The 72,089-nt window shown below is 42.2% G+C and overlaps 5 protein-coding genes across 5 annotated transcripts in view; all 5 read right to left on the minus strand.

Annotated features, from left to right (window-relative positions):
• LOC139453958 (ribosome biogenesis protein bop1-like) overlaps nt 1–131 on the minus strand; it is a 20,106-nt gene extending 19,975 nt beyond the window's left edge. The window contains exon 1 of the mRNA XM_071235406.1: nt 61–131. Within this exon, the coding sequence (XP_071091507.1) occupies nt 61–129 (69 nt within the window). The 5' untranslated portion in view covers nt 130–131. The remainder of the gene's footprint in view (nt 1–60) is intronic.
• A 13,240-nt stretch (nt 132–13,371) lies between these two features.
• Nucleotides 13,372–13,803, minus strand: LOC139444491 (uncharacterized mitochondrial protein ORF4-like). Its single transcript, XM_071225450.1, has one exon. The coding sequence runs from the start codon at nt 13,801–13,803 to the stop codon at nt 13,372–13,374; it is 432 nt and encodes a 143-aa protein (XP_071081551.1).
• A 5,563-nt stretch (nt 13,804–19,366) lies between these two features.
• Nucleotides 19,367–34,699, minus strand: LOC139444907 (15-hydroxyprostaglandin dehydrogenase [NAD(+)]-like). Its single transcript, XM_071225915.1, has 7 exons — nt 34,530–34,699; nt 28,243–28,366; nt 25,915–26,027; nt 24,363–24,459; nt 22,686–22,762; nt 22,032–22,168; nt 19,367–19,475 (listed from the first exon to the last, which is right to left on the minus strand). The coding sequence occupies exons 1-7, from the start codon at nt 34,620–34,622 to the stop codon at nt 19,367–19,369; spliced, it is 750 nt and encodes a 249-aa protein (XP_071082016.1). The 5' UTR covers nt 34,623–34,699.
• Nucleotides 34,700–38,272: 3,573 nt separating this feature from the next.
• On the minus strand, nt 38,273–55,046 carry LOC139444915 (15-hydroxyprostaglandin dehydrogenase [NAD(+)]-like). Its single transcript, XM_071225928.1, has 7 exons — nt 54,764–55,046; nt 51,945–52,068; nt 44,983–45,095; nt 44,212–44,308; nt 42,997–43,073; nt 39,897–40,045; nt 38,273–38,765 (listed from the first exon to the last, which is right to left on the minus strand). The coding sequence occupies exons 1-7, from the start codon at nt 54,854–54,856 to the stop codon at nt 38,657–38,659; spliced, it is 762 nt and encodes a 253-aa protein (XP_071082029.1). The 5' UTR covers nt 54,857–55,046; the 3' UTR covers nt 38,273–38,656.
• Nucleotides 55,047–65,508: 10,462 nt separating this feature from the next.
• On the minus strand, nt 65,509–71,761 carry LOC139453959 (uncharacterized). Its single transcript, XM_071235407.1, has 2 exons — nt 71,730–71,761; nt 65,509–70,789 (listed from the first exon to the last, which is right to left on the minus strand). Exons 1-2 carry the CDS (start codon nt 71,759–71,761, stop codon nt 69,058–69,060), a joined length of 1,764 nt encoding a protein of 587 aa, XP_071091508.1. The 3' UTR covers nt 65,509–69,057.
• Nucleotides 71,762–72,089: the final 328 nt, after the last annotated feature.

The raw sequence follows: 72,089 nt of genomic DNA on the forward strand, positions 1-72,089 counted from the left end.
TACAATACACCCAAACCTATACCTAACGTATACAATCACGAGTCTGAGATTTACTCTTACCGAGTTGTCAGTAATTCCCTCTGTTGCAGCAACCACATGTTTTCTTTTGGTAGCCATATTCTTGAACATGTGCACGTTGTAGTCAGTACTACGGGATAAGGTCTGTAAACATTGTACCATTTCATATAAAAATTATCACCAATTGTTGATACAACGTATCTGTTGTAATTATGAAGACAAGGTGATACATTTTGGTATATGTGTAAAGAATTTTTTGTACATGATAACTTAAATATAATCATGAAGATATTTATCAATTGTGTGTACTTACTGGGGCTAGACGCGCCTCCTAAAATAAGATCTACGACAGGGGAGGCAATTCAATATTCATTGAAGAGGCCGTACAATACCATAATAAACGTAGAAATTGTTTTGTTTGTTTGTTGTTTAACGCCGCACTCAACAATATTCCAGCTATATGACGACGGTCTGTAAATAATCGAGTCTGGGTCAGACAATCCAGTGATTGATATCACGAGCATCAGGAAGAGAATTTATGGATGTCAACTTCTTTATTATTAGAAACACAACGTTTCGGAGTATATACTTACTCCTTCATCACCTTATATTTTTTTAATTTGAAGTTTACACGATATACGGCTTTTCCATTGGACGAGAGGTCGGTCACATGACCGTGAAATTGACGTTCATAAGTGTATGAACGACACAATTTGACGTTCATACGTTTTTCACGAGACCGTGTTCTTGAAATGACGTAAACACTGACGGACTACTTCCACATTCCTGGGGAAACCCTTGGGAATTCCCTAGCACGAAAACATACATAAGCGTTCTTTCTGATCATTTAGAACCTTTATTCTGGGTCTCAGCGTTTCAGTATACATTGAGAAATGTCAGAGAGCGTGACTGCATGATTGTTCACGATTATCCTAGCTGCGGCCTATCCTAATGAACAAACGAAGAAATGCACATCTAAACTATCGTCGTATCGACTCTATCCGTGTCTAGGCTGACATTCACCGTCTCCAGCAATCTATGAATTAACCTTCGTGTCTGTTTGACGCATCTTTATTCACCTTTCAAGCTCCGACGTTCATACAGTTTGGCCCTCACTCTATGAAGGCTCATCCTCCAATGAACTCACAGAAAGTGAAGGTCAATTCTTAAATGAAGGAGTAAGTATATACTCCGAAACGTTGTGTTCCTCATGATAAAGAAGTTGACATCCATACATTTTCTTCCTTATGTGTATCACTTCCAAATGCCTTTCAAAGACTTGACCATGAGCATCGATCTTCGCAATTGGAATACGATAACCCGAATCAACCAAGTCAGCGAGCCTGACCACCCGATCCCGTTAGTTTCCTCGTGCGACAAGCATTGGTTGCTGCAGACCTATTCTAACCCAGATCTCAACGGGTCTGTTCTGGTACTAGACTGTTCACATGATACGCACACGTAGTGAAGTAACAGCCCCTTTACGGGGGCGTGGACGAGTTATGAAGTTAAAGTTTTAATTATGTAAAGGTTTCCTTCTGACTGATTGTATCAGGAAAATAAACGAGATTATTACACGTGTGTATTTAACACAGAAATACGTTGTACAAATGTACTTATATTAAATGGGTTCAATGGATAGAGCTATAATAAGACATACGCGACCACAGCAGTCGGATACTATTTTTATATAGCATGTATGGAACTATTCCTGTTACCGTCTGTAGAATATTGCCTTTTCAACAAACGGTAGGAACTTTGAACACAAAGATAAATTCAAGGGCAAACCGACAAACAACCAACATGCCAAACATTTGAACAAACATTCAAACATTCGCGATGCTGCGATAAGTACAAAACTGGAACTTCACGACCGTGTGGAAGGCCCGTCTATTTCGGTATTAAAAAAACAAGGAATGCTCGTCAATAAATGTCAGAGTGATCTAATTTATTTTACGTGAACTATTTTAAGCCATTTTTTTTATTCCTAACCCATACCATTTCACATAGATCAATATCAGCATCAACACCGCTAGGGAAAATCAAGAATACTCATAGAAATTAGATTTTACCGAACAATTTCGAACGTTGTCAAAACGTTACTGATATAAACTGGAAACAGTCGCCAACACACTGCAAACGTAAGGCCCAATATCGCCCATGATACTCGATAAGCCATCGAATAATACGGTGGCCCATAAGGGACATGGAGTCTGTTTTTCAATATTTTGATATTTCACTTACTGTTCTCGTAACCTTTTGCAAATTAACACGATTTGTCATACAAATATGTGATAAATCATATATAAAGTAGATATTGAAAGCGAAAACGTCAAAAACTAAAATGAAAATGTCAAAAACTAAAATGGAAAAGGTAAAAAACTAAAATGAAATACAGAAAGCTATTTCCACCGCGGTGGAAATAGTTTTCTCTATTTTCATTTTAGTTTTGACATTTTCGCTTCACTTTTCAGCGATTCTATGGCTACTTGAAAGTACATTTTCCATGTTCTCGGTTGTTTTTATACATAATTTATCACATACAGTAAAGTATGGTTATAACGAACTCAAAGGGACTACTAATTTTAGTTCGTTATAACCGTAGTTCGTTATAAGCATATATACAGCATAACTACAGCAAATAGTCGGGACCAAAAAGTAAGTTCGTTATATCCGTCAGTTCGTTATAAGCGTGTTCATTATAACCGTAGTTTACTGTATTTGTATGACAAATTGTGTTAATTTTCAAAAGGTTACCATAAATGTAAGTGAAATATCAAAATATTGAAAAACAGACTCCATGTCCCTTATGGGCCACCGTAGAATAACTATTAATTTATTCTTTGTTTCATTTGAAGCCACTACCAAACATGGGTGTATACCATCCCGGGGTTGCGGTGGGGTAGTCTAGTGGTTAAAGCGTTCGCTCGTCAGGCCGAAGACCGGGGTTCGATTCCCCATATGGGTACTATGGGTGAAGCTCATTCTGGTGTCCCCCGCCTAGATATTGCTGGAATATTGCTAAATCGGCGTAAAACACACTCACTCACTATACCTTCTCGGCAGTTCATTTGTTTCATGTCCGTCAACACTTCACATTATGGACAGGTTGCTTGCAGGAGTACAGGAAACGATGTTGTTGCATTTTTACAATGGGTCCATACGAATTGTACATATGGCACACGAATATCTATTAAACATACATGAATATTTTGCAGTAAATATCTATACAGAGAGGAAATGAAACAATATATATTGCGAGAAAGATTCGGAATGAACGAGCGGGTTCAGAGTCAGAATTTCACCGTATGATGATACGGGCAATTTGTTAGTAAAAACTGCCAGGTTCATATGTTCTAAAATATTTGTATATATTTTCTCGACTGGTATGAACTACACTTATGAGAGAACTATGAGAACTGTGAAGCACCAGCGTTCCATACAGAAAATGCATTATTCAGCATTAGCCGGGATTACAGCTGTCGCCTCTCTCCCTGATTTACGACCTCGTCAACGTGTACATGCATGACGTGGCCTTCCTCACGGGATGCAGGAGAATAGAAATGCACGTGGGTTGATAGAATCTTATGTCTGAATATCCCAACTCAAACGCATCTGCATCAAATTGTTCAATACGACTTCAAGGCGAAAGTCGGGCAGCGAATTCATCCCTACAACGATAACCACAGTTTACCTACAACATGATCCCCTGAACATAGATAACAGGTGGCCGTGGTTGTGGCGCGTCAGCGTTGATAAATAGACACGACACTGTAGACCTTTGTTTTGACAGTCCGACATTTGTACATAATATCGTTTTATATATGACACTTGACCATTTATCAGCAATGTTGTGTAGGGCCGGACGTGCCTACCAATTCACTGTCATCAGCCGTAAATGCACAAATGTCAAAGGTCACATTTAACACATACCTCCGTCAAATTAATTCTAATCAATGTGTGCTACTGACTGTAAACAGTCAGACGTTGACCTCTGACCTCCAAAGAATGCGCGACCACGCCTATGGTAGAACACCACAACAATTTCAAAAGGAGTGGAAACAAAACAGTTCTCCATATTGTTCAAAGAGGAGCCACAATGAATGCGGTGTAATCATTACCCATAGACTAAACACACACGGGGTGGGGTCTGAGAGACTGCGTCAGTTTGTGAACGTGGGCACCGCACGCTCATTAATAAAACAACAGTCGATCTGTATGCTGCAGCACACTGATTATTTGTTTTCTGAGTATTCCACCAAACACCCCCCCCCCCCCCCCCCCCTCACACACACACACCTCTCCCCAGCAAATTGAGGGCGTATTGTTACAATTACTTTCGAAGAATGTTTCTATATTCCCACATATGTTAATATCTAATCAAGTGATGGCATGTCAGTGATTAAACTAAACTTATTTGGGGTGTTGAAAGCCACACAAAAAAACTTTCCACAATCAAAAGAATCTCTGCATAAAGCAGAGACCATGATTCCGACTTTATCACGATCATGTGTTTATGAATCACTATCACATAGTGATGATACCAGGTGCTCGCGAATAGGCGATCGTATCCTGCTCCACCGTTACAAAAACATGCAAAGGCAAGTCAATTGTTCAACTGATATAAAGCACGGGAACATGTGGTACAAGGCTAACTACGTGAATCTGACACAGTTAGTCCGTCTGATACTTTGTCCGTTTTTCACGCGTTGACATCCATCTACTCTGTAGTCTCTCACAGCGCAGGATATGAGTGAGTGAGGCAGTATGGTTTTACGCCGCTTTTTGCAATATTCCCGCAATATGACGGCGGGGACCCCAGAAATGTCCTCCACATACCCACCGTAAGCCTTTGCTGAGGCTTTGAATGTTGTCTTGATCAGACTACTGATCTTATTTCAAACTTATGATAGGGTTTGTTTTGACCAAAAACTTACTTTCCCAAGTATGATAGGCATACAAGCGAAAAAGCAACTGTTTTGTTAACGATATAATGCGTGTCTGTAGACAAATTAGTTTAATATAAATAAATTGCAATTGATTTCAGGGAATTTGATTGGTTATTAAAGCCAAAGTCTTTGCGTTTATGCTTTCATGAACCGAAAACATTAGGCAACGTCCACCAGCGGAATGCTGTTCCCGGATGTCACTGATGTCATACTGTTGTCTACAGTTTGTGTTCCTGATAACTGTATCACTACTGACTTATATATGTATAAGAACGGACATCAATATGGTGTTGGAATTTCACGCGGAGTCACTCAGTTACACTGCAATGAGCGCAAACATATTGGTGTCCATTCCTGAGTGGTCTGAAGTTATACGTGAATCTAACATAATTAGTTCGTCTACTAGTTAGTCACGCCAACATCCATCTACTCTGTCGTCTCTCACAGCGCCAGATATGAGTTGTGCCTATATGTGTCCAGCATGGGAAGATCAAATATGTAATTTGCTGTAGACAATGTTATTTGTAGATCTTCAGCAACCCATGCTTGTCATAAAAGGCGACTGTGCTTGTCGTAGGAGGTGACTAACGGGATCGGGTGGTCAGGTTCGCTGACTTGGTTGGTGCATGTCATCGAATCCTAATTGCGTGGATTGATGTTCATGATGTCAATCACTGGAGTGTCTGCTCCAGACTCGATTATTTACAGACCGCCGTCATACAGCTGGACTATTGCTGAGTGCGGCGTTAAACAACAAACAAACAAACAGAGTTAATTGATACGGCCTATGTTATACGTATACTTAAGGTAAAAAATAGGAAACTCATGCAATGATAGTGAAGGCCTAACGATGATAAATGTCGGGCGTGCAGATGAATATCTGGAGTGTCCACCATGTTGGGTATACATGCACGACACCTTGATGTCACACTGTTGTTTAACGTGCGTGTGGCTGCCCTTGGTATTGCCGCCATTCCGTCTGAAGAGCTGCCCCAAGCTGGGTCATGTTGCAGGTCGTACACTCTCCGTCTGAGAACATCCTTTTGGGACATGTCAGGGTACTTATAGAGGGCCATTCCGATGTCCGCGCGCCTTCTCGTCGGAAAGAATCTGAGACGCCCTGGACACGATGTGGTCTGATATTGTCATTTTGCAGTTAACTAGTTCGCCTGGCATGTGTGATACCGCCCCACACAATGACAGTACCAACCCCATTCGGGTCTTGGTCAAGAATTGTTGCCCGAGCATACCGTTCGCCGCTACTTCGCCAACACTGTTTTCTGCCATCTGTGAATCGGAGGTAAAACATTGTGGAAAGCCATTGGCGTACACCCCGTCCCAATATGGGGCCGCCTCTGGTAAGCTGTTAGGGTCACAACTTTCACAGGACGCCATGCTATTAACTGGCTGCACATAGCCACTTTTAATGGTAGACGTTGAAACTCCCCTTCCTGTTGAATTCTCTATTGATAACAGCAGCAGATTTATGTCTACTGCGTAGTACAATTAACGTAATGAGACGATCTTGTCTAGGTGGCGTTTTCAGGCCTGCCACGCCCAGGGTACCGTTTCACAAAGCCGTCGTAAGTCTTTCGTGCGTGTATAACTGGCGTAACTTGGAAATACTGAGCTCAGTCAACGAGATAGCCAAAAACGTATGTAGACGAGAACGTGTATTCCGCGACAGGTCGAACCCCCTCGACGATTTGGATGATCATGACATCACCGAGAGGCACCGCCTATTACGACACATGATATTATTGATAAAGTGAGTGACAGACTTGAACATCTAACCCAGCGTTCCCATGCAATACCACCTTACCTTAATGTTTTAATTGCTCTGAGATAGTATCCAACGGTGGGTTTTACAATGAGATTGCCGATAACCACGGTGTGAGTAAATCCTCCGTCCCGCCGTCGACAAACTGCTAGGATTTCTGGCAATTTGGGATGTTGAGACCCTCCTCCCTTCCTCCTCCCCGCCCACACTCCCCCTTTTATCGTAGTCAAAATTGTATTTGTGATTGTGAGCTCCCAAAGGCGCACTCACTTTGGCCTCGATAACCACGCGCTGTTCATGCGTGATGCCAAATTAATTGTAATTAGATGTCGCGTACAGATGCAACGCCTCGGTATTTTTGTAAATTTACACCTCAACGAGAGCTACATTCAAATCATTAGTTCCCATATTTATTGTCGGTAATATAAAATTTCGAAGTATAACTAAATCAAACAATTCTTAGTTAAATCCTATTGGTTCGTGTCTCGGGCTGCGCTGCGCAGGAGTTAGGAACATATATCAGATCAGCAGACATGAATTCTCTGAGTATGGCAACACACGATCCATTATCACGAGAGCTCTGACAGCAATCTGTAACGGAACCCCCAGAGTCTCCATTATTCACCAAAGATCACGTTTAAAGGAATCGTTGAGTCTTCTTGAGGTCAGTGGGGCATGTGAAGTTTGTGTGTCGGAATTCTGGTGGCTCAATACCGATGCCATGTGTGCTATTGGAGCATCCACAATGCAGATATACTATACTACTCAAAAGACGTTGATGATCATCCGATTCTTTCACATTGCTATAGTTACTTTGTCAAGCTACAAGCCTACAGTTGTACTACATTCACACTACGTAGGCTAGTCATACACTGATACTACATTCACGCTACGTAGGCTAGTCATACAGCGATACTACATTCACGCTACGTAGGCTAGTCATACAGTGATACTACATTCACACTAAGTAGGCTAGTCATACACTGATACTACATTCACACTACGTAGGCTAGTCATACAGTGATATTACATTCACGCTACGTAGGCTAGTCATACAGTGATACTACATTCACACTACGTAGGCTAGTCATACATTGATACTACATTCACACTATGTAGGCTAGTCATACAGTGATACTACATTCACACTATGTAGGCTAGTCATACAGTGATACTACATTCACACTACGTAGGCTAGTCATACATTGATACTACATTCACACTATGTAGGCTAGTCATACAGTGATACTACATTCACACTATGTAGGCTAGTCATACAGTGATACTACATTCACGCTACGTAAGCTAGCCATACTACATTCACACTATGTAGGCTAGTCATACATTGATACTACATTCACGCTACGTAGGCTAGTTATACAGTGATACTACATTCACGCTACGTAAGCTAGCCATACTACATTCACACTATGTAGGCTAGTCATACATTGATACTACATTTACGCTACGTAGGCTAGTCATACAGTGATACCTCATTCCCACTACATAGGCTAGTCATACAGTGATACTACATTTACGCTACGTAGGCTAGTCATACACTGATACTACATTCCCACTACGTAGGCTAGTCATACAGTGATACTACATTCACGCTACGTAGGCTAGTCATACATTGATACTACATTTACGCTACGTAGGCTAGTCATACAGTGATACTACATTCCCACTACATAGGCTAGTCATACAGTGATACTACATTCACGCTACGTAGGCTAGTCATACAGTGATACTACATTCACGCTATGTAGGCTAGTTATACAGTGATACTACATTCACACTACGTATGCTAGTCATACAGTGATACTACATTCACACTACGTATGCTAGTCATACAGTGATACTACATTCACACTACGTAGGCTAGTCATACAGTGATACTACATTCACGCTACGTAGGCTAGTCATACAGTGATACTACATTCACACTACGTAGGCTAGTCATACAGTGATACTACATTCACACTACGTAGGCTAGTCATACACTGATACTACATTCACACTAAGTAGGCTAGTCATACACTGATACTACATTCACGCTACGTAGGCTAGTCATACAGTGATACTACATTCACGCTAAGTAGGCTAGTCATACAGTGATACTACATTCACACTATATAGGCTAGTCATACACTGATACTACATTCACACTACATAGGCTAGTCATACAGTGATACTACATTCACGCTACTTAGGCTAGTCATACAGTGATACTACATTCACACTACGTAGGCTAGTCATACAGTGATACTACATTCACACTAAGTAGGCTAGTCATACAGTGATACTACATTCACACTACGTAGGCTAGTCATCCTACATTCACACTATATAGGCTAGTCATACTACATTCACACTACGTAGGCTAGTCATCCAGTGATACTACATTCACACTACGTTGGCTAGTCATCCTACATTCACACTATATAGGCTAGTCATACTACATTCACACTATGTAGGCTAGTCATACTAAACTCACACTATGTAGGCTAGTCATACTACATTCACACTATGTAGGCTAGTCATACTGCATTCACACTATGTAGGCTAGTCATACTACATTCACACTATGTAGGCTAATCATACTAAACTCACACTATGTAGGCTAGTCATACTACATTCACACTATGTAGGCTAGTCATACTAACTTTAACAATTTGTAGGTTAGACATACCGTTGTACTACATTCATAATTTGTAGGTTGGTCATACAGTGATACTACATCCACGCTAAGTAGGCTAGCCATACAGTGATACTACACCCACGCTAAGTAGGCTAGCCATACAGTGATACTACATCCACGCTAAGTAGGCTAGCCATACAGGGATACTACATCCACGCTAAGTAGGCTAGCCATACAGTGATACTACATCCACGCTAAGTAGGCTAGCCATACAGTGATATTACATCCACGCTAAGTAGGCTAGCCATACAGTGATACTACATTCACACTACGTATGCTAGTTATACCGTTATACTGCATTCATGCTATGTATGCTAGTCATACTACAAACACGTTATTAAGGCTACTCATATTAAACTCACACTATGTAGGCTAGACATACTAACTTTTACACTATGTAAGTTAGTTATATAATCATACCACATTCACACTTTGTAGGCTGACCATACATTCATACTACATTCACACTGGACTTCTAGTCATACATTCATACTACCTCCCCTGGACTTCTAGTCATACATTCATACTACATCCCCTGGACTTCTAGTCATACATTCATACTACATCCCCTGGACTTGTAGTCATACATACTACATTCACACTGGACTTCTAGTCATTCATTCATACTACATTCACACTGGAATTCTAGTCACACATTCAAACTACCTCCCCTGGACTTCTAGTCATACATTCATACTACATCCCCTGGACTTCTAGTCATACATTCATACTACATCCCCTGGACTTGTAGTCATACATACTACATTCACACTGGACTTCTAGTCATTCATTCATACTACATTCACACTGGAATTCTAGTCATACATTCATACTATATTCATACTGGACTTCTAGTCATACATTCATACTACATTCACACTGGACTTCTAGTAATACATTCACACTAGATTCACACTGGACTTCTAGTCATACAGGGGACACAGGTGGCCCAGTCGTCTAAGGCGCCGCGATTCGCTGTGCAGAGTTGCTTCCCTTGAGCATCCCAGAAACCTACAAGTGTGGGTTCGAATCCCGGTTTGTCTAGGTTTGTCAGCACCATACCCGCGCTCGTGGGTTTCACCGAAGTGGTCAACGTCTGAGACCTGCATCACTTCGGACTTTCCTCCCACATTAAGCTGACACGCCGTGATATAACTGGAATACTGTTAAAAGCGGCGTTAACCCCAACTCACTCACTCAAGTCATACATTCATACTACATTCACACTGGGATATTAGACCTACAGGCGAGTTAGAACCAGAGCTATAACGAAGTGTGACAGCAGCAGGATGTGGTCGTTACAAGAACATACTGTTGTCCCTTGATTACTTCCTGTTTTTTTCTCCAGAAGTGATATCTCTTGGGAATAAAACACTTCCTGTGTTTTGCTGTAGCAATTACGATGAAACGCTAGGTCGCTCGGGTTGATATGAAAGAATCAACATAATTGAAACGTGTTCATTTTAAGATCAACTGAAATGATTAGATACGACTGAAATATGGAATTCTGAAATAGGACTGTGTTCTGTTCTGCTGGCGCCACAGTGTCAAGGAGGCTGAGAAGGAATCCAGCTGGTAACAATACATTGCTCTCAGACAACGATACGAAGATCGCCCTCGTAGGGTACCATGTTCTACACAAGGTATATAAACAAGGTATATAAAAGTATGAAAACAGTTTGGGGCGGTGGGTTGGTCTAGGGGGGCCAGTCTTCGCTCGTCACGCCCAGACGACGCGTACCCCGCTGTGGTCTAGAATATTGCCCCAAGCGGCGTAAAATATCACTCATCAGCGTCACCAGTTGCAGGTAGAGCTAGGTCCCAGGCTCATGCTCCTTGTAGGAGGTACAAATATGTACTCATGTGGCACGAAGACTCTTCCGTAGAAAGATCTAGTTGATGTCCCCGTCATGCGTAACAGAAACAGATGTCACGGATGTTGATAGGTTCTTTCAGCTTGTTATATCAACATAAATAACATCCAGCCATGATGCCTGGATGACACGGTCTTTATACAACGTAGACGACTCTGATCTCATGGAATACACGCTTGTCACACACACTATACATGAATAAATACATCATAGCGATTTACATTACAAATTTATAACTACATAGTGAAAACAAAAACAGTAAATTTAATCCAGCTTTGAGTTAAGACTATAAATTGAAGTAATGGAACTGTTTTTGTTGTTTTGAAAGGTGGGTAGTTGTAGAGGTGTGACGATCGTGAAGCCTCATTCACTTATGATGGTGATTTGTAACGAAGGTGACCCCAATTCAGCAGCGTCCTGTGCCAAAGGTTCTCTATGGAAAGTGTCCTTTCATTGGTCGCGAGTTGGTTCTTCCAGTACACTCATCCAAACATAAACTGACGTCCAAAAGAGACTTAACCAACTGAAAATATAAATTTCAGACAAAGTATAAATTTTTTTCCGATGAAGTCTATCTAAAACACATAACCTAAATACAACAATAGTGTGTGCAGAAAATGTTAATCGTCTGTTACATGTTTGCGAGATAACACGCGAAAAAGTGAAAAACACGTGCACCACGGACAACTGCAAATGCACGTGCGGGTAAGGGTATAAAACGATTGCAACGGCAAGTCAGACATCCACAGTGATAAAAAAACACAAAAGAAATGCCACGACTCACAGTCGAAACAACGTGAACGAGCCTTGGGTATGGTACAGATGGGAGCCACCCACGCCCATATTGCACGAACCTTCGGTTGCTCCCGTGTTGCCGTTACCAACTTGATGCAACGTTACAGACAGACAGGGCGGACCGCTGATAGGCCAAGAACAGGCAGACCCAGGGTAACCACGCCCCATGATGACCGGTACTTGCGTACCTTGCACTTCCGAAATCGCTTCCTGACAGTGACGTCATCGGCGACAAATGCCTTAGGTCACAGGGTTAGTCGACAGACAGTGGCCAGGAGACTCAGGGCTCATGGAATCAGGGCTTTTAGACCACACAGAGGACAGCTATTGACAGCGCAACATCGTCGTCTGCGATTGAGATAGGCCCGGACTGTACGACGTTGGCTACGATGTGACTGGCAGAGGGTTGTCTTCACTGACGAAAGTCGATTCTGTATGTTTATAGCTGATGGAAGACAACGTGTTTACCGCCGAAGGGTTGAACGAACGGCGGCGTGTTGCTTGCAGGAGGTCGTACTATATGGTGGAGGGAGTGTCATGGTGTGGGGAGGGATCTGTGGGCAGGAGAGGACACCGCTGGTCATCGTTGACGGAAACTTGACAGCTCAGCGTTACATGCATAACATTCTTCGTCCAGTTGTCCTACCATGTCTCCAACAGCAGCCACGTGGTGTCATTTATCAGCATGACAACGCTAGAGCCCATACACTAACTTCCTCGCAGCCAACAACATCAACGTTCTGTCGTGGTCTGCACGCTCACCCGACATGTCCCCCATAGAACACCTCTGGACTTCCCCCATAGAACACCTCTGTGTTCGACAACGACCACACTCTCCAGCCAACCGGCAAGAACTGATCTTGGCCCTCCAAGAAGAATGGCGTCAAATCCCACGTGACCTCATCAGACGACTGACTTTTTCTGTGCGTCCAAGAGTTGTTGCGTGTATTGAGGCATTTGGTGGTCACACACGCTACTAATGACTTGTTATTGAACGTGAGCGATTGTTTATGTACTCTGCCTATTGTCCACGATTCTGAAAGCTCGAGTTTTGTACCACACCCAACTTTGGGGGGCTCTGACGTCATTCCCGGTCGCGGTATGATTGTCATTTTCAGTGTTGAATATGTTGATACATATTGATCAATACACTTTACTTCATGCATGTATGTTTTGTTGTTTTTGAGCAAGAGTGATTTCAAACTCTGGTAAAGAACACCATGAACACCTTCACAAAGAACACCACGTACACCTTCATAAAGAACACCATGGACAATTAATATAGAACACCGTGTACACCTTCATAAAGAACACCATGAACACCATAGAGAACATCATCAACACCTTCATAAAGAACACCATGAACACCTTCATAGAGAACATCATCAACACCTTAATAAAGAACACCATGAACACCTTCATAAAGAACACTGTAGCCACCTTCATATAGAACACCGTGTACATCTTCATAAAGAACACCGTGAACGCCTTCATAAAGAACACCATGAACACCTTCATAAAGAACACCACAAACTTTTTCATAAAGAACACCACAAACTTCTTCATAAAGAACACCACAAACACCTTCATAAAGAACACCGTAGCCACCTTCATAAAGAACACCGTAGCCACCTTCATATAGAACACCGTGTACATCTTCATAAAGAACACCATGAACACCTTCATAAAGTTTGTTTGTGTGTTTGTGTGTTTGCAGTCGGGACCAGACAATCCAGTAATTGGTATTATGAGCATCGATCCGCACAACTGGGATACGATGACATGCACATCTTCCTGAAGAACGTTCCATAAACAACCCGAAAATCACCAGATGGGCAAAGTTTGATGCCGTTATTAGAAATATTCAAGTTCCATCACGGGTAGGGACATCATGCAGGAATGGACTTGGTTGTACATGACGGGCTGAGGCTTTAACACAAGGCTACCCCATCGCCACAACCAGGCAAAGACCGACTCATGCAGGCCCAAGGTTGTACGTGACGGGCTGAGGCTTTAACACAAGGCTACCCCATCGCCACAACCAGGCAAAGACCGACTCATGCAGGCCCAAGGTTGTACGTGACGGGTAGAGACTTTAACACAAGGCTACCCCATTGCCACAACCAGGCAAAGACCGACTCATGCAGGCCCAAGGTTGTACGTGACGAGCTGAGGCTTGAACACAAGGCTACCCCATCGCCACAACCAGGCAAAGACCGACTCATGCAGGCCCAAGGTTGTACGTGACGAGCTGAGGCTTGAACACAAGGCTACCCCATCGCCACAACCAGGCAAAGACAGACTCGTGCAGGCCCAAGGTTGTACGTGACGGGCAGAGGCTTTAACACAAGGCTACCCCATCGCCACAACCAGGCAAAGACCGACTCATGCAGGCCCAAGGTTGTACGTGACGAGCTGAGGCTTGAACACAAGGCTACCCCATCGCCACAACCAGGCAAAGACCGACTCATGCAGGCATTCTTTATCTACAATTAGAACGCTAGTTGGATGACTGACTGTAGCCAGCTCCCACGTCATATTATTGCTGGATAACCAACACCGACCATATGCTCAAGTCTGGAATGCAGGCTGTGGTTCAGGAAACGAGTCAGCTGGTGATGAAGGACGAACCGAAAGGATTCCAAATATCCTGGACGGGCGGACTAGAAAAGCTCGGTCATGATGGTAGAAGACATAGTGATGGTGAATGAACCTCATTCGGTACCATTATGTCACAGTGACCTTAAAATCAAATCATGCCATTTCATTCATTCTCTCGCATCAATACGACCATGCCGTCTTGTAAAAGAAAGCTCTCTGTAGATAGGCTTTGGCCGTCAGCGTTGGCTGATGACAAATTCTTTTCGAGTAAATGTTTCACAAAGTGCCCGCACAGAGAACCAACGGCCTAACTTGTTCATAAAGTTTTTCTTCATTATGATGTTTTATGTGTGTAAAGCTGTCGAAAAAGGATTCACTTATAACAGCCAATTTAGTTTTCGTGCCCTGAAGCAGTAAAAGAAATGAAAGTTAATTTCAATATCACGCGTGTTCTCTTCGCCGGGGTTCAGACTCTTACCCTCGAGCTTCATGGAGTGAAATATTCATACACAAATACACCCTTCGGGCGAACCAGCTGTGTGCAACGAGCTGGCTTTCCCGGATTATTAACGCAGGTTTGGAACACGAAGGATAGTTGTTTTTCAACTATAATTATATCGTACGAGAATGGGTTCGTTCTCTAAATTCTTCTGTGTGTCGCGTATACACAGGCTGTTGAACAGTTCCGTGCCCGCTCGTGCGGCAACGCGTCTGTGCGGGGGTGATTCACAACTGGGAAGGAGCAGCACTACGTTGATGTAATGTAATAATTACGCTTTCGTAATACGCTCACATCGGCTCACATTATATAGTAGCACCGGAGGGCCAGTACGACGCTAGCGGGCCAATACGGGACTTTAGCGGGCCAATACGGGTTTTGAGCTGGCCAATACGACTTTAGCGGGCCAATACGGGATTTTAGCGGGCCAATACAGGTTTTGACCGGGCCAATACGACATTAACGGGCCAATACGGGATTTTAGCGGGCCAATACGGGTTTTGAGCGGGCCAATAAGGGATTTTAGCGGGCCAATGTGGGTTTTGAGCGGGCCAATACGGGATTTTAGCGGGCCAATACGGGTTTTGAGCGGGCAAATACGGGATTTTAGCGGGCCAATGTGGGTTTTGAGCGGGCCAATACGGGATTTTAGCGGGCCAATACGGGTTTTGAGCGGGCAAATACGGGATTTTAGCGGGCCAATAGGGGTTTTGAGCGGGCCAATATGGCTTTGCCGGGCCAGTACGGCTTTTGCCCGTTTGGATTTCTTACGTTGCAGTCCCACCCGAAGGCGATAGCTTGCTAACTAGGATATTTGTACATGGAAATTTATAGTTTAGGTACTCAATTAAATGAATGGTTTCATATTGCCCATGTTCTTGGTCCCCGGTCAGCCATATTGGACTTTTGCAATATGACAACACCTATATACTAACATGCACGTTTAGAACATGCTTTCAGTGATATCACCGTGTGCCAGTTTAAATGGGACGAATGCCCGAGGTGACACAGGACGTACATTTTCAGACTCCTATCGAGTAATCTTCTTGATAGATACATATTTATCAGCCTTAGCTGTCCTAGGACCGAGCTGTTACGTGACAGGAGTGAGTTTTGTGTATCACCGCTTTGAACTGTTATGTCAGATATATGACGGTGTGTCAACTTCACGTGGGAGAAAACCCCCAAGCGATGCAGGTCTCAGACGTTTACCACTTTGATGAAACCCGCAATAAGGTGTATGGTGCTGACAAACCAGGAAACATTATGTTGAAACTGGGATTCGAACTCACGGTCACAGGTTTCTGCTACATCTAAGGGACGCTACTCTGTACAAGGAATTGCGGCGCCTCAGGCAACAGGAACCCCGCCTAGTGGTTAAAGCGTTTCCTCGCCACGCAGGAGTTCCTGGTCTAAACCAACGTTGGTACAATGACGAAGGTTAGTCATGCAGTCCCACCTACAATCTCAATGACTAACTGCAGTGCCGTGTACCAATATCCCAGAACAAGATGTTCACTTGTACTTATAATTATAATTAGGGGCATACCTGTAATGAGTTCCGGGAACTCTGCACTCTGCTGCGGAAATTTCTTCACCCAGATTCCAGGATGTCAATTAGGTGTATTACGTCTGTTTGGAAATAGACGTTCTAAGCGAGAGTTCTTCCGTATGTGTTTGCAAGATGAGAGCTGAACTTATAAATTATTAACCTAGACAAAATGAAACACGAGAAAGAAACATATTTTCCTTTCTCAAGGACCATAATAATTATACAAGCTTCTTAAGCGCTGGCATTTTGAAAACTAGTGTCGTGTAAGTACAAGCAGGAGAAGTAATTAATTTAGCTGGTTTTAAAACTGAAAATGATTTGTAATTTTCCCGAAAATAACTAACCTGTCGGCCAAAAGAAAGTATAAACTTGAAAATTGGATTTGACCCAAACATTACAAACGTTATGAAAAGGCTGAAAACAGTCGTGGATACACTGCAAACTTGAGGTCCACAACACAACTATGATAGCCGTCATCACATACATCACCAGGGAATAGCCACTATGCAGCATCAATTCTTCCTTCAACTATGTACACAAAGAACAACATTGCAACATAGGTTCTGTGAATCATTTGTATTTGTATTTCCTGTTTACGTGGGTGTTACAGAGAGTACGACTGTTGTAACAGAGGTAAGTATTCATCATATCTGCTGTGGAAGAACATACATATCTATCACGCGATCTGGACACAGTTAAATTAACCCCAAGATTTCTTGGAACAAAAGGAAACGGTTTTATCAAGCACTAATAGTCTATTGTACATAAATTTTGTATTTTCTCATACGTTTTATTGAAACTGTCAGTGACATACCGGTTACCAGGCTTGTCTGCTATGGGATAATGATTATCCTGTATTCGGAATAAACATTGTATCTTAGCGAGATAAACATACAGTGTTTATGTATCATCCAGGAACACACAAGCGTCTTGACCACCTTATCAATTAGTGTCACTCCTTAATTCTATCGCCGTAGTCTCATCTATCATAAACGATACCAAATCATTGCAAAGCTTCCTGGAAAGTGCGAATTAATATATGACGTCACAAGGTCGGTGATTAGTTGATAGGGCTGAAATAACGCCGAAGCGACGTTAAATTTTAACTCACTCATTTTTAATCGTTTAGTTGATCGGACAGTGACAACAAGCAATAAACTTCTAACTGAAACTCTGAACATGTTGATAATAGCAACTGACACATGATATGACGCAACAAAATAGTTCAATGAACGTTTGACAGAAAACTATTTCTGTTCGGGTCATCAGTTGGGCGCCAAAACCAGTGGTGGTATAAACGATGTCCTTCAAGTTATCCGGGGCGGTGGGGTAGCCTAGTGGTTAAACGCGTGCGCTCGTCACGCCGAAGTCCTGGGTTCGATTCCCGACATGGGTACAATGTATGAAGTCCACTTCTGGTGTCACCCGCCGTGATATTGCTGGAATATTGCTAAAAGCGGCGTAAACCATACTCACTCCTACAAGTTATCCCTCATGATTAGTCCCATCGATCTGAACCAAGAATGAACGTTAATGCACAGTGGCTAGTCTCAACAGTAGAGTACTGACATATCAATTCTCCCAGACATGGAGAGGCTCCATAACTATCAGCTCGAAGAGATTCTACAATAAATATCTCAAAGAAATACCATCGTTTGAAAACTATCTTCTGTTACCTAAATCTATAGCTTATCCCCTTTTAAAATTTCGAACAGCAAATCCACTCATTGAGACTGGCCGATGGATCAACGTTTATGTACACTTAGTAATTAGCCAACAGTTACTGACGAGTTCCATCATATACTCCGTTGTGAAGCCTTTGCTGCTAACAGAGTGTCACTTATACCTGAGACATATCTTGCGTGGTCTAATGCACACTCATTTTAATGTTTGTAAACAACTACTAAGTAAAAAGAACTGAAACGCCTGTCTGAATTAATAGCGACAATTGAATGCCTTGAAATCAAAAGAAATCTCCACAGCCATCTGGCTGTACATTTATTATTTATTTGCACTTTTCTCTGCTCTTGAACCGCCGTTGGTTGTTGGGAGAAAAAAATGAAGCGGAATCTGAATCCGGTAGACGAGAGCGACGCCACTGAAAAGAGTCCCAACCTGATTTTTGTTTCCATATTTCCCCTGTATGATCCCAATAGATATTCCTCTGCTTTAGCCTGTTGAAAACCTAACCATTTTATGATAAATCATTTTCCTATTTTGCAACCAACTTTTCATGTATTTTCTATAAGTCACCCAAAGAAGATGAAAGCCCATGTTACTACCTTTGCAAATATATGTGTTGTTATGTAGGATGATGTGATAGAGGAGTAATGAATTTACATGAACTCCGAATCTATCAGTTTCTCAAGTGGGAACTGGTTGTTTGTGGGGAAGGAAGTTTGAATGCTTGCATCCAGAAATGATTGACAATGTAATATTCATGGAAGACATGAAGAATACTTCTCCCATTTTGACTTATTTTTAACAACTAACTTTCTTTTATTGGCATATGTCAGTCTGAGAATAAATCTTTATTGGAAATCAATAAGTTTGATACATTCTCTAAACTGTTTAAATAAGTGTTGCTGTTCGTCTTTCTAATATTCGGCGTAAACTTTCCCCACTATTTGGCCCATCTTCAGCACAGCGCCATTCCTCGCGTCATCCTGCACCAGGTCCAGGAAGCCCTCGGCCACGTACTCCACGCTGCAACCAATCGGATCTCGTCACGTGTGTGAAGCCTCGGTTATCCAGTGTATTATATCTCCATTCTATTAATACAATAAATAGCCGAGACCCATTCGCCATCAAAGCGTTGTTATACGTCAGATTCAAATGGCATGATGAGCCGTCCAATCAAATTACTCTGGACGGCGACAGAAAATGTGTGGAAAGCTATTGGTAAGAGATTTGGAGATGTGACGTCACAAACGAAGTTATGGTAGCAGCTGTGTCCAGGGGATTCCCCGGAATACAGTGGAGATTTAACTGGATACACGAGGGAGCAATGAAGACGCCATTGAACTCCAAACAAAAGAATTTGGCAAAGGATTAGGTGTAATAAAATAAGTAGGCGAAACCTTGATACAGTTTCTGCGAAATAGTTACAATTACATTTTATAATACAACTCTCGGCCCATTCGCCACTAAACCTTCATTTACATTCCGGTTCTAAAGACAGAAGCTAAAAATACATGGAGTTTTCTGTATGAAATATGGCGAAATGATTTATATTTGGTAGAACTCGTCTTGTTACCCCTTGAACAGTCGGACGCCACAGGGATCCCATTTTCCCCTCTTAATACAAAACTATTTTCCAGCTTATAGTCATTGAAATCCTTGATTGATTCGCTGATGTATACACTCAAAGAAACGCGAAGGCTGTAACTGTAACTTTCAAAATCAGTTGCGTGGATGGAAGGATTCCATGTTTTAATGCTACAGGAAAATAAAGTCTACATGATTTGTTTTACTGATAAAGTGTCACAAAACGGTTTTATTGTTTTAATAGAGTAAAGATCGATGACATCTGACATTTTCATAATTCTTTTTTTTTTTTAAACTGAAAAGCAGTTTTCACGTGCATGTCATGGTAATTGTCACAAGTTTCCTGGGAAAGTTCATGACAGATGTCGTCTTCACAAATCATTCAGTTAATAAAGTGCAGTTTGAAAATCGTCATGCCAAGACTCAATGATAATGCCAAAAATGCGCTATTGGTAGACTTGGAAGTGGTGAATTGCAAGCTTCATGACTTTGGTCACTTTCCAAATGCGAGGGCGACTCCGCAATACCACAGCAGTCCACGGCCCCGTTCCACAAAGCGATCGTAGAGCTACGAGTGTCGTAGGTCTGTGTTAAAGTATGGGAGTTACGATCGTCTTAGCGGTAAGGCCTCTTTGTGGAACGGGCCCCAATGTCGCTACATCCGGGTCTTTCATTTTCGAATCAGGACACTGGGACGGACACTGCAACACAGGGCCCTGGTTTACATCCAATGTCTGCACAGTGCCGATATCCGACCAAGGAGGACCTACGTTGACGTAGCGTCAGGTGCAGTGACGAATCCCGTCTCCGTTAAAGGAGAGATGGGCGGATCTGTGTGTATCAGCGTCGGAATTACCGTCATGCCGGATGTAGCGTACAAGAAGTCGACAGATTCGGTGGAGGGAGTGCTATGTGCGGAGCCATCTCTCATGGATGAAGAACAGATCTTCATTTCCAGGGCAACAACTGTGCGTTATCGTGAACAGATCTTACTCCCTCACGCTATCTTGGCTCCGATGAACGCACAGGAACTCGTTATTGGTCAGTAAATAAAAATGTATACTCTCAATATATAAGCAGAGAAAAGGAGCGTCACTCGCCATTTTTATTTTATTTACATCGACATCCAGGTCGATTTTTTTATGAAACGCTTTTTGTCAAACATGTGTCTGACTGTAGATCGATAGACAGCTCATTTCTGTACATGTACAAGCCATTGAAATTCAATTAATGTCCATAACTTACCGAAATATCAATATTTATTCGCGAGCTGGAAATGTCACAATCTCATTAAAATCAGATCTTAGTTCTCGCTATCGCTAAGCAAAGATCTGAGGACATCCCATTCGGGGTCACGTCAGAACGACCTTTCATCCAACCAATCAGAGCGTCGCTTACCAGATCATGAAAGTGACAGTCGGATTGTGTTTTCTAATCATGCAACCACGATATATTTAACACGGGGTATTCCGAACGACAGTTACAGGTTTTATGATTATATCCATACAATATGTGTCATCTATAAGCCATTCCAGAATGTTCTTCTTATCTGTTTTAAAAAAAATAATCGAGAATACGTCAAAATATGTTTCGAAGCGTAGTCGTCAGTTTGAAACTAGTGTCGTAAAGCTGGAGAAAGCTGCCTTCTGATGTCGATTTCTTGTCAGTCATTTCATTGGTCGGTCAAAATTCGCGGAAGGTCGTTCTGACTTGACCCGTAATAGGATATCCTCAGTTCTTTGTTTAGCTGTAGCGAAAACTAAGATCTGATTTTAATGAGATTGGAAATGTCACGAAAAGCAAGCGGAAGTAGATCTCTGCTGCGGGCAGAATCAAACTAGTCAAATGATTGGCTGAAATTACGCCGTGCTCAAATATCAAACATATGAGCGCGAAATTTGAAGACGGTTATTTGGGGTATTTAATGAGATTTATATATAACAAAGAAATAAACGAAGAGTGGGAGTATGCATATATAAAATAAGGAACACTTACGACATTAGCCCGTGTTCATCGAGAAATGTCTTCAACTCCTCGCCAGCTTCACCCTCAGGAGGCACCATGGCCGTGTCCACAAAGGAAGGACACAACGCATTGACCCGCACTCCATTGTCTGTACACACAGGACTGGCCTGAAACAGTCAACACACCATCTACTTGGCCACACAAAGTATCAGAGTGGATTTCTTGTTCAGTTTGATTATGGTGCGCTGATATTTGTTTTCGGTTACTACAAAACAGGCAATATTATTCTGTGAAACGGGGAGACTAGTCTGTCTCCCAGACCCGAGAGAATAAATTAGAATTGAATCCAGTTCAAGTCTAAAATGATCTGGCAAGACTAGATTGCTTCAACTCAGAAAAAAGCATTGTTCTGGGCTCGATTCTGGTTGTTATGTTCGTAGATATATATAATTAAATATGATAATTATATTTCTGGGACTAAATGTCAGTCCAGAGGGAGACCTGGTGTGTAAAACCAGAGAACAAATGATGATGATTATTATTATCCCCCCCCCCCCCCCCCCCCCCCCCCCCCACACACACACACAATCTTTTGTCCAATTAACAAAAGTTCGAGAAAGAGGTCAGTGTAACAATTGTTGCGAGTCGTCTCAAGTATGCTGAGCCTATTTGTGGGATACTGACAGCCCAGCTCCTTGAGAATCCGATGACCCCATGTTTAGTGGCGCAGTACACGGGAGCTGTAGGCACCACCATCAGACCTGGGGAAGCAGAAACACGAGGTGTGTTGGTGTACAGGTAGCACGATACACAAGCATGGCAACAAACACGACAAAACATTTCCCCAATCACAAAAACTTCTGTTAAAAAGTCCATTGTATAATTCAGACTACATGATCAACATGTGTTTGTAACCATGACACTCCAGTGTTATTTACCTATACAGTAGAAACATGTTGGTGTTCATCTTCTTGAAACAACTTTTAGTAAAGATCATGTTTTCTCAAATTTTTTTGTCATGTCTTTACTGAAAGTGTCGTGGTCAGGGGTAAAGGGGGACACTGCTGCAAATTTCAAGCAGCACATGCGACAAACAGTACTGTGTGAGTTGTCTCCCCTGCTATGGACGCTGTGCTGACGATATCTCCCTGCTATGGACGCTGTGCTGACGATATCTCCCCTGCTATGGACGCTGTACTGACGATATCTCCCCTGCTATGGACGCTGTGCTGACGATATCTCCCCTGCTATGGACGCTGTGCTGACGATATCTCACCTGCTATGGACGCTGTGCTGACGATATCTCACCTGCGATGGACGCTGTGTTGACGATATCTCACCTGCTATGGACGCTGTGTTGACGATATCTCACCTGCTATGGACGCCGTGTTGACGATATCTCACCTGCTATGGACGCCGTGTTGACGATATCTTACCTGCTATGGACACCGTGTTGACGATATCTCACCCGCTATGCACGCTGTGCTGACGATATCTCCCCTGCTATGGACGCTGTGCTGACGTTATCTCACCTGCGATGGACGCTGTGTTGACGATATCTCACCTGCTATGGACGCTGTGTTGACGATATCTCACCTGCTATGGACGTCGTGTTGACGATATCTCACCTTCTATGGACGCCGTGTTGACGATATCTTACCTGCTATGGACGCCGTGTTGACGATATCTCACCTGCTATGGACACTGCGTCGACGATATCTCACCTGCTATGGACGCCGTGTTGACGATATCTTACCTGCTATGGACGCCGTGTTGACCTATCTCACCTGATATGGACGCCGTGTTGACGATATCTCTCCTACTATGGACGCCGTGTTGACGATATCTCACCTTCTATGGACACTGCGTCGACGATATCTCACCTGCTATGGACGCCGTGTTGACGATATCCCACCTTCTATAGACGATGTGTGGACTATATCTCACCTGCTATGGACGCCGTGTTGACGATATCTTACCTGCTATGGACGCCGTGTTGACCTATCTCACCTGATATGGACGCTGTGTTGACGATATCTCACCTGCTATGGACGCCGTGTTGACGATATCTTACCTACTATGGACGCCGTGTTGACGATATCTCACCTGCTATAGACGCTGCGTCGACGATATCTCACCTGCAATGGACGCCGTGTTGACGATATCTCACCTGCTATGGACGCCGTGTTGACGATATCTCACCTTCTATGGACGCCGTGTTGACGATATCTCACTGCTTTAGACGCCATGTTGACGATATCTGACCTGCTATAGATGCTGTGTTGACGATATCTGACCTGCTTTGGATTCCGTGTTAACAATATCTCACCTGCTATGGACGCCATGTTGACGGTATCTCACCTGCTATGGACGCCGTGTTGATGATAACTCCACCCCGGCCCCCTTTGTCCTGTCGCATCATGTCCAAGGCCAGGTTCGTCCCCCGGATTACGCCTTTCTGAAACATTTCATCATCTCACAGATGAAATCATCCTATGGACAAACGATGCAGCCGTCTAGGGTCTTTGCTCACAATACTTGCTACTGTCTTCGTCCAGGTACGCGATGTTTACTGTGAAACCTGTAGCCATGTTAATGAGTCAGATACCCCAAATCCGGGTGAAACCAAAATACCGATCGCTTCGACCGTCAAGGCAAGGGCATCATAGCTTAAGTACAAAAGACTCTTATTTGGACGTTCTTGTTTGTGCCGATGTTAATGCCAATGTTTATGACGATGTTTATGCCAATATTTATGCCAATGTTTATGTCAATGTTAATGACAATGTTTATGTCAATGTTTATGACGATGTATATGCTAATATGATTGCCGATGTTAATGCCGTTGTTTATGCCGATGTTTATGTCGATATTTATGCTAATAGCAATGCCGTTGTTAACGTCAATGTTTATGTCAATGAAAATGCCGATGTTCATCCTAATATCAATGCCGATGTTTGTGCCGTTGTTTACGTCAATGTTTATGTCAATGTTAATACCGATATTTATGCTAATATCAATGCCAATGTTTATTCCGATGTTTATGTCAATGTTTATGTCAATGTTTATGTCAATGTTTATGTCAATGTTTATGCCGACGTTTATGCCAATGTTTATGTCAATGTTTATGCCGATGTTTATGCCAATGTTTATGCCAATGTTTATGCGATGCTTATGCCAATGTTTATGCCAATGTTTATGCCAATGTTTATGTCAATGTTTATGTCATGTTTATGCCAATGTTTATGCGATGCTTATGCCAATGTTTATGCCAATGTTTATGCCAATGTTTATGCGGATGTCTGACACACAGCCCATGTCCATTTCCTCCATCTATGTGTCCACATATATTTCAGTGTAGCTCTTGTTCGTGTGAATGATAATGTTCCGTTCGCTATCGATGTATGCTTCTGTGTGCATGTCAATGGCAGTCTACATGTCCGTGGAAGACGATATCTGAGCATGATAATGCCATGAACTACCTGTATCAATCTACGTGAATACATCTAATGAATGAAAATCCTCAAATCGAACGACGCCCTTTAAAACGACAAAACATCCACAAAGCAAGAGCATCAGATGTTTTCTCGGAGGTAAAGTGATGAGCATGAGACGTGTTCTACAAGCTGTGTTTGTTTGTTTGTTGCTTAACGCAATATTCCAGATATATGACGGCGGTCTGTAAATAGTCTTGACCAGATAATCCAGTGATTGACATCATGAGCATCTACCCAAATGGGATACGATGACATGCATCAACCAAGACAGCGAGCCTGACCACCCGATCCCGTTAGTCGCCTCTTACGACAAGCATAGTCACCTTTTACGGCAAGCATGGGTTGCTGAAGACCTATTCTATCCCGGATCTTCACAGGTCTCCACAAGAGATGACAATCAAAAAACGTGGACTGACCAGGTTGACGTCGACGGCCTTCTCCCAGAGGTCACTGGTCTCCCCAATGATGCCGGCGTTGTTGGACATGATGTCCAGCCCCCCGAACCTTGAACGCACCTGCTGGAACGTCGCTGAAACACGCGGGATGCTGAGGGCATGAATGTGGAAGAATATAAAAGATTCCATTTGGAATGGAGGTATGACGTCAAAATGTCAACATGACCACCTCGTGATGAACTTCCCCACTGCGAATGTACACCAGTTTAAAATAGGAAAGCTAATTGTAGACTTTCTATTTGAGCCAGTACGCATTAAAACCGCATGGAAGTAGCCTTGTGTGCCTGGACAGGTATTGGTAAGCTCTAAAGACATTTATCCATGTTAAGTTCTCAATAAATTATATTGCATCACAATTACCTCTAACTGTCCACCCGAGAAGATATAGCTGGAATACTGCTGAGTGCGGCGTTAAACACCAAACAACCAAACCTAAGTGCAAGTAATATTCTAGAAAACGTGTGACCGAACTTCACTGTTATCTATGTTCATGCCCAAGAAACAAAATGGTCATGTCTTTACCAGAACAAAAAAACTGTTTTATACAATTAACGAGAGAGTCTCTCCTTACCACGTTGGTGACGTAAATAGTTGGTTCATCGGATGAATAATGTCGGCCACGAAGAAGATCAATAACAAATGTCAGAAACCAAAATAGTTAAAGTATGTTAAATATTTTAGCCTTATACTGGTTCTCCGGATGTGAATATTCTGTAGCATCGCTACATTGCACAACTGACGATAACGAGTCACACCTGTTTCAAAAGGCTATTTGTATAGTATTTCAGTATGGCCTGGTCTATGTAGCTCTATAAAGAGAATTAACTTTATTTAACGTCGGATAACGTACCGATAAAGCTCTTTTTTCCGACAAATAGTTAAAACGAGGCTCACTAGCTCATCATCAGCATTCTTAACTGCATTGCATAGAATACATACATTGTCAAATGTCGGACAATATCAATGTTATCAACAGACATGTAACATTTTATTTCTGTAAAGTAAGATGAACAGAGTATTTCTTTTGAAGATACATTTGACGCACAAAGTGATACTCATTTTCTATGTATCCAGAATTAACATATTTTACAGATTCTTTCTTCCTTTGTGTTTTTAATATATCGACCTGTTTCTATGTATACTTTATGGAAACTGCATCGGCACTTAGCTAACGCTTGGCAAAACTTAGTTAAATATGGCTCAACATGGAAAGATGTGTTAAACAATGAATAGGACAATGTGTCCTGTTAATGAGGCATGCCAGTCTTGTTCATAAATACATTTTAGTCGTGTCATAAACTCTGTTATAAAACTAGCAACAGACTTTTGTGGTTTTCACAAATAACACTAAAACCTACCCGATACAATACATTTTTGAGTTTTGAAGCCCAATTAATTTTACCCTGGAAACACATCTAACAACATCATATTTAAACATTTTTGTGGCAAACGTAATTCTGTCATACATACAATTATATACTAGTATTTAATGCAACGTTATAAGAATAAATATAAATTAGGCATCTTTGACGTGCGCCACGAACACCATGGTTAGAAGTGGGCATCAACACCAAGACAAGACTTGCAGGCAACCATATTAACAATTTCTAGTTTTGAATTACAAGCAATACCTATGTCCATACCTCAGCCCCATACGTCCCCTCATGCCCCCATGGCCTTAAGACGACCACAATGTTGAAAAACTGTGCCATCATTTAGAAGAAGGCACGACAGGGGAGAACAGTCGTCATTATGAACGAAACGAATGGCTCGCTCCTGAAGGTTTTCTAATTTGACAGAGCTGGACTTGTTACAGAAGTGCCAAATAAGGGGGCAATAGCTTGAATTAGAAATATTAAAAGATTGTAGATGACCATTTTACCCTCTCTGGTGAGATAAACCATTGTGTGACCACCTAGCGACTGTTTGTTATATTTGTTTGTTTGTTTGTTATTTAACGCCCAACTCATCAATATTCCAGCTATATGACGGCGGTCTGTCAAATAATAGAGTCTGGACCAGGCAATCTAGTGATTGACATCATGAGCATCGATCCACGCAGGTGGAATACGATGACATGCATCAAGCAAGTCAGCGATCCTGACCACCCAATCCCTTTAGTCGCCTCTTACGACAAGCATAGTCGACTTTTCCGGCAAGTATGGGTTGCTGAAGACCTATTCTATCCCGGATCTTCACGGGTAGAACACGCGTAGAACAGCATTCTCCAACTCCGTGTCTGTGCAACATTCCCCCTCTCTCGCCCTTTCTCAATCGTTCTCATCTTACCCTCCATGTCGGCCTGTGAAGTGACGTCCGTCTTAACGAAGAGCACGTTGTCTTCACCATACTTGTCTTGGAACTCTTTAAGCGTCGCTTCTCCCGTCTCCGAGTTGACATCAGAAATTACAACCTTCAGAAGTCAGAACAAATACCAACCCTCAAAAGTCAGAATATATAACAACCCTCAAAAGTCAGAATAAATACCAACACTCAGAAGTCAGAATAAATACCAACACTCAGAAATCAGAATAAATAACAACACTCAGAAGTCAGAATAAATAACAACCCTCACACGTCAGAATACATAGCAACCTTCATAACAACAATGTAATTAATAATTGTAAATAGAAGCGATAAATCCTTTTCCATTGTCATAAACAATCACTAAACAAGGCAGAGTCAACTGTACGATTCCGACTATATCACAGGCATGTCGTTATGAGTCACTATCAAATGATGACACCAGGTGTTCGCCACAGAAATAGTACATACACAACTAGCTAACAATTAGAATTAGTGCACGAGGAAACTACATCAAAAATATATTCATAGAATGAATGACAGTTCCTAGTAATGGATAGTATGCAGAAACTCTCTCTCTCTCTCTCTCTCTCTCTCTCTCTCTCTCTCTCTCTCTCTCACACACAGACACATACACACATATACACACACAAAGACAAACACACATACATACGCACACACAAAGACAAAGACAAACACATATACGCATACACACAAAGACAAACACACACATACATACACACACATGCATACACACACACGTACACACACACACACGTACACACACACACACACACACACACACACACACACACACACACACACACACACACACACAAACACACACACACACACACACACACACACACACAAACACACACACAAACACACGTACACACACACACATGGCATGACTACCGCTTTATTCAACAACCATGTACCTTTACCACTTAACGTTACTTCAAAAGACCTTTACGTGACTCTTTTAAGTTGGTCATGCCAACTCCATCTATATGTATAAACCGTCAAACGTCGATTATCCACCGAAACAGATTTTGTGGGCGTAAAAATGCAAAATGTGCGCTTGGAATACACAAAGCTACTTCGAGTTTGACACTCGAGTGAATGTATTCAAATTTTGTCGACCTCGCATCGTAGGATTTGAGGATGTCGACTACGGCGACACATAAGAGAAGGGTTTATTAACTATTATATATTTTCAAACATCTGCATACACCTTAAATATTGAGAAAATAATATGTATAGTGTTGGGTTACATTACGTCACCTATATGGATATACAGATTCCAAATACAAAACAAATACGACGATAATTAGAAAATTAGTAATCAGATAAACCTTTGATGAGAAATATAAGATTGGCATATATGTCCATGTTCAGGGCTCTACATTTCCTATTCACCTTGTCAGCATGTAGAGAAGCCGAACAAGCCAATGATAAAATACTCCTGACGGAACTTGGCGCACGTGCACCACGAACACCCACTGAACCCACAGTGTTCTGGTTCCCTTCAACACAGCGTGGATCTTTGAGGTTTGGGATCTGTTTAATGTCTGCAATTTTGCTACGATGGTAGATACGCTCCTGTCCCGTAGACACTATACAATTACCCAGTAAATAGACAACAGAGACCTTGTGTCAGGAGTACAACTCTTCACCTCATCGTCTGGAGAGAGATATAAGACTCTGATTATTAATTCCTTGTCAAGGGTTTGAATGGGCCTGAAGTAGACAGCCAAACAAACAGGAGATGTAGCTTGGGTGAAGATATCACTGCGATGAAATTGCATCACAATGCTTTGGAGACCATTGTGACGTCACTGGTTACCATGAAGTCACAATCAAATGACATCACTAATGGCTCTGCTACTGAAGCTGTTAGCAGTACTTTTTACTCTTAAGACACTGCTTATTACTGTCTACAATCTGAAAACGTTGGAAGAATGATGTTGCATGATAAATAAAATCTCACCCTCGTGTTTCTTTTATTATCAAATTTATCAACACTCGGCAAGCCTCGGAGTTTTTCCCTTTTATCAATTCGTGTTGATATATTTGATATCAAAAGACACTCGGGTGAGATGCTCTATATCGACCGAGTCTGAAGAGAACACTATATCGCCCCCGTAAGGATAAGAAATTTATGGATGAACAACTTCTTTATTACAATTAAGAGCGACGTTTCGGTGTAGGTTCTAACACCGTTATCAAGCAAGCACTTCACTTGCTTGATAACGGTGTTAGAACCTACACCGAAACGTCGCTCTCAATTGTAATAAAGAAGTTGTTCATCCATAAATTTCTTATCCTTACTTAGTACTCCAACTTCTAAATGCCTATCAAAGAAGTTATATCGCCCGAGTCTAAAGAGAACAGTCACTATATCGCCCGAGTCTAAACAGAACACTATATCGCCCAAGTCTAAAGAGAACACTATATCGCCCGAGTCTAAAGAGAACACTATATCGCCCGAGTCTAAAGAGAACACTATATCGCCCGAGTCTAAAGAGAACACTATATCGCCCGAGTCTAAAGAGAACACTATATCGCCCGAGTCTAAAGAGAACACTATATCGCCCGAGTCTAAAGAGAACACTATTTGAGCCGAGTTAATTCCCCCGTATTAGATATACTAGGGACAAGATAACGATACTGTTCGTCTCTGTGTACGTCACTAAACATAAATAAACGTCGCGATATACCGGGATTTTACTGTAGTGCCTCAAAAGCAAGTTGTTTAATCGACCAGATTTATAGGGGCGGTCTGTAAATAAACGAGACAATGAAATTAGGTAAGGTGAGGTGAAATGGGGTTAAGCTTCGCGTCCAAGGTTATTGCACTTTTACAGCGACGCACAGACACAGCGCCAGACAGGGTCAGAGAAAGTACCATCTTTTAACGTCTTTTGGTATGACGCGGCCAGGGATCGAACTCCGGACCTTCCGCTCTCCATGCAGGCGCCCTATCTACGAGGCCAAGGAGGCGGTAACAAGTCAAAGGTTGACACCAAGAAGAAGTAATTTCTCTTAGCTACATTAATTTGTAGATTGCACCTGAGGGATTGAAACATATATATCTTGGCCGCGTATAACAAAACAATAAAGCGCTAAGACTGCCATAGCTGCCACCCTCACAGGCATAAATACGGCAGTCTCAGCGTCTGAGGTCGCTGTGTTGGACGCCTTAGTTATCAGAGGGGTAGGGTATGGCGTATCGTTTTGTTCCAAAGCTCCCGATCCGCACCGTATATACAACGCTATCATATACCACACGACGCAGAGGTGTAGGTGGGACACACTCCCCAGTCAACGCTCCAGATAACAAACACAGACCCCAGAACCTGCGACCTGAATCCAAGCTTGGTATATGACCTTCCAACACAGGACTTTAATCATACCCGTCTCATGACGTCAGCGAAATACTCAACACACCTCAACACACATTCGCTGTGTTGCACATAATTAGAAATATCGATATATTCTGTATGATTGTAAATATCGATATGTTCTATGTGATTGTAAATATCTACATGTACATATTCTATGTGATTGTAAATATCTGCATATTCTATTTGATTGTAAATATCGATTTGTTGTATGGGATTCTAAATATCTAAATGTTCTGTATGATTGTAAATATCTACATATTCTATATGATTGCAAATATCAACATGTTCTATGTGATATTAAATATCGATATGTTGTATGGGATTGTAAATATCGATATGTTCAGTACGATTGTAAATATCGATATGTTCTGTATGATTGTAAATATCTACATGTTCTATGCGATATTAAATAACTAAATGTTATATGAGATTGTAAATAGTTACATATTCTATATGATTGTAAATATCGACATGTTCTATGTGATATTAAATATCGATATGTTGTATGAGATTCTAAATATCGATATGTTCTGTATGATTGTAATACCTATATGTTCTGTATGATAGTAAATATCGATATGTTCTGTATGATTGTAAATATCGATATATTCTGTATAATTGTAAATATCGATATGTTCTGTATGATTGTAAATTGTAAAGCTTCATACTCTATCAATATGATGGCTACAGGCGAGACACTTGTACTATGTTTTGACACAAGGGTTTGAACTGGGCAGAGTCAACAAAAACACATGATACGTTGATATGAGAGGTGTCTGACAACCCCGTCTGCATCTGATGGTGTATTAGCGAACGCTCGATGTCGCATCCTACAAGCTAGGCAATACACAAACACGACGTCTCCTCTGCATGATGGCTGCCCGACATCCCGAAACATGAATGACATCACCGACATTATACACTGCTGCATGATGGCTGCCCGACATCCCGAAACATGAATGACATCACCGACGTAATACACTGCTACATGATGGCCTGCCCGACATCCCGAAACATGAATGAAATCACCGACGTAATACACGGCTGTATGATGGCCTGCCCGACATCCCGAAACATGAATGACATCACCGAAGCCATACACTGCTGTATGATGGCTGCCCGACATCCCGAAACATGAATGACATCACCGACGTAATACACTGCTGCATGATGGCCTGCCCGACATCCCGAAACATGAATGACATCACCGACGTAATACACTGCTGCATGATGGCTGCCCGACATCCCGAAACATGAATGACATCACCGAAGCCATTCACTGCTGTATGATGGCCTGCCCGACATCCCGAAACATGAATGACATCACCGAAGCCATTCAAAGCTGTATGATGGCTGCCCGACATCCCGAAACATGAATGACATCACCGACGTAATACACTGCTGCATGATGGCTGCCCGACATCCCGAAACATGAATGGCATCACCGACGTAATACACGGCTGTATGATGGCCTGCCCGACATCCCAAATCATGAATGACATCACCGACGTAATACACTGCTGTATGATGGCCTGCCCGACATCCCGAAATATGAATGACATCACCGAAGCCATACACGGCTGTATGATGGCTGCCCGACATCCCGAAACATGAATGACATCACCGACGTAATACACGGCTGTATGATGGCCTGCCCGACATCCCGAAACATGAATGACATCACCGACGTAATACACTGCTGCATGATGGCCTGCCCGACATCCCGAAACATGAATGAAATCACCGACGTAATACACGGCTGTATGATGGCCTGCCCGACATCCCGAAACATGAATGACATCACCGAAGCCATACACTGCTGTATGATGGCTGCCCGACATCCCGAAACATGAATGACATCACCGAAGCAATTCACTGCTGTATGATGGCCTGCCCGACATCCCGAAACATGAATGACATCACCGAAGCCATTCACTGCTGTATGATGGCTGCCCGACATCCCGAAACATGAATGACATCACCGACGTAATACACTGCTGCATGACGGCTGCCCGACATCCCGAAACATGAATGACATCACCGACGTAATACACTGCTGCATGATGGCTGCCCGACATCCCGAAACATGAATGACATCACCGACGTTATACACTGCTGCATGATGGCTGCCCGACATCCCGAAACATGAATGACATCACCGAAGCCATACACTGCTGCATGATGGCCTGCCCGACATCCCGAAACATGAATGACATCACCGACGTAATACACTGCTGTATGATGGCCTGCCCGACATCCCGAAACATGAATGACATCACCGACGTAATACACTGCTGCATGATGGCCTGCCCGACATCCCGAAACATGAATGACATCACCGACGTAATACACTGCTGCATGATGGCTGCCCGACATCCCGAAACACGAATGACATCACCGAAGCCATACACGGCTGTATGATGGCTGCCCGACATCCCGAAACATGAATGACATCACCGACGTAATACACTGCTGCATGATGGCTGCCCGACATCCCGAAACATGAATGACATCACCGACGTAATACACTGCTGCATGATGGCTGCCCGACATCCCGAAACATGAATGGCATCACCGACGTAATACACGGCTGTATGATGGCCTGCCCGACATCCCAAATCATGAATGACATCACCGACGTAATACACTGCTGTATGATGGCCTGCCCGACATCCCAAATCATGAATGACATCACCGACGTAATACACGGCTGTATGATGGCCTGCCCGACATCCCGAAACATGAATGACATCACCGAAGCCATACACGGCTGTATGATGGCTGCCCGACATCCCGAAACATGAATGACATCACCGACGTAATACACGGCTGTATGATGGACACAAATACACCACACCGTACCTTTGCACCATTCTCTAACAGTGACGCAGCGAACGCCTTCCCCAGACCCTGTGCGGCTCCCGTAACCAAGGCGACCTTCCCGCTGACTTTCATCGTGTGCTGTTGTTGTGGTGTATGCTCAACGTCAGATCTATGTTCTAAACAGGCTGTTTCTATTTGCAACACTAGGCTTGTGGATTTAACAACATAGTATTGTGCAACAGCATTCCAGCATTCCTGAATCAGAATGCCTGTTGGTTGTCATCCAGGTCAAGGCAGGTACATAGAGGGCTATCGGGGTGATGTCCGCTGAAAGGTCTGACCGGCCGGGTTACTCGAAGCTGATAACGGAACACTAAACCGAAACATACATTACTTATCACCACATGCTATATATAAACATGTATGTTGTCTAACTGAATCGGGAAAAGTGAATAAGCAAAATGACGTTAAGATAAATGTATTTGTTTTCACGAACATGTAGTATCATCACTATCATTGTGATATATGGATACACACTAATGAGAGAGTGACTGTTGTACGCCGCTTTTGGCAATATTCCTGTAGTATCACGGCGGGGGACACCAGAAATAGGCTTCGCATGTTGTACCAACGTGGGGAATCGAACCCGGGTCTTCAGCGTGACGAGCGAACGCTTTAACCACTAGGCTACCCCACCGCCCCACACACTAATGATAACGTTGGAATCGTACAGTGTATTTGGTTGATTATGGATGTGCGTGTCTAGTGAATAGTCCCTATGTCGGTCAGCCTGCATGAACCTGTCTCCCTTGTTGCGAGTTAGTGTCGCAACCTTCTTTGTGTCAGCTCGAGTTCGACTTGCAGACCGAACAGTTGATATTCCTAACTAACGATCACCACAACATATGTGCTAGAGTCAGATATTTGCTGAAGTGAAGGACAAACAGTCGTCAAAACGAGAGAATGAACAAGTCGAAAGTATTATTTCCACTTGTCTCAAGTACTTTCTATGAATATAAAGAAAGCCCTTCCATAATTGTATTGTAGTATTAACTGTTATGGTTAATCTTTGAGACAAGAATTTGGTTGTAAAAGTTCCCAGCAATATATCTCGCTTTGAACGGATTTTATGGGGCTTTGGAAAACCCCCAAATATGTTTCAATTTAAAGAACTTTTTAATTTAAAAAAAATAAATGTTATTAAGAAACTCTGTACATTATGTAATGTCATTATGGAAACTGTAAAATCTTCCATGTAAACCAAGCCGCCATCTTATGTATTTGTACCTCACCGAGGATCCCGGCCTGAGAGTAAATCAAGTTCTGTTCTGTTCTGGAACTCGCCACAAAAGGGGATGGACATGTCTTCAGGTTTTAGAGGTGATTTAAATGTCGATTGGGCTATGCGTTGTTTGGGCTCCCTTCTTCCTCGGTTACCCTTGACAAGACAATGTAGTGATGCTAACAATGGGAGGCTTTGTCAGGGTCAACGGCTGCAGGGCGGCCAGACTTCCATAGCAACAGTCCCACCCTCCAAGCCACGGTAATAGACCACCTCTTGTACCTCCTTTCGCCCTTAAAGGTCAACCACCGCCATGCCAGCATCCACGGTTATATACCACCACCTGTACCTCCTTTCGCCATTAAAGGTCAACCACCGCCATGCCAGCATCCACGGTTATATACCACCACCTGTACCTCCTTTCGCCATTAAAGGTCAACCACCGCCATGCCAGCATCCACGGTTATGTACCACCCCCTGTACCTCCTTTCACCATTAAAGGTCAACCACCGCCATGCCAGCATCCACGGTTATATACCACCTCCTGTACCTCCTTTCTCCATTAAAGGTCAACCACCGGCATCCTTCCATCCACGGTTATATACCTCCTTTCTCCATTAAAGGTCAACCACCGCCATCCTTCCATCCACGGTTATATACCACCACCTGTACCTCCTTTCTCCATTAAAGGTCAACCACCGCCATGCCAGCATCCACGGTTATATACCACCTCCTGTACCTCCTTTCTCCATTAAAGGTCAACAACCGCCATGCCAGCATCCACGATAACAGACCACCACCTGTACCTCCTTTCTCCATTAAAGGTCAACCACCGCCATGCCAGCATCCACGATAACAGACCACCACCTGTACCTCCTTTCTCCATTAAAGGTCAACCACCGCCATGCCAGCATCCACGATAACAGACCACCACCTGTACCTCCTTTCTCCATTAAAGGTCAACCACCGCCATCCTTCCATCCACGGTTATATACCACCACCTGTACCTCCTTTCTCCATTAAAGGTCAACCACCGCCATCCTTCCATCCACGGTTATATACCACCACCTGTACCTCCTTTCTCCATTAAAGGTCAACCACCGCCATCCTTCCATCCACGGTTATATACCACCTCCTGTACCTCCTTTCTCCATTAAAGGTCAACCATCGCCATCCTTCCATCCACGGTTATATACCACCTCCTGTACCTCCTTTCTCCATTAAAGGTCAACCATCGCCATCCTTCCATCCACGGTTATATACCACCACCTGTGCCTCCTTTCTCCATTAAAGGTCAACCACCGCCATCCTTCCATCCACGGTTATATACCACCACCTGTACCTCCTTTCTCCATTAAAGGTCAACAACCGCCATGCCAGCATCCACGATAACAGACCACCACCTGTACCTCCTTTCTCCATTAAAGGTCAACCATCGCCATGCCAGCATCCACGGTTATCGGGTACACGGATTGGTTGTGCTTGCTTAGAAAGTCCATCTGACAATTGTTGTCAGATCTTAACATATCGAGTGAGTGAGTGGGTATTGTTTTACGCCGCTTTTAGCAATATTCCAGCAATATCACGGCGGGGGACACCAGAAATAGGCTTCACACATTGTACCCATGTCGGGAATCGAACCCGGGTCTTCGGCGTGACGAGCGAACGCTTTAACCACTAAGCTACCCGACCGCCCCCTTAACGTATCGAAGTAGAAGAGATAGTTTAAGTTTAGAGTCAGGGCTTGCAATGCAGCTATCCGACAGTAATGGTGTGGTACTGTGGACATACTGTGGAGCATGCTGGCCAGAGACACCGTCTTCTTCAACTCTCAGATTATACAAGAAGTGCTTGTAATTTATAGGTGAGCTGAATACATTCTGATATCCCTTTATAAATCACACCAAACTGCCAATGACAGTTTGTTACATATATTGACCGACAGTGGCACTCAGTATAACAGATGAGAATCAGTTTGCCACATATGGCCCCGACGAAGGACAATCAGTCTGTAAAATAAAGTCTTGAGCAATCACAATCTTTCTGTTAATATGACTACGGCCAATGATAATAACTGTTACATTTACCAACGACCGATGATACATGTTACATGTGACCAAGACCAATGATAATCACTGTTACATATGGCCAAGGCCAATGAGATTTAGTGTGTCACAAATGCCAATGGCCAATGATAATCACTGTTACATATGACACGAACCAATGATAATCACTGTTACATATGGTCAAGGCCAAATGAAAATTTCAGTCACATATTGCCAATTGAACATGGAGTGTGATGCTCAAGTCTTGGTGTTCCCGCTATGAATTTGATGGAATATTAATCAGAAGCGTACAGCAACGTTCCCCCAATGACCAACAACGTGTATATAGAGCTGAACCAGGCACTCTAAATGAAGCAGGTAATACGAGGGGTATCATGTTAACTTTATAACAACGAAAACCATAACATACATATACACATAAATATAGACGATACGTATGGACACATGTTACATCGTGACAGGAATATGATAATATGATAATCTAGAATATGAATCATTGAACATTCATAGTAATTGTCTGTAAATATAGCTTTAACAACATAAGTGTATATTGATATTTCTCAGCACGTGCATTGCCTTACATGAAGGCAGTAACAGTGTAGATGTTCATAGTATTGCACGTAATACACGTGCAGCCACGCGTCCCATTGTGGTGTCATATGTTGCCATGGTTTACGCGTTGCCATGCGTTACTACGCTTTTTCCGTTACCGCTTGTTGCCATGATACTGTAGGTTTGTACCAGTGCTGACAGGAGAACGTGTTTAGTCCGCCATCGCCACGGTGCAATGAGTTGGTCAGTTGACATGTTTGGCGTATCTAATATTCGTGATAAACTTTGCCGAACGTCTTTGCCATTTTCAAAACAGACCCATTTCTTGTTTCATCCTGCACTAGGTCCAGAAATCCTTCCGCCACATATTCGGGGCTGAAATGAGACAGGGTCGCCATACATTTCTTGTACAACACACATTATTCGCTTGAATCAATGTAACGAACAACCCCCTCGTTACAGAGAGTGGTTTTACGCCGCTTTTCGCAATATTCCAGCAATATCACGGATGGGGACACCAGAAATGGGCTTCACACATTGTACCCATGTGGGTAATCGAACCTTGGTTTTGGCGTGATGAGCAAACGCTTTAACCACTAGGCTAACCGACCGCTCCCCTCGTTACAAGTTCCACACTATCTGCATTAACAGCTGACTTAGTTTATATGAAGCTGTACAACGACATATCATTGTTACAATGAAATCAGTCAGCCAGCTGGCTCAGTCGCAAATCGCTATACAGAGTTGCGTCCCTTGTCCACACCAGAAACTTATGATCGTGGGTCCCAATCCCGATTTACTCCGATCATGTTTCTAGGTTTGTCAGCACCATGCCCGTGCTCGTGGGTTTCACCAAAATGTTAAACATCTGAGACCTGCATCACTTTGGGCTTTACTCCCACATTAAGCTGACACGCCTTGATATAACTGGAATACTGTTCAAAACGGCGTTAAAGCCAATTCACTCACTATAATCAAGCTCATATTAAAGCGTGCCCATAAAGGGATCAAACGTTTCACATGATCAAGATATAATAAATCAGAAAAATAGGAAATGCGAAATAAAAAAAGACCTGCGTTGATGGCACATTTCAGGAATTATTTCACCAGTACCTCCGGTTCAAGAACTTTCAGTCATATATCTTGGAGGTACGTTTGTTTGTTTGTTTGTTTGTTGTTTAACGCCGCACTCAGCAATATTCCAGCTATATGACGGTGGTATGTAAATAATCAAGTCTGGACCGGACAATCCAGTGATTGACATCATGAGCATCGACCCACGCTATTAGGATACGCTGACATGCATCAACCAAGTCTGACCACCCGATCCCTTTAGTCGCCTCTTACGACAAGCGAAGTCGCCCGTTACGACAAGTATTGGTTGCTTCTAACCCGGGTCTTCACGGGTCCACTGGACGTACGAAAACACGTGTAACGGGGTTATGGTTTCAGTATTTAAGGTTTTATGTTTTGTGACTAATGACATGGTTGCAGGGTTTAACATACGTCATTATTCCAATTTTGTCGATGAACTCCTTGGCAGCAGTCGGAGAACCGACGGCGGTGCTCTCGATGTCGGCCACAAGCGCCGTGTCGGCGAAGGCTGGACACAACATGTTGATCCGGATGCCGTTATCGACACACTCAGGATTTAACTGAAATTCACAAAAATAACAATTATAAACCATGCAAGGTTCATCAAATGAGTCAAGGTGTTGTACGAGGTTTACTAACTATTAACCTACACAATTACTAAATGTACAAATGTTTGAAAAAGGGGGACGCAGCCCCTGTCTGGTTCCGCAGCCCCTGTCTGGTTCCGCAGCCACTGTCTGGTTCCGCAGCCACTGTCTGGTTCCGCGTATGAATACACGTGACTCATGATATACCCATTGTGATGATATGCATTCTTAAAACACACCAATGACGTCATTCTATTGTTCATACGTTCCTATTTTCTTTCAGGATGGACAATTATTATACACCTAGAAAAGACAGGACTAGTTTTTTCATATTTTGACAAGTGAACCATTTCACATTTTGTCGGAGACCATGTGTCGCTAGCGGGGTTCGAACCCGCATCGTTTGATTTGAGGATGTCTAATTGTCGACCTCACCTACGGCAACACACGACGGCACGAGGAGAAATTAACTATTAAATATGTTCAAATGTTTGCATAATTCCTGAAAGCTAAACAATAATACGTATATAATGTTGTGTTACGGATGGTTACCTATAACAATGTTCATATTTAAAGCAATTAGACCTTTAACGAGACCAAAAAAATCAGGTAAAGATATATATCCTTGTGCAGCGCTCTATATGTCCTACAATCCCCGTCAGCATGTGTACTTACAATGTTCAAGCGATGGATAAATACTATATAGCTAGTTAAGGACCCCACGATATTATGAAGAGCCGTGCACCATGCATTGTAAATATCAGCTCGCGACGGAGCTTAGTGCACGTGCAACAGCGAAAGTGAAGGTATTCCTCGTGCATCACACAAGGGCGACTCACACAATAAAGTCAGGCTTCAATGTGTTCTGGCTCCCGCTTCACAAAGCGATCTTAGCGCTACGTCTACTGTAAGCCTATGTTAAAGTATGGGAGTTACGATCACCTTAGCGCTACGTCTACCGTAAGCCTATGTTAAAGTATGGGAGTTACGATCACCTTAGCGCTACGTCTACTGTAAGCCTATGTTAAAGTATGGGAGTTACGATCACCTTAGCGCTACGTCTACTGTAAGCCTATGTTAAAGTATGGGAGTTACGATCACCTTAGCGCTACGTCTACTGTAAGCCTATGTTAAAGTATGGGAGTTACGATCACCTTAGCGCTACGTCTACTGTAAGCCTATGTTAAAGTATGGGAGTTACGATCACCTTAGTGCTGCGACTACTGTAAGCCTAGTATGTTAAAGTATGGGAGTTACGAACACCTTAGCACTACGTCTACTGTAAGCCTATGTTAAAGTATAGGAGTTACGAACACCTTATCACTACGTCCACTGTAAGCCTATGTTAAAGTATAGGAGTTACGAACACCTTAGCACTACGTCCACTGTAAGCCTATGTTAAAGTATAGGAGTTACGAACACCTTAGCACTACGTCTACTGTAAGCCTAGTATGTTAAAGTATAGGAGTTACAAACACCTTAGCACTACGTCTACTGTAAGCCTATGTTAAAGTATAGGAGTTACAAACACCTTAGCACTACGTCTACTGTAAGCCTATGTTAAAGTATAGGAGTTACGAACACCTTAGCACTACGTCTACTGTAAGCCTATGTTAAAGTATAGGAGTTACAAACACCTTGGCACTACGTCTACTGTAAGCCTAGTATGTTAAAGTATGGGAGTTACGACCACCTTAGTGCTACGACTGCTGTAAGCCTATGTTAAAGTATAGGAGTTACGATCACCTTAGCACTACGTCTACTGTAAGCCTATGTTAAAGTATGGGAGTTACGACCACCTTAGTGCTCTACTGCTGTAAGCCTATGTTAAAGTATGGGAGTTACGACCATCTTAGTGCTACGACTGCTGTAAGCCTATGTTAAAGTATGGGAGTTATGATCACCTTAGTGATACGTCTACTGTAAGCCTATGTTAAAGTATGGGAGTTACGACCACCTTAGTGATACGTCTACTGTAAGCCTATGTTAAAGTAAGGGCGTTACGATCACCTCAGTGCCAAGTAGAACAAGGCCGTGGTGTACAGTACGTGTTTGCGCTGTTCCTCCTACCGTTGTGCCCCCCTCCGTTCAAGATGTCAACTTGTACACACAACATGATTGTTTCTTAAACAACTTTTTCCATTGATGAGAATAGAAATATCAAACAGATATTATTGGGTACTGGGTATTCTTTGACGTGTACCGTATTGACATGTTATAGACTATTCCCGATTTAGAGTTATTTGACAATTCATCGTTCTCATTTGGAGCCAAACGGACTATACTTCAGGATTTGGTGTTATTACGTTCGTGGAAAAAGAATATGTAGGGTGTAGCACTATACGGGTGTAGCACTATACGGGTGTAGCGCTATATGGGTGTAGCGCTATATGGGTGTAGCACTATATGGGTGTAGCACTATACGGGTGTAGCACTATATGGGTGTATCACTATTTAAGTATAGCACTATATGCCTTATGTGACTAAAACACTGTTGTGTCGAAATGTTCTTGATCTCAAAAGTTCTAAAACACTTGCTTATCTTGTATCTATGGCATCTTTTTACTTTAGAATGTTTGCACTCAGCAATATTCCAGCCATACGGAGGTCTGTAAATAATCGAGTCTGGACCAGACAATCCAGTGATTGATCAAGAGCATCGATCCACGCAATTGGGATACAATGACATGCATCAAGCAAGTCAGCGAGTCTGACCACCCGATCCCGTTAGTCGCCTCTTACACGCGGAGTCGCCTTTAACGGCATGCATAGGTTGCTGAAGACCTGTTCTACCCCGGATCTTCACGGTTCTTTCACTATGAACAACTTGAATGATCCCGTTCTGACTTGATAACTTGAACTATTCAACATCACATACGTATATCACACCATCTATTTACATGTGTTCAAGACGTGGAACTCACAGCCCAACTTCTGGAGAAACCGACGATGGCAAATTTGGTAGCACAGTAGACAGGCCCGAATGGGTTTGGATTTATACCTGGAAAACATAGAACAAAATAATGTAACACATGGCATGGTCAAATAATGGTATGCCTAAAACTACATTTCACATACTTTTGCATGTCTACTTTGTTACACCTATACCCCCGTGTCATGAGCGTAAACTCGTAACCCGTCAGATAGACTTTGCTACACGTCACGTCTAGTGTTCTCAGTCTCTCAGTATCACGTCTCCTACACTCGTATCACGTCCGCTGTTACGTCCACCTCCCTCTATACACGTCCACTACCCTCTATACACGTCCACCTCCCTCTATACACGTCCACCACCCTCTAGACACGTCTACCACCCTCTATACACGTCCACTACCCTCTATACACGTCCACTACCCTCTATACACGTCCACTACCCTCTATACACGTCTACCACCCTCTATACACGTCCACCACCCTCTATACACGTCCACTACCCTCTATACACGTCCACTACCCTCTATACACGTCCACCACCCTCTATACACGTCTACCACCCTCTATACACGTCCACTACCCTCTATACACGTCCACCACCCTCTATACACGTCCACTACCCTCTATACACGTCCACTACCCTCTATACACGTCCACTACCCTATATACACGTCCACCTCCCTCTATACACGTCCACTACCCTCTATACACGTCCACTACCCTCTATACACGTCCACCACCCTCTATACACGTCCACCACCCTCTATACACGTCCACCTCCCTCTATACACGTCCATTACCCTGTATACACGTCCACCACCCTCTATACACGTCCACCACCCTCTATACACGTCCACTACCCTCTATACACGTCTACCACCCTCTATACACGTCCACCACCCTCTATACACGTCTACCACCCTCTATACACGTCCACTACCCTCTATACACGTCCACCACCCTCTATACACGTCCACCACCCTCTATACACGTCCACCACCCTCTATACACCACCCTCTATACACGTCTACCACCCTCTATACACGTCCACTACCCTCTATACACGTCCACCACCCTCTATACACGTCCACCACCCTCTATACACGTCCACCACCCTCTATACACGTCCACCACCCTCTATACACGTCCACCACCCTCTATATTCCATCTGTTTTTTCGCTGGTTGATGTGGCGCTACCACCCACCTGCCATGGAGGCCATGTTTACGATGACCCCTCCTCGTCCCCCCTTGTCCCTCCTCATCATGTCCATCGCCAAGGTCGTACCGCGTATTGAGCCTTTCTGAAACCATCCAGAACGAGCCAAGACTTAAAACACAACTGTGTATTAAACAGTGGCTAAAACATAGTGTAGCGTCCTTTTTACTTTTGGAACACAGATCACTTTATATTGACGAAATAGTGCCATCAACAGACTTTTCAACCAGCAGTGAAGAACGGTGACTGTCAACGTTATCCAACTTTATCATGGCGACCTAAGTCCCGTGAAGATCCGGGGTAGAATAGGTCTTCAGCAAACCATGCTTGCCGTAAATGGCGACTATGCTTGTCGTAAGAGGCGACTAACAGGATCGGGTGGTCAGACTCGATGACTTGCTTGATGCATGTCATAGATCCCAATTGCGTGAATTGATGCTCATGTTGTCAATCGATGGATTGTCTGGTCCAGACTCGATTACTTACAGACTGCCGTTATATAGCTGTAATATTGCTGAGTGTGGCGTTAAACAACAAACAAACAAACATGGTGACCTAAACGCAGGTACGGCAAGGCAACCTTGTGGTTGATAGCATGAGCAATCTTTGTCGTCGAGGTCGCACAATCAGTCTGGGCACACATCATAACATCAGTAGTTGGCTTTTACGACAAGCTTGGGGGATGATTCTGGCCGAGAATCTCCTTTGTGTTGTGTGAATCAATCTTGCAGTTTGCCTCTGAATAAAACAACAACTTACCAGGTTGATATCTACAGTCTTCTCCCACATGTCACAGCTCTCTCCCCCAACCCCGGCGTTGTTGCACATGATGTCCAGCCCCCCGAACTTCTCACGCACGAGCCGGAACGTCGCTGAAACACGAGGGGAGTAGATACACGAACGTGAAGAAAGAACGGAGTCATAGTGAATGATGGATAAATACGCTAAACAACGGCGCAGCTGATTGGCTGCCTGGTACTCTACGTTTGTCTGACGTTTGTGGTGGTTCTTAGACTTTCACACGCATCGCTAGTAACACATGCCCTTGCATGCCAGTCATAATCAGTGTACAGTAAAAACCCAGTTTACTACTTCATGTGGGTTTCGCCTAAAATATCAGCCTTGGTATAAAATGACGCCTCAACTGACTTGATGATTCGTAGGAATAAATATGTAGTGAAAAGTTTCACCTAGACAGTGGGCCAGCTTTAAGAAAATGTTACTTGCCCAATTAAAAAGTCATTTGACTTAAGGGCAGGCAGGTATTTCAAAAACTGGTACCCATTCGTCTGTCCCCTCAATATAGTGTACAGTGACCGCCTCCGTGGTCCAGTGGAAGAGCGTCAGCCCGGAGAGCGGAAGGTCCGGGGTTCGATGCCCGGACGCGTCATACCAACAGACATTAAAGCATGGTACTTGTTGTTACCCTGCCTGGCACTAGGCATTAAGGGGTTACAACAGGGAATGGTCTGTTTAGAGCTGGTAGCTGTGTCTGAGTGGGGTATCCTTGCATTAGTACGGACACACAAACACACACACACACACACACACACACACACACACACACACACACACACACGTGCCCATTCGTCTGTCCCCTCAACAGAAGCCGTGTGTATTAAAGCGTACAGTGACGCGTCTTACCAAAAGACGGTACTTGTTGTTACCCTTGTTTCAGCTCGACATTAAGGGGATAAAACAAGGACTGGGTTGGGTGTTCATGTTCAACTAATTGAAATGTGAGCTAGCACTATATATATATAATCGACATTAGTCCGGACTAGTACAAGCAGCCACACACACACGTGCATGCCCGTCGCTATATAAGTAATCTTGGATGCGAAATTAAACCCCAATTCACCTCACAAAAAGCGTATGGTGCTGGCCAAGTGAACAGCTTCTGTATCAGGAGCTCAGCGACACAGTATGTTGTGTGCTGGGCTGATAAGACGAGTACAATAAACTCTGAAAGAACGCCCAGTCTGTCAATTAGTGCTTCTTTCTCCTGTCCAGATGCACGCTTATCTGGCTCTGCAGCTGATGAAGTTATACTCCAGTTTCAAATACGGGTCATCATTGTGGTATGTGTCGTTCTTCACGAGGCAAGGGCATTAACCGACTATTAAACTCCAGTTTCCACCCTTGCTGAACTAGGCTGGAATTATATTTTGGCTGGACCAACTTGTCTCTGCATAGTCCAATAAAAATCGCGTGATGAAATCGACATCCGGTTCGTAAACTGCCGTGCTGATTTCGGTCGATTGCAGGATTTGGAAGCATGTGCACCGTCAACTCAGCGTGAACAGATATTTTCCAAATCGTTACATGATTTTATTCAAGGTGCTCACGTGATTTGATATATTTCGCAAAGTAAGACCAGTTTTAGTACAATATAGATCTTGATAATCGATCAGATCATCTTCACTGGGCGCCGCCATTTTGTTTGTAGCAAAAGCAGTGACATGAGAGGTGGAATCTGATTGGTCAGTAGGAGGGACATAACTCGTAACAGGTACTGGTGGCGCTACGATCGAGCCCAGAAATTCCAGCCTAGTTCCAGCCAGCGGTTCCAGCAAGGTTGGAAACTAGACTTTTACAGTCAGTTAATATCCTTGCCTCTGGAAGATAGGGGATATAACTAGCCATTTCAACGATTAGGAATCGGGATCGGAATGATCTAACCTAATTAAAGCACGGCCTGTTTTGATAACAGCATTTAAAAAGATAATCAAGAACTCTATGCTAAACTGTGAGAGGACTGTGTGAATCGGCTCTACGTGATGCACGTGAACTAAATATGTTCCCCGAGCCTTTCGCAAGTGTATCTCGCACTTTGCCGGCTTGGGCAATGAAATGAGTGGCAAGTGTACAATTAGGAGATGAAGCAACTGTGTTTGGAAATATGATGATGTCCCACTGAAGAGTAGATATCTCTTATTTCAATTGGGAACCGAGCGCCTTAGCAGGAGGTTTCAAATGTACAAATATGAGGTATCTACCCTACAGTGAGATGTATCTACTCTACAGTGGGACTACATTCAATTCCAAAACAGTAGGTTTATTTCCAAACTACCATGACGACGACAGCGCTTTGAAAACGGTGCTTTCTCGGAAAGCGTAACTACACAGGGTTCAAAGAACATTCCGAAAAGGGGTCACAGGTCACAAATATTACTAAAGTTCAAGATTTACTCATGGTCTTGTCTATTACAAAATAACGGTTCAAAACACATAGTTCTTCAAAAGAAGTTGTAAAATAACCACCCAGAGACATATGTTTAAATTTCATCGCAACCTGTTGCGTATTGGCACAATTTGGACTTAACGAAGTCATTTCCAAGAAACCAACAGGACGTCTTTTTCCTTTGTGGAGGAAACAGGTTGTAGAAATAGTGAAACATGCTGAACGAATGCATTTCTCCAACAAACTGTATCAAATAACAGGAATATAGTTATTTTGAAATTGTACTTATGCATCAGTTGCTTTGAAATAATTCCCCAAATGTGATACAGTAAAACATCTTCTCCACCCTGAACTGGCTTAACCTGAGTTACGTCCGTTACTCGTGGCTGTCCACGACCGCCCCACTAGTCGTTAAGGGTGAGAGTGCTATTGACAGGCTACATGAACCCACGACCCGTGAAGATCCGGGGTAGAATAGGTCTTCAGACACCCATGCTTACCGTAAAAGGCGACTATGCTTGTCGTAAGAGGCAACTAACGGGATCGGGTGGTTAGGCTCGCTGACTTGGTTGATGCATGTCATCGTATCCCCATTGCGTGGATCGATGCTCGTGATATCAATCATTGGACTGTCTGGTCCAGACTCGATTATTTACAGACCGCCGTCGTATAGCTGTAGTATTGCTGAGTGCGGCGTTAAACAAGAAAAAACATGAAGCCAGAGAAAAATCTCGATCTATAGTCATGTTCAACATAAACCTGATGATGTGCTGGTGGAAAAGATCCTACTGTCACAACCATTGCCAACGGCAGTACACTGAAGTATGGTTGAATACCGCCGTTTTTAGCTGCAGACGACGTGAGAGAGACTGCTCATTTATGTGACTGAAGATGATTCTGGTTAGTGTGTTTTTCATTTGATTGTGTGTATTCTGAAATAAATTTCATCATGTTTGACAACCGGTTGTTCAGAAATCGAACTTCACAGAAATTCTGAAGAGTTATATGCATCGATGATTAGGCTGTCGATAGATCGATGTTTTCATATTCACGGTTTTGGGGTGAAAAGTCTCAATTTAAAAGAGGTATCAGGAGGAAAAAAGATATTTTTTGTTAAATATATCAGAAGCAAGCGTTTTTCAATGTCATTGTACAATTCCTGTTACGCTTCGCTTGGCTTGTGAAAGACGACTCCGCCATAATCAAGCATGACCTTCAACTGAACTGTACAAACGATGTCGCTCTATGAAGCCTTGTCCGTCTCATACATTCGTGACCAACTCGTGTTATTCCGAGACAAGCCGAATAGCGTGGCCATTTTTGCGACTGGGTTCCGTCTAAGCGCAAACGGGGATAGCTAAAAGAATTGCCAACTCGTTGCGTAATGATTCACGTATATTTCCCTTTATATATCATACATATTCCAGATGCTATTTAAAACACATCGGAACTTACGGTATGATTTTACACATTTAACTGTACATAGGGTGTATTTTTAGATGCAAGACATCTAAACAATTTCTTGGGTATTCTTTGGCCGAAGTACTTGAAGTCATACGTGCATTCTGATTGGTTTGTCGTATTTTCGCACATAACATTCATCGATAGGGAGACGAGTCTTCTTGCAGGTTACGGAAAGGGGCGAGTGGTGACGAATGCGTCTCACAGTCCCCGAACCATATTATTTCACCTTCCACCCAGTCCTTACTGTAATGCAAAAGCCCTAAATGAAAGAAATTTAGATTTTCCTAATCTCACTGGTGCTCCTTTTCAATTTAATTGGAGTTATTTGTTTCTATGAAAATTATGTACTCGTTTTTTCAGAGGCTTCAGTGTCTGTATAGAGCCTCGCAGTCGTATCGTTGTCTGCTTAATACTGCCGGATGGAAACAGCCAGTTCCTACACGTACCAGAACATTATAGCGTGTCAAAGTCAAAAGTATTATTGATATAATTTCATATGTTGCATGTTGACATGAGTTCGTATACCAGGACAGTCCCACCAACTGACCTGATTCAGCGCCAACTGAAACCAATATTTCACTTTTTAGAGTTGTGTGGGTCGTTGGGTATCAATGGATGTTTAGGTTGTTGTGTGTTTTACTCTCAGGGATGTGGTCAGGGTTTTACGATAGTGAGTCACGTGACGCGCCTCCTGAATACAAGCTGTACGGGCCTGAATCAACAGAGATGGATTGCCCTGCCTTATCTTGATAGCGAGACAAACTAACATGTAACTCGAGGCTTAAGGCAATATGAATATCCACTTATAGCAAGAACGTCGAATGCTGTGACGTTCCATTCTTCTCATTAAGGTCTCATATACTAGTAGTCCAGTGGTGAATATCGACTGTTTACTATTGTGCAGTCATCAGCAATGTTACAAGTCAGCTGTTGTCTGGTAATTTATATTAGTAATTATCACTGTGAGTGAGTGAATATCGTTTTAAGCCGCTGTTAGCAATAGTGCAGCAATATCACAGCGGGGTACACCGGAAACGGGCTTCATGCACACATTGTACCACATTGTACGGGAATCGATCCAGGCTCTTTGGCTGGACGAGCGAACACTTAGCCACTAGGCTACCCCCCCTCCCCCCCCTTCCGTCGTGTGTTGGTTGTATAGTACTCACCCATGAGCGATGTCACAGTTCAACTGTGGGTTGCCTTACGCAGACATAAACTTGTTAAAGGTTCCTTTTGAAAAGTCATTTGAGGCCTTCCAATTCGATGAGCAGTGTGTTACCTCCCCTACGCGTGCCAGAATCCTATTATCGAGGGTTCGAATCCCACGCTCACCCCAATTTCTATTCTGAATATAACAGCACTACTGTTCAACATGGCGTTAAACCCCACTCACTCACTCACTGTCAGCGGATACAGAGCCTGGCGTTGCAGAAGGAACGCGGCAGGTGAAAATATGCATTACTAGATGTTAAATCTTAGCACAAACACATGCATATATACCTACTCTTTAACAATCGTTTCCGGTGGAAAGATAATAATAACTGACATAGTTCTCGTCAGGGGGTCTCGCTCTGAGACGCTGTTTGTTTATCACATTAACCGGTCTCCTGCAAGTATCGGATGTGACGTCACAATCCATAAATGAATTTTGTCAGAAATCTAGCACCACTTCCGGTGAGGCGAGAGCTCAGACAGGGTTGGAACATTCATGAGAACATGGAAAATATCAAGTGTTTGAATGGCCTTCAGAAGTGATGCGCATGAAAGAGCCTGATGGAGGAGCTAGAACATACTCCCAAACGTTGTTTTCCTCATAAAAGATGCTGACATCCATAATTTTTTCTCTTATAGAAACTATGTATATCTTCTACGTGTCCCCTGATTATCAGAGCCAGGTGTCGATGCCATTCTTTGGGGGGATACGAGGATACTCGGCGTTCATATAAACTCTCGGGTTTCAGTTTATACATGCATCTACTCCTCGGTCTACACACTCGGCCCCAGAGGATCTGTGTGGGTGCGTACCCCTTCTGGAAACATACTTTAGACTTATACATTCCACTATGTTACAGGTGATCGGGTACACTAAGAGTAAACGATAATTGTACTTTGACTAGCTAATTTGGTGATGTATTTTCACTAAAATTATACGATTTTTGAACGTGAATTCCAACTCACAAAATGGACACTCTTTTTGTGAAAAGGGTGTATACCTTCCATGCCGTTGTTTGTTTGTTGTGTAACACCACATTCAGTAATACTCCAACTGTAACTATTCATGTAAATAACACTGTCCCATACCGTCTGAGTACAATTTGAGTGTGTGTTTGTTTGTTTGTTGTTTAACGCCGCAATCAGCAATACTCCAGCTATAAGACGGCGGTCTGTAAATAACTGACACTCCTGTGTGACATCAAGAGCATCGATCTACGCAATACGATACGATGTGGTACGATGAGATACGAAGAGATACGATGGGATAGGGTGAGATACGATGGGATACGATGAGATACGATGTGGTACGATGAGATACGAAGAGATACGATGGGATAGGGTGAGATACGATGGGATACGATTGGATACGACGAGATACGATGGGATACGATGGGATGCGATGAGATACGATGGGATAGGGTGAGATACGATGGGATAGGGTGAGATACGATGGGATACGATGAGATACGATGAGATACGATGAGATACGATGGGATACGATGAGATACGATGAGATACGATGTGGTACGATGAGATACAAAGAGATACGATGGGATAGGGTGCGATACGATGAGATACGATGAGATACGATGGGATACGATTGGATACGGCGAGATACGATGGGATACGATGGGATGCGATGAGATACGATGGGATACGATAAGATACGATGACATGCAACAACCAAGGCGTGAGTGACAACTCGATCGATCCATTTAGTCGCCTCTTACAGCCATAAATAGACAACTGGGCACCTACTCTGGCTCTACGGGTCCTACCATGTCTTCTCGTATATAACAGTACACACTCACAATACTTTCGTGAGTTAACGGTACATGCATCTACTACTATGTACCTTCCATGTCTGCTTGTGATGTGACATCGCCCCTCAGGAAAACTACGTTATCTTGTCCATACTTTTTCTCAAATTCTTTCAGCGTCGCTTGTCCCTTTTCCTCGTTAACATCCGAGAATAGAACCTGCAAATAAAGAAAAAGTAGATACAATCCTTCAAAGACGCTACTTGAGGAACAGTAAGTGAGTATGGTTTTACGCCGCTTTTAGCAATATTCCAGCATACAACGGCGGGTGACACAAGAAATGGCCTTCGCACATTGTGCCAATGTGGGGAATCGAACCCGGATCTTTAGCGTGACGAGCGAACACTTTACTCACTAGCCTACCCGACCGCCCGACTTGAGGAATAGATAAGAAATCATGTCTCTCGTACCTTTGTGGGGCACGGGTGGCCTAGTGGTTCAAGGCGCCGCAAATCGTGCAGAGCTGAACGTACAGGCGAAACAGAAACGATCGCGGGTTCGAATCCCGGTTTGCCTTGATTATGTGTCCAGGGTTGTCGGGCACCATATCCATGCTCGGGGGTTTCACCACAGCGGTAAAGGCCTATGACCTCACATCCGGGTTTCACCCCACATCATATATAACTAACATATTTTTCAAACTTATTTAGTAGACTCAGCGGGACATTTGGTTGTTCAGGCTGGAATAAAGGTGATTGGATGATCACAATGCCTACTGAGGATGGACATTATTTGAATGAATGACAATCATGGACGACCATCGTGGACACTTGACGTTGTTGATTCAGTGTATATGGGACGCTTGAAGATCCAGGGTAAAATTGGTCTTCAGCAAACTATGCTTGCCGCAAAAGGCGGCTAACGGGATCCGGTGGACAGGCTCACTGACTTGGTTGATGCATGTCATCGTATCCCAGTTGCGTAGATCGATGCTCATGATGTCAATCACTGGATTGTCGGGTCAAGACTCGGCTATTTACAGACCGCCGACATATTTAGCCGGAATAATTCTGAGTGCGGCGTTAAACAAACAAACAAACAAACAAACAAACAAACAATGAAACAAAAAAACAATATGGGACCCGATCTCCGGTGACATATCGCTCTAGTATGTTTCATTATAGGGGGAGCCCCAGTCAGAACTGGTTCCGGCAACCTATGCTGGTCATGAATGGCGACCTTGAGGATCGGGTGGTCAGGCTCGATGACGTCGTTAAATACGTGTCAACGTACTAGGATCGGGTGACTTATTACTCATAATATCAGTCACTAGTTTATTATAACGATTATAACGATAATTTACAGGCCGTGGTCATATTGATGCGGACTCGAATATTGATAAAGGGCGTTAAAGAAAAAGAACCCCGTTGCGTCGCCCATATTATACCACGCAGTAGACGCAGCACTGAGACTTGTCACCACTACCTTCTGTGATGCTGAGAGAATGTCTGTGTAGTCAGTGTACGTGTTATCATTACGGCTAGGATGATATACATCACGCAATTACGGTAGGGTGCAGGCAAACTAGATACGGCTTAATGAATTAAATTAAACTTGCTAGAACAGTTCACAGACGGATGCAAGGGGGATTGGGTTGGTTCCAGATACCCCCCCCCCCCCCCCCCCCCCTTGAAGCCAAATGCAGTATGTTGTAGGCAATCTACTCCCCCCACTAAGAGAGGGGTTTGATATTTTGGACCCCACCCTTTTAAAACTGTTGGATCCCTTGGAGCCTTACAAAACAACCCCTAAGGTGTCGAAGGTGTGACAATTTCAACGGTGAGGTGACGTGAGGTGAGGTGTTGAAAGTGTGACAAGTTCAACGGTGAGGTGAGGTGTTGAAAAAGTGACAAGTTCAAAGGTGAGGTGACGCGAGGTGAGGTGCCGAAAGTGTGACAAGTTCAACGGTGATGTGACGTGAGGTGAGGTGTCGAAAGTGAGACAAGTTCAACGGTGAGGTGCCGTGAGGTGAGGTGTCGAAAGTGAGACAAGTTCAACGGTGAGGTGCCGTGAGGTGAGGTGTCAAAAGTGTGACAAGTTCAACGGTGAGGTGAGGTGAGTTGAGCTGAGGTGAGGTGACATGGGGTTTAACGTCGCGTTCATGATTGTTTCACTTACATAGCGACATGCATGCACGTGTGTGTGTGTGTATGTGTGTGTGTGTATGTGTGTGTATGTGTGTGTATGTGTGTGTATGTGTGTGTCCGTACCAATGCAAGGATACCCCACACAGACCCAGCGTCCAACTCTTAACAGACCATTCCTTGTAGTAACCCCTCAATGCCTAGCGCCAGACAGGGTAACAATAAGTACCATGTTTTAACGTCTTTTGGTATGACGCGGCCGGGGATCGAACTCCGGACCTTCCGCTCTCCGAGCAGACGCTCTACCACTAGAGCGTTCCATGCATTATAAATGAGAAATAGTTGTGATATGAATCATACACACATCTGTTTCTTACTAACATTAAAAATGAAAACAGCGCATTTCAGTGGCAGGCAGGGATTCCATTGTGTCGTCATACATAACATTAAATTATTGACAAGACGTTAGACAGGTACATAACTCAGCCCTTTTATACAACCGATGCTTTGTCAGGCTCTGAAAGGAGTTTCGAGTATTTGTCAATACATGCATGGCGACATGCTGTCTTGTGAGTGTTACATTACTTGCATTGATAGCGTATTAGATAACCCACACAGGATCTGAAGTAGGTCAACTCCTCTATAGTATATACGTAAAGAAATTGATTAATAATCGATATCTCTCCTGCTTACTGTGGCAACAGATCGAATCTAGGAAATTATGCATTTCCCTTCACAACATCGCGTAACACAAATACACCGCACCGTACCTTTGCACCATTCTCTAACAGTGACGCAGCGAACGCCTTCCCCAGACCCTGTGCGGCTCCCGTAACCAAGGCGACTTTCCCGCTGACTTTCATCGTGTGCTGTTGTTGTGGTGGGATACGCTCACAGACTGAGCTCGGCTGTTTGCACAACTCGCCTAAATACTTTACAACTCCGCCATAAGACTCTGCAGTCAATGGTTTGAGGTGGTCGCGTGCGTGATTCTTCTCTAGTGGATATGTACATATACCCAGAGACTATATAATAATCTCTGATATACCTCTCTCGTTGAATATGTATGTCACTTACCCGGTGTACACACAATTACATCCCTGTGGAGAATTGGTGTTGTATGTTAATTAAAAACAGTAAACTTTAAGTGAGTAAAATTTAACGTCGCATCGGCATTAGTACAGCCATATAGCGATTTAAGTGTGAAATAGAAACATAACACATTTCACAAGTAAGGTACGAAAATCTATCAAGCTACATCGTTTAGGCGTCATCTTCCAAAACAATGTCATATAATAATCGATTTCGATAGTATAACAGTTTTGATAGTGTAACAGTTTTGCTTAATCACTGAACATCAATTCTGATCAGCATGTTGAATCTCGTAGGACTAATCATGATTGGTAGCTGTAGTGTATGAGTGTTGACGAGAGGTGTTCCTGCACCTGTACCTGTATTGAGCGGGGACTGACCTCCTTCAACATGTGGGTTAGGTAAGCGGGTGTGTGGGTGATAAACTCTCCTGTTGCCAAGGGAGGGTGTCGACACACCGACTCTATACACCTGTACACCTGCATGTGGGGTAGAACCCCTCCCCCTCCCCCTCCCACTCCCTCACAGTGATCTGGGTCACTGACGAGAATATATCGAACTTGGAACGGCAAGGCGAAGGTAAAGAGGTAAATTTGTTCCCCATAGAAATTGTACCGGGGGGCATTCTATTCTAACAGAAACCCAATTGATAATGCAGGCGTTTCGCGAAAGAATGTGCGCTTTTGGGGATAAAAGCATGACACTTGGCACTTTTGTAGTTAATGACATTCCAAATATTTTCAGATATGAGGCCACCAAAAAAGTCCAATATGGCCGCCAAATCCATGCCATGGAGGAATGAAATTCTGGTATAAGTCGTTTGATTTGTTGTTTGTTTGTGTTTTAACGCCGGACTCAGCAATATTCCAGTTATATGAGTACATGATTCACAACCTAAATATATTATGAAAAATGAATATCACGGAATGCATGTCTACCCAAAACTATATATGTAAAGTAAATAACTATATTAAATTAGACTATTTGTTTCGATTTACGTAATCTACAGCGTAAAAAATATGCAAATGATTTTTGAAGAATATTCAAAGGACGTTTCCATTCCATTTACACACAAAAACAGCTTGAGAGTTTGTCCATTCGACATTGTGCAGTCTCACATTAACAGCAAGAAGCAGACGAGGAAAAGGAGTCACGTGCTGCGTTCAACCAATCAGCAACATAGGAGCATTTCTGAGAACTGTCCAGAACAAGACAGAACTAATTCAGTTTTTGTCTTAACAATTTATTTCATTTGAATGTGGGGATAAACAAATTATATGCACTCACAGCAAACAGGTTCTGTGCAACAAAGGGTCAGATGTTGCCAATGATGTACATCCATGTTCAGATGAAGAAGCTAACACCAGACACTTTTTGCACACGTCTAATGCTGCCAGACAGGGCCATAATAGGACTTCGATTCGAACAGTCGATACTGACGTCATTGTCCTGGTCATTGCATTGTTTGACAGAATATATGTGTCTCACACCTTGATAGCATTTGAGATATTTTGCTGTTCATGACCTTGCCGGACAAAGGTGGTATTGTGACGTGCCCCATTTAATTGGAACACTACGTGTCACATGTGGTGACAACTGCGATCCAGCCAACCAAAACCTCTAGCCGTTTTGCACCATATTTTAATCAATATAAAGTTTGGTTCGTTAAGTATTCTGTTGTTGTCATTGTATTAACCTTATTGGCATAGTTAATTAGCCTAAATGAAGTATGTCTTAAAGCTATGTCGACAAAGAAAGGAACACATTTTTTATATTTTCTTCACACTTTAGATTACCTGAGTCATCATAAATAGTCAATTTTGATAACATTATTTACTTTACAGATATAGTGTTGGGTAAATACATTCCAAAATGTTAAATTTTCATCACATATTTAGGTTGTGGGCACATTGGATTTGGCGGCCATTTTGATTTTTTTGGGTTGCCTAATATCTGAAAATATTTGGAATCTCATTACCCACAACTGGGCAATGTTTCATGGTTTTATCACAAACTGTACTATTGACCCTTTATCTGTCACGAAACGTCTCCACTATAAAAGATGCTTTCTTAATGTGGTACACGTCTTGGGTGGGCGAACACAAACTAAACGCCATAAAACAAGCGATTAAACACGTTCACCGATGTAATTGAAACAATTTTATTCAGTGTAGACATACGATAGCTAAGATCGCTTTGTGGAACGGGGCCATTGAGCTCATGTATGGTACAACAACACGTTTGTCTGTAATTAAAATAGATAAATAAGTGAGTGAATATGCAATTCACAGGAGATAAAGTAAAACGTTGACTAAAACATTATCCTTATCCCGGAGAGATCACCGTAAAACACACTGACACGTGACACTGACACGTGACACAAGGCGAATTGAATAAAAGACCCGTGGTTGTCTCGCACGAACTCTACACTATATTTTATGCACACGTGATAATGTCGACAAAGATTTGCTATTATTTTATTACTAAGAGTGTAATAAACATTTCCTTATACAATGCGTGGCGGTGGGAGGGCACATGGCTGGCCCAGTCGTCTAAGACGCCGCAATTGGCTGTGCAGAGGTTTGTCAGAAGCATACCAGTGATCGTATGTTTTCCCAAAATTCTTTCAAAGTCTTTTGTCCCTTTTTTCGCGTTATCACCCGAAAATAGAATGTCGGAGGAAAGCCCTAAGTGAAACAGGCCTTAGACGTTTACTACTGCGGTGTTGCAAACCTAGAAACATAAATGGGGCGAACCGGGATTCGAACCTTCAATTATATGTATTTGGGGTGCCCTATGGACGCAGCTCTCAGCGAATCGTGGCGCCTTAGACGACTGGGCCACACGTGCTCCCTTTGCCTTGTAAGTATAGGTAAGACATAAGGACGACATCTCCACGGACAAGTTTACAAACCAAAATAAATCACCCTAAAAAGGGGTTTTGCAAGACAATTTCATGGCGTAACACCATATCAGAGTGGCGCTCAAGAAGAACTGCGGCTGATGTTGGTTCCTATCACAGTGAAATCGGAGGGAAGAGAGAGATGTAGACACAGTCTTAGATTTCGCTGAAAATCTTTTTTAGGGTGTTTAATAAACATTTGGAATTGAACGTTAATGCAGATAAACTACCATTATATTCGGATCTAATATCACCTGAAACGTTTCATATAGGTAACAGTATTGTGTATAAAGAAAGAAAGTATATGCACAACAAATATTTGGGGAAAATATTCGTCAGAATAGAGACTCGTTCTGTTGTTCGCCAACAGCTGGCGTGACTTCTCAAACTGTCGTATAACTCCAATGTCCGGACAAACACAACCCTTTGTTATCATGCTCCGTGTTTCGATATGAGAAATAAAATACTAAATACAGCATCCACTACTCCTGCCCTCAAAATAACATACAATAAACTACGTTAATACCGAACACGCTTATAACGAACTGGCGGATATAACGAACTATTTTTTCAGTCCAGGCCATTTGCTGTATATATATGCTGTACATATGTTTATAACAAACTACGGTTGTAACGAACTAAACTTAGTGGTCCCTTCGAGTTCGTTATAACCGTAGTTTACTGTACATTATCGAGGGATAAAGACGATAGTGACAAGAACACACGTGGTAAATAGATCCACAATGATATGAGCCTGACGTTTGTACAGTTTGTCGCAATCACATGACGAACCTCAGATCCACAATGATATGAGCCTGACGTTTGTACAGCTTGTCGCAATCACATGACGAACCTCAGGCTGGATGTAAATCACTGTGTCAACAGATGTATCAGGTGTCCGACCTTCATGTAGAACTGCCAGTGTGGGCGATAGTGTTTTATCTGATTGAATATGATATTTGACTTTAAATGTGACAGCGCGACACTACCAGTAGGCATTCAGTCACGCCATCACGTGTCTTCTCGTCACTACTCACACAGCCTTTGACCTGCCACGCGAGTGATAGTTGGAGTGAATATATTGGTATCTCTGGCGTCTGATTCCGTGATCCTTACCAGAGTGAGTGAGTGAGTGAGTTTGGTTTTACGACGCTTTTAGCAATATTCCAGCAATATCACGGCGTGGGACACCAGAAATGGGCTTCACACATTGTACCCATGTCAGGAATCGAACCCGGGTCTTCGGCGTGACGAGCGAACGCTTTAACCACTAGGCTACCCGACCGCCCGACGTATGGTGTTCCCGTGTTGAGCCAGGTTCACACTGTGCCGATTATGGCTCCCGTTTGAGATGAAGGACGGTAGTAAACATCCTGACTGAGCTCTAACCTCACATCCCCATCTATCGCAGTGTTTCACAACACACTGGTTTATAACCACGGCGTTACACTGTAAACGCCTTATTCATCAAGATGGTGAGTATTGTTTTACGCCGCTTTTAGCAATATTCCAGCAACATCACGGCGGGGGACACCAGAAATTGACTTCATACATTGTACCATGTCGGGAATCAAACCCGGGCCTTCGGCGTGACGAGCATCGATCAAGGCAATTGGCATGCGATCCCATGCATCAACCAAGTCAACGAGTCTGACTACCCGATCCCGTTACTCGTCTCTTTTGTTTGCTCTAGACCAACTCATTGTCAGCACCATACCCGTGCTCGTGGGTTTCACCCAAGTTGTAAACGTCTGAGAACTGCATCACTTCGGGCTTTTCTCACACATTAAGCTGACATACCTTGATATAACTGGAATACTGGTAAAAGTGCGTTAAACCCAACTCACTCACTCACTCAAGACCAACCCTAATCCGCCTCTTCCCAGGTCTCGAGACATCCTTGTTGACCATGGCCATTATTCTGTAAACGTTACTAATGATAAAACAGAGTGTTACATTCGGCGTGTGTATGTTTTGTTTGTTTGTTGTTTTACGCCGCACTCAGCAATTGTACAACTATATGACGGCGGTCTGTAAATAATCGAATCTAGACCAGGCAATTTAGTGATTGATAACATGAACATCGATCTACGCTATTTGGAGACGATGACATGCTTCAACCATGTCAGCAAGCATGACCTCTTGATCCCGTTAGTCGCCTCTTACGACAAGCACAGTCGCCTGTTACGACAAGCACAGTCGCCTGTTACGGCAAGCATGGGTGGCTGAAGACCTATCCTACCCGATCTTCACGGGCGGTGTGTGTATGTGAGCGTGAGAAATACGAAACTACTGTCACTCGTACACTCGTTTTGTAAGATCGGCATGAGACCCGCGCTCATGTAATAATCTCCATATACTATTAAGATACTGATTGTCATTAAAAGTGTACATAGCGTTTGTGCCAGTTAAATGGAAGGGACAATTTCTGTTTGTCAGTAGTATTGAGCGCTTTGTATTGGTTGGGTCACGTCGGCGTTCATCTAGTGTGGTAGTAACATATTTTACTGGCGCTTCTAACAGCCACAGAGGCCCTGATGGTGACGGGCACAGAAACCCCAGTCGTTACTACACGCTACAGACGCTGTCCTCGGGTAGTCATTCACCTTGTGTCTGCACCAAGGCGCCTTCATCACTGATGCAGCATCAAGACGGTGTTCTTAGCAAGACAGCAAAACCCTGCATCTTTACGTCCCTCCCGAACCGGCCAAACACAGGGATGGATGATAGGTGAGGTGAAATGGGGTTTAACGTCGCGTCCAAGATTATTGCACTTATATAGCGACGTGCATGCACGTGTATATGTGTGTGTGTGGCTGCTTGTACTAGTCCGAACTGATGCCGATTTATAGTGCTAGCACACTGAGATACCATGCCGCAGTTTAACATGAATGCCCCACTCAGACACAGTATACTGACTCCGAGCCGACCAGTCCTTGTTTTAGCCCCTTAATGCCGAGCGCCAGACAGGGTAACAACAAGTACCATCTTTTAACGTCTTTTGGTATGACGCGGCCGGGGATCGAACCCCGGACATTCCGCTCTCCGGGCGGACGCTGATGGATGATAGAGCTCGCCCGGAGGACTAATACAATTAACATAGGACCTGTAAGTCTTTTGACACATGCTGAAAAATATATAGCGTCACTTGAATCCCCCGGTCAAGTTATATAGTGCCACTTGAATCTCCCGGTCAAGTTATAAAGTGTCACTTGATTCCCCCGGTCAAGTTATATAGAGTCACTTAAATCCCTCGGTCAAATTATAAAGTGTCACATGAATCCCCCGGTCAAGTTATATAGGGTCACTTGAATCTCCCGGTCAATTTATATAGTGTCAATTAAATCCCTCGGTCAAGTTATATAGTGTCACTTGAATCCCCCGGTCAAGTTACATAGTGTCACTTGAATCCCCCGGTCAAGTTATATAGGGTCACTTGAATCCCCCTGTCAAGATATATAGCGCCACTTGAATCTCCCGGTCAAGTTATATAGCATCACTTGAATTCCCCGGTCAAGTTATATAGCGTCACTTGATTCCCCCAGTCAAGTTATATAGCGCCACTTGAATCCCCCGGTCAAGTTATATAGCATCACTTGTATCGTCCGGTCAAGATTTATAGCGTCACTTGAATCCCCCGGTCAAGTTATATAGCGTCACATGATTCCCCCGGTCAAATCGCTGCACTGGACATTTTGGCACAATCTTGTGAGTCTTTAGAGAAAAAAACTTGAACGTCTTCTTATTTGATAATGATTAACCAGGACACAGATACACACCCTAAATAGCGGACACAGATACACACCCTGACTAACCCGGACACAGATACACACCCTGACTAACCCGGACACAGATACACACCCTGACTAACCCGGACACAGATACACACCCTGACTAACCCGGAAACAGATACACACCCTAAATAGCGGACACAGATACACACCCTGACTAACCCGGAAACAGATACACGCCCTGACTAACCCGGACACATATACACACCCTGACTAACCCGGACACAGATACACGACCTGACTAACCCGGATACAGATACACACCCTGACTAACCCGGACACAGATACACACCCTGCCTAATCTGGACACAGATACACACCCTGACTAACCCAGACACAGATACACACCCTGACTAACACAGACACAGATACACACCCTGACTAACACAGACACAGATACACACCCTGACTAACCCTGACATAGATACACACCCTGACTAACCCGGACACAGATACACACCCTGACTAACCCGGACACAGATACACACCCTGACTAACCCGGACACAGATACACACCCTGACTAATCCGGACACAGATACACACCCTGACTAACACAGACACAGATACACACCCTGACTAACACAGACACAGATACACACCCTGACTAACCCGGACACAGATATACACCCTAAATAGCGGACACAGATACACACCCTGACTAACCCGGACACAGATACACACCCTGACTAACCCGGACACAGATACACACCCTGACTAACCCGGACACAGATACACACCCTGACTAACCCGGACACAGATACACACCCTGACTAACACAGACACAGATACACACCCTGACTAACACAGACACAGATACACGACCTGACTAACCCGGACACAGATACACACCCTAAATAGCGGACACAGATACACACCCTGACTAACCCGGACACAGATACACACCCTGACTAACCCGGACACAGATACACACCCTGACTAACCCGGACACAGATACACACCCTGACTAACACAGACACAGATACACACCCTGACTAACCCGGACACAGATACACACCCTGACTAACCCGGACACAGATACACACCCTGACTAACCCGGAAACAGATACACACCCTGACTAACACAGACACAGATACACACCCTGACTAACACAGACACAGATACACACCCTGACTAACCCGGACACAGATACACACCCTAAATAGCGGACACAGATACACACCCTGACTAACCCGGTCACAGATACACACCCTGACTAACCCGGACACAGATACACACCCTGACTAACCCGGAAACAGATACACACCCTGACTAACCCGGACACAGATACACACCCTGACTAACCCGGACACAGATACACACCCTGACTAACCCGGACACAGATACACAACCTGACTAACACGGACACAAATAGACACCCTGACTAACCCGGACACAGATACACACCCTGACTAAAATGAACATATGCACACACCCTGATTAACTCCTACACACGTGCAGAAACAATAAACACAGAATTTCTGTTTGAAGGTTTTGTATTATCGGTTTCTCTTCCAGGCACGTGTGCCATCCTGTAAACATGGACCTAACAAACATATATCGATGTCATTTGTTAACAATGTTGTCATACTCTTTGACGTGTTATAGAATGGACAAACACCATATATCGATGTCATTTGTTAACAATGTTGTCATACTCTTTGACGTATTATAGAATGGACAAACACCATATATCGATGTCATTTGTTAACAATGTTGTCATACTCTTTGACGTGTTATAGAATGGACAAACACCATATATCGATGTCATTTGTTAACAATGTTGTCATACTCTTTGACGTGTTATAGAATGGACAAACACCATATATCGATGTCATTTGTTAACAATGTTGTCATACTCTTTGACGTGTTATAGAATGGACAAACACTATACATCGATGTCATTTGTTAACAATGTTGTCATACTCTTTGACGTGTTATAGAATAGACAAACACCATTTAACGATGTCATTTGTTAACAATGTTGTCATACTCTTTGACGTGTTATAGAATGGACAAACACCATATATCGATGTCATTTGTTAACAATGTTGTCATACTCTTTGACGTGTTATAGAATGGACAAACACTATATATCGATGTCATTTGTTAACAATGTTGTCATACATGTTGACATGTTATAGAATGGACAAACACTATATATCGATGTCATTTGTTAACAATGTTGTCAGACATGTTGACATGTTATAGAATGGACAAACACTATATATCGATGTCATTTGTTAACAATGTTGTCATACTCTTTGACGTGTTATAGAATGGACAAACACCATATATCGATGTCATTTGTTAACAATGTTGTCATACTCTTTGACGTGTTATAGAATGGACAAACACCATATATCGATGTCATTTGTTAACAATGTTGTCATACATGTTGACATGTTATAGAATGGACAAACACTATATATCGATGTCATTTGTTAACAATGTTGTCATACATGTTGACATGTTATAGAATGGACAAACACTATATATCGATGTCATTTGTTAACAATGTTGTCAGACATGTTGACATGTTATAGAATGGACAAACACTATATATCGATGTCATTTGTTAACAATGTTGTCATACTCTTTGACGTGTTATAGAATGGACAAACACCATATATCGATGTCATTTGTTAACAATGTTGTCATACATGTTGACATGTTATAGAATGGACAAACACTATATATCGATGTCATTTGTTAACAATGTTGTCATACATGTTGACATGTTATAGAATGGACAAACACTATATATCGATGTCATTTGTTAACAATGTTGTCATACTCTTTGACGTGTTATAGAATGGACAAACACTATATATCGATGTCATTTGTTAACAATGTTGTCATACATGTTGACATGTTATAGAATGGACAAACACCATAAATCGATGTCATTTGTTAACAATGTTGTCATACTCTTTGACGTGTTATATAATGGACAAACACCATATATCGATGTCATTTGTTAACAATGTTGTCATACATTTTGACATGTTATAGAATGGACAAACACCATATATCGATGTCATTTGTTAACAATGTTGTCATACATGTTGACATGTTATAGAATGGACAAACACCATATATCGATGTCATTTGTTAACAATGTTGTCATACATGTTGACATGTTATAGAATGGACAAACACTATATATCGATGTCATTTGTTAACAATGTTGTCATACTCTTTGACGTGTTATAGAATGGACAAACACCATATATCGATGTCATTTGTTAACAATGTTGTCATACTCTTTGACGTGTTATAGAATGGACAAACACTATATATCGATGTCATTTGTTAACAATGTTGTCATACATGTTGACATGTTATAGAATGGACAAACACTATATATCGATGTCATGTGTTAACAATGTTGTCATACTCTTTGACGTGTTATAGAATGGACAAACACTATATATCGATGTCATTTGTTAACAATGTTGTCATACATGTTGACATGTTATAGAATGGACAAACACTATATATCGATGTCATTTGTTAACAATGTTGTCATACTCTTTGACATGTTATAGAATGGACAAACACTATATATCGATGTCATTTGTTAACAATGTTGTCATACTCTTTGAAGTATTATAGAATGAATAAACACTATATATCGATGTCATTTGTTAACAATGTTGTCATACTCTTTGACATGTTATAGAATGGACAAACACTATACAGGCGCAAGCGTTATTGACTATGCTATCACAACGAGGGATTTGTTTACATTGTGTAAGAATTTTAACATCGGATCTCGGATCGAGTCTCCGCACGCGCCAATCAATTGTACCTTTCAGTCACGTAACACTGAAATTGACAATGCTATGTCGGGTGAGAATGTGAAGCCCGAAGTTTGTATTAAGTATACTTGGCGTGATAACTTTGGTGATCGGTTAAGAGAAAATGTCTCATGTGATGAAAGTAAGCAATTGTTTGATGATTGTATTACGTTAGCATTAACAGACATAAATGCAGCAATTAGTAAATTTACGGAAGCTTTGTTGAAGGCAGCAGATTTTACAAAGCGTATGATTGTTCAGCGTCATGGACGCGACAAGCCGTGGTTTGATAAAGAATGTGGTTATCACAGAAGAGAAGCCTTCCGACTACTAGATGTTTTTAATAGGAAAAAGGATAATGTTTCGTTACAAGCCTATTCACTGCAGCGTAAAACATATATGGATATCGTAAGGTGTAAGAAAAGAGCTTTTAATGATGTGATTCGTGACAGACTTTCATCCAATATCAATAATTGCAAAACATTCTGGGAAATGTTAAGAAAATACACTGGTGTTGAAAAAAGGGAATCGTCTATCCCCATTAGTGACTGGTTTTCGCATTTTAAAAATTTATTCCAAGATATGCATACCGATTTCTCTCGTGATATTACGAAAGATGGTGTAGATTATCCTTTTGATGATGTCACATGTTCTATCCTTGACAGCCGTATAACTGAAGACGAGGTGTTGCAAGCTATCAATCAATTAAAAAACTGCAAGTCGCCAGGAAATGATTCTCTTATTTCTGAATTTTTCAAAGCATCACTTTATGTCAATGTCATTTGTTAACAATGTTGTCATCCTCTTTAGCATGTTATAGAATGGACAAACACTATATTCCCGTTTGTTAACAATGTGGTTATACTATTTGGCATTTTACAGAATGGACAAACAACATATATCGATACCATTTGTTAACAATGTCGTCATACTCTTTGACATGTTATAGAATGGACAAACACTGTATATTTATGTCATTTGTTAACAATGTCATGACATCATTTCGACACGCTATTGAATAAACAAAACATCAAACATGGATGCCAACCTTATGGCATGTCCTGCTACATTTGGAGTATGACATGTCATAGACAACACGTCACATACCGATGTCATAGTTTAACATTGTTACAAAATGTTTCCATGTTCATGGGTGGACACAGCACTTTGTACTCGCACCCTGTGATGAAACACTGTGATATCTAGAAGAGTTGATCTCATCTTAATGTGGGATTACAAATCTACGTGGGGGTGGAGCTGATAAAATTGAATTGTTCCCGAAAATTCTTGATAAAAATATTTGTTTAATAAATGCTTCAAATTGTTGAAAAAAAGAAAGTACCTGCCACAAATATTACATTGTTGCAAGGTGTTTTCCTTTTGAAAAATCAGGCTCATAGTTTTAAATAATTTTTTTTTTAGTTTTGTAGATGTAGCTGAAAAAATATATAATGTCGATAAAAAAAACCCAGCTCCGCCCCTACTCCCAAAATATCAAATGGTCGTCCCTTAACAAGACATATTAAACTGCAAGGGATACACTGCATTATCGCTTCTAATTTGACAAAAGTCCGATAGAAGTATCGGAGTTTTTTCATTAAATATGTGTTCACCAAATATATTACACTTTGCTCTTCTTTTTCTAAATTTCGAGCATTACAAATTTATATGTATATTTTTTGTTTCATAGTTTTTGTTTTATGAGTCAGGTTTGAATTGTTTGGTCTTTTTTAAAAATATTTATAACTATATACTTATTATTGTATTTACAGTTCATATGTATTAACGAGATTGTTTTACTCATTTATCATGTAGATTTGAACATGACATTCTCAAAACGATTAAAAAAATTATTATTTTTTTATAAAACGTTTGGAGGTGGTTTACGATAACAGATACACCACAAATTGATGTTAAAAGATGTCGCGATAAATTAAATCTTCTTTGCATAATATAACGACATTAAAAAATCACTAAAATAAAATATACATCGATTTCACAATTTTCACTTGAAACATTCATAGCAAGGCACCACTTGGTTCCTTTGTTTGTTGGCTCATTTTCACATCTTCCGATTTTTTTGTTTTGTTTTTGTTTCATAGTTTTCCTTTTTTATTGGCTTTTTATAGTTCCTTTTGCGCTTTTTTTTTTGTTGTTGTTGTTTTTTCTTCTCATTTTATACTTTTTGTACTTTGAGTATTGATAAATTTGCATTGTTTCAATTATATATGAGAGCACATTAACTGTATATGCAATTTCATATGCAGCTATAATATTTTTCAGTTTGATACATAACCGAGGACATGAGATATTTATTAAGTTTAGATCTGTCCTATCTATGAATGAGTTTTAAGAAAATGTAAACATGGTGATAACTATACATTACTCATGAGTTGGTTGAAAGGTAGAGATACCATTTATTTATATTTGCTAAAAATGTCCTCTTGCGTTAACAGGTAGGTTTTAAACTTAATCGGTAGCCTATCGGTAAAATTCATAATCAGTAAAACTGGTAAACCAATAGTTATATATAGTGTGGCTTTAGCTCATTAGCAAAGTTTTTATGAGCCAAATACCACTTCGAAAGATTTATACAGGTTATACGAAACACGTCTCCATCATTATTTCTTATATACTCCGTCTCCATCATTATTTCTTACATACTCCGTCCCCATCATTATTTCTTACATATTCCGTCTGCATCATTATTTCTTACATACTCCGTCTCCTTCATTATTTCTTATATACTCCGTCTCCATCATTATTTCTTACTTACTCCGTCTCCTACATTATTTCTTACATACTCCGTCTCCTTCATTATTTCTTATATACTCCGTCTCCATCATTATTTCTTACTTACTCCGTCTCCTTCATTATTTCTTACATACTCCGTCTCCTTCATTATTTCTTACATATTCCGTCTCCATCATTATTTCTTACATACTCCGTCTCCTTCATTATTTCTTATATACTCCGTCTCCATCATTATTTCTTACATACTCAGTCTCCTTCATTATTTTTTCCATATTCCGTCTCCATCATTATTTCTTACATACTCCGTCTCCATCATTATTTCCTACATACTCCGTCTCCATCATTATTTCTTATTACATACTCCGTCTCCTTCGTTATTTTTTCCATATTCCGTCTCCATTATTATTTCTTATATACTCCGTCTCCATCATTATTTCTTACATACTCCGTCTCCATCATTATTTTTTCCATATTCCGTCTCCATCATTATTTCTTATATACTCCGTCTCCATCATAATTTTTTCCATATTCCGTCTCCATCATTATTTCTTATATACTCAGTCTCCTTCATTATTTTTTTCCATATTCCGTCTCCATAATTTTTTCTTATATACTCCGTCTCCATCATTATTTCTTACATACTCCGTCTCCTTCATTATTTTTTCCATATTCCGTTACCATAACGTACCATAACAAACGTGCCGAAAGCTCATATCGCTTATGTTACCTGACAGATTCCGGGGGTGGTAGTACCCACTCAGAATTCAGGTCAGGGTTTTCTTGTAAGTAATCCTGATAATTTCTTCCTTTTATCCCTAATAGTAGATCACATGCATATATCAAATCTTGGTTCAACGGGGCGCCAGACAACGCTATGATGAATATTTTATCTTTGGATAGTTCTGCTGCATATTCTATATATAGTAACTTCCCTGCTGGAATGCCATCGTCGTTAATAGTTGTATCTATGTCAGGAAATGTTTTCAATAAACTTCTTGTAACGTCAAAAATATCATCGTCAAAATCTGTGATAAAATGGATTTGCTTGTTTGCTAAATTGTGTCTCAAGTGTATTCTTGAGATAAACGCTATCATGTCTCTCTTCCTGCAGTGTATTTTGTCTTCCTGAAGACTGTATATGAATGTCGAGGAACAACAGGTGTTATTGGACAGAGATAATTGTTCAACATTTTTTGCACTTCTTTCTTGAATTTTGCCCATTTTATCGAATTTTTCATAATTAACATTATGCATTGCATTCCGAGGGTGTACAAGGCTGTGCTTGTATTCTGGAAGTAATGTGAGTTTGTCATTGTCTATTTGCAATTGTTTTGTAAATATTGGAAAAGGCAATAAACAGTTTGGTATATTTAGTCGCCCAAGGCGAGGCTGGGCATATGTAAGTAACGTTATCGGGATTTGACCATATAGGCAGGATGAAATCACCGTGTTAATATGCCACATTACATGTGTAGACATTGGCGATGTTAGGTAAACTATTACAGTGACTGGTTTATAGGATTTAGTTAGAAAGTCCACGAAGTCAGCTACTTCAGACTTTCCATCGACGATACCTTCGTGAATATCCAAAACTGCAAAGGCATTCATTCTCTTAAGGTTCAATTTTAAACTAGCAATCTCGTCCGAATCCAGGTCATTTTCTTCACATACTATTATAACATTGTTATTACGAATCTTGTTAGGTTCTTTGTAACGTGTACGTTTAGGATTCTTGTAATCCTTCATAGGCTGCAATAATGAATTTGTATTTTGATCTTTGAATTTTAAAGATAATGGAAACCTGTTCTCCAAATTAGCTTTCACCTCGTCCACTAAAGCCCTTTTCTGTAATGTGATAGGTATAGTAATACACATTTGTGTAAAGTGACGTTTGTAAGTGGTAATCTTATTATTTGATAACCTCGTTTTTAAACAGTTAGGTTTTTGCCTTATTTTATGATGGTAAATATTTCTCATTTTACACTGCGTGCCATTCTTTGGAATTGATTTACACATCTGACTATTTAAACAGTGCTGGATGTTCTCAGTAATCCATTTCACGCTGTAACTGTGTGGTGACATCCCACGTATCTGTATCTCATTAATTTCACATAGCTTAAAAGATACAACCTTCCTTCCATAATTTCTATGAATACAAACTAATCCTAACACTATGGTTCCTGGAAACGTTCGTGCCAAATATAACTCGCATTTTCCGCTCGTGGTAAGGAACGGATCAAATGGAAGCTTCTCTTTAATTTCAGACCTGTGATGAACTCCCTTTCCCTCTCTCTCGTGACTCGCCAAGATGAGTGTTTCCAGGAGGCAGGCCAACTGACTATGTGTTCTATCTTCATCACCATAACTTCTGCTCCATCTGAGAATGCCCCCAGTGTGAGTAACACTAGGAGCATTGGTCTCCTGTAACCCCGGTATTGCGTCCCACAATTGTTGGCTGAATGTGAAAACAACACTAATATTAATAACTGGTTATCAGGACGCCAGATGCAAATGCAGGTCGTAAGAGGCGACTAAATGGAGCGGTGACTTGAACGTTTGGAATAGCATCAGTAAATGGATTATTTAGGTTCAGATCTCCTGCAAATATACTACTCTAACGAAGTTAAGGAAAACACAATTCTTACATGTGACTATCGAGTTAATCTGCCATGCAATGAGATATTAGCTGTAGCCATTTGAAAGAAATGGATATTCCTTAACTTATTTTGTGTAGTATAGTTTAAAATATAATAAGCTTCAAATATAAATCGATAAATGCAGTCCGTGACACCCCCATGATCCCGCTATCTGACGGACTTTGAGTACATGCAATAATATAATAGACGCGCGTGGAATAAGTGGGAAAACTAGCACACGTGACATTATGTGGCGCTATAAATAGGCAAAGTGTAGATGATGTTCGTTGGATCTTCATTAGTTATATCATACTGCTGTGAGGCGCCAGGCATTAATTAATTACTCTTTTATGCACATTGTGTGAGTGGCGGTGCTGCCTGTAGACCAGGTATGCTCACACATTTCGCAAACATATGTGTCGTCACTGGTTTTCAGTGGTCCATTCATGTAATGTTCACCGCTATTTTGACCTCCATGCCAAAGTTTAATCTGTGTCGGTGGATATTCTAGACTGGTTATTCTCTATACTTAAGGAGTGAGCGAGTATTGATTTTAGCAATATTTCAGCAATATCACGGTGTGGGACACCAGAAATGGGCTTCACACATTGTACCCATGTTGGGATTCGAACCCGTGTCCTGGACGTGACGAGCGAGCGCTTTAAGCAATAGGCTACCCCACCGCCCCACCTTAACAACTTAATTGCTACAACATATATAACATGAATATCCCTAAAACAAACAGACGTTTATACTTACACATTGTTTATGTTTATTCTGTTGTACTTCATGTTAGGAAGAAAGCTGTGCTGTGCGGGCCCTTATATACCGTCAACAGAAGCACAAACCACGCCCACAATGTCCTTTTTTGATCATGCATACAGCTGTATATCCCAAATCACATGCCTCGTCCTATACAAGAGCTCGTGTCATCTATACCTAAATCATCCATGCACAGATATCCATGTTTACAGTTAGCCGGGTGTTGTTCTTGACGACATGCTGATACATCGAGGCTTTGAACACGTTCTGTGTAAGCGACACGATTATATAACCATATTATCTTGCGGACAAACCACGACGAGACTTCTATAAGGCAGGTGTAACTAAACTGGAGCA

This window comes from Haliotis cracherodii, unplaced genomic scaffold, assembly GCF_022045235.1.
Source record: "Haliotis cracherodii isolate W230 unplaced genomic scaffold, xgHalCrac1.p SCAF_10, whole genome shotgun sequence".
NCBI classification, from domain to species: domain Eukaryota; kingdom Metazoa; phylum Mollusca; class Gastropoda; order Lepetellida; family Haliotidae; genus Haliotis; species Haliotis cracherodii.

Bases quoted from the DNA above. Each gene is read 5' to 3' on its own strand.
- LOC139444491 (XM_071225450.1), bottom strand. From the start codon at position 13,803: ATGAAGGTGTTCATGGTGTTCTTTATGAAGATGTACACGGTGTTCTAT.
- LOC139444907 (XM_071225915.1), bottom strand. From the start codon at position 34,622: ATGAAAGTCAGCGGGAAGGTCGCCTTGGTTACGGGAGCCGCACAGGGT. The intron at 22,763-24,362 runs GTGAGATACCGT...CTGCTTCCCCAG, and splicing joins CAACACGGCGTCCATAGCAG to GTCTGATGGTGGTGCCTACA. The intron at 22,169-22,685 runs GTCAGTATCCCA...TGACTGTTTCAG, and splicing joins GATTCTCAAGGAGCTGGGCT to GCCAGTCCTGTGTGTACAGA.
- LOC139444915 (XM_071225928.1), bottom strand. From the start codon at position 54,856: ATGAAAGTCAGCGGGAAAGTCGCCTTGGTTACGGGAGCCGCACAGGGT. The intron at 40,046-42,996 runs GTGAGTTCCACG...TGTGAATTTCAG, and splicing joins GTTTCTCCAGAAGTTGGGCT to TTAAATCCTGAGTGTGTCGA. The intron at 38,766-39,896 runs GTATGTTAAACC...GTCTCATTTCAG, and splicing joins GACAAAATTGGAATAATGAC to CCCCGAATATGTGGCGGAAG.
- LOC139453959 (XM_071235407.1), bottom strand. From the start codon at position 71,761: ATGAAGTACAACAGAATAAACATAAACAATGT. The intron at 70,790-71,729 runs GTAAGTATAAAC...TTTCACATTCAG, and splicing joins AGAATAAACATAAACAATGT to CCAACAATTGTGGGACGCAA.